Below are 72,089 nucleotides of genomic sequence, written 5' to 3'. Positions count from 1 at the left end.
TCATGATAAGTACAGTGAGATTTAATTGGGCATTACGACAAAGTACATAGACCGCCATCCAACTGCATCTATGCCTAAAAAGTCCACCTTTAGGTTATCGTCCGAACCCCCTCCAGTATTAAGTTGCTAACAACAGACAATTGCATTAAGTATGGTGCGTAATGTAATCAATAACTACATCCTCGGACATAGCATTAATGTTTTATCCCTAGTGGCAACAGCACAACACAACCTTAGGGGTTTCTGTCACTCCCCCAGGTGTCAATGCAGGCATGAACCCACTATCGAGCATAAATACTCCCGGCCTCTTGGAGTTACTAGCATCAACTTGGCCAGAGCCTCTACTAATAACGGAGAGCATGCAAGATCATAAACAACACATAGGTAATAACTTGATAATTAACATAACATGGTATTCTCTATCCATCGGATCCCAACAAACACAACATAGAGTATTACAGATAGATGATCTTGATCATGTTAGGCAGCTCACAAGATCCAACAATGAAGCACAATGAGGAGAAGACAACCATCTAGCTACTGCTATGGACCCATAGTCCAGGGGTGAACTACTCACTCATCACTCCGGAGGCGACCATGGCGGTGAAGAGTCCCCCGGGAGATGAATCCCCTCTCCGGCAGGGTGCCGGAGGAGATATCCAGAATCCCCCGAGATGGGATTGGCGGCGGCGGCGTCTCAGTAAGGTTTTCCGTATCGTGGTTTTTTGCATCAGGGGTTTCGCGACGGAGGCTTTAAGTAGGCGGAAGGGCAACATGGGGGGCCACACGAGGGCCCCACACTACAGGTCGGCGCGGCCAAGACCTGGACCGCGCCGCCCTATAGTGGCGGCCCCTCGTGGCCCCACTTCGACTCCTCTTCGGTCTTCTGGAAGCTTCGTGGCAAAATAGGACCCTGGGTCTTGATTTCGTCCAATTCCGAGAATATTTCGTTACTAGGATTTCTGAAACCAAAAACAGCAGAAAACAGCAACTGGCTCTTCGGCATCTTGTTAATAGGTTAGTTCCAGAAAATGCACGAATATGACATAAAATGTGCATAAAACATGTAGGTATCATCAATAATATGGCATGGAACATAAGAAATTATCGATACGTCAGAGACGTATCAGCATCCCCAAGCTTAGTTCTGCTCGTCCCGAGCAGGTAAAACGACAACAAAGATAATTTCTGAAGTGACATGCCATCATAACCTTGATCATACTATTTGTAAACATATGTAATGAATGCAGCGATCAAAACAATGGTAATGACATGAGTAAACAAGTGAATCATAAAGCAAAGACTTTTCATGAATAGTACTTCAAGACAAGCATCAATAAGTCTTGCATAAGAGTTAACTCATAAAGCAATAAATCAAAGTAAAGGTATTGAAGCAACACAAAGGAAGATTAAGTTTCAGCGGTTGCTTTCAACTTGTAACATGTATATCTCATGGATAATTGTCAACATAGAGTAATATAACAAGTGCAATATGCAAGTATGTAGGAATCAATGCACAGTTCACACAAGTGTTTGCTTCTTGAGGTGGAGAGAGATAGGTGAACTGACTCAACATAAAAGTAAAAGAATGGTCCTTCAAAGAGGAAAGCATCGATTGCTATATTTGTGCTAGAGCTTTTATTTTGAAAACATGAAACAATTTTGTCAACGGTAGTAATAAAGCATATGAGTTATGAAAATTATATCTTACAAGTTGCAAGCCTCATGCATAGTATACTAATAGTGCCCGCACCTTGTCCTAATTAGCTTGGACTACCGGATCATTGCAATGCACATGTTTTAACCAAGTGTCACAATGGGGTACCTCCATGCCGCCTGTACAAAGGTCTAAGGAGAAAGCTCGCATTTTGGATTTCTCGCTTTTGATTATTCTCAACTTAGACATCCATACCGGGACAACATGGACAACAGATAATGGACTCCTCTTTAATGCATAAGCATGTGGCAACAATTATTATTCTCATATGAGATTGAGGATATATGTCCAGAACTGAAACTGCCACCATGAATCATGGCTTTAGTTAGCGGCCCAATGTTCTTCTCTAACAATATGCATGCTCCAACCATAAAGGTGGTAGATCTCTCTTACTTCAGACAAGACGGACATGCATAGCAACTCACATGATATTCAACAAAGAATAGTTGATGGCGTCCCCAGAAGCATGGTTATCGCACAACAAGCAACTTAATAAGAGATAAAGTGCATAAGTACATATTCAATACCACAATAGTTTTTAAGCTATTTGTCCCATGAGCTATATATTGCAAAGGTGAATGATGGAATTTTAAAGGTAGCACTCAAGCAATTTACTTTGGAATGGCGGATAAATACCATGTAGTAGGTAGGTATGGTGGACACAAATGGCATAGTGGTTGGCTCAAGGATTTTGGATGCATGAGAAGTATTCCCTCTCGATACAAGGTTTAGGCTAGCAAGGTTATTTGAAACAAACACAAGGATGAACGGTGCAGCAAAACTCACATAAAAGACATATTGTAAACATTATAAGACTCTACACCGTCTTCCTTGTTGTTCAAAACTCAATACTAGATATTATCTAGACTCTAGAGAAACCAAATATGCAAACCAAATTAGCAAGCTCTAAGTGTTTCTTCATTAATGGGTGCAAAGTATATGATGCAAGAGCTTAAACATGAGCACAACAATTGCCAAGTATCAAATTATCCAAGACATTTTAGAGTTACTACATGTAGCATTTTCCAATTCCAACCATATAACAATTTAACAAAGAAGAAACTTCGCCATGAATACTATGAGTAGAGCCTAAGGACATACTTGTCCATATGCTACAGCGGAGCGTGTCTCTCTCCCACAAAGTGAATGCTAGGATCCATTTTATTCAAATAAAACAAAAACAAAAACAAACCGACGCTCCAAGCAAAGTGCATAAGATGTGACGGAATAAAAATATAGTTTCAGGGGAGGAACCTGATAATGTTGTCGATGAAGAAGGGGATGCCTTGGGCATCCCCAAGCTTAGACGCTTGAGTCTTCTTCGAATATGCAGGGGTGAACCACCGGGGCATCCCCAAGCTTAGAGCTTTCACTCTCCTTGATCATATTGTATCATACTCCTCTCTTGATCCTTGAAAACTTCCTCCACACCAAACTCAAAACAACTCATTAGAGGGTTAGTGCACAATAAAAATTAACATGTTCAGAGGTGACACAATCATTCTTAACACTTCTGGACATTGCATAAAGCTACTGGACATTAATGGATCAAAGAAATTCATCCAACATAGCAAAAGAGGCAATGCGAAATAAAAGGCAGAATCTTTCAAAACAGAACAGTCCGTAAAGATGGATTTTATTAGGGCACCAGACTTGCTCAAATGAAAATGCCCAAATTGAATGAAAGTTGCATACATATCTGAGGATCACTCACGTAAATTGGCTTAATTTTCTGAGTTACCTACAGAGAATTAGACCCAGATTCGTTACAGCAAAGAAATCTGTTTCTGTGCAGTAATCCAAATCTAGTATTTACTTTACTATCAAAGACTTTACTTGGCACAACAAAACATAAAACTAAGATAAGGAGAGGTTGCTACAGTAGTAAACAACTTCCAAGACTCAAATATAAAACAAAAATACTGTAGTAAAAACATGGGTTGTCTCCCATAAGCGCTTTTCTTTAACGCCTTTCAGCTAGGCGCAGAAAGTGTATCTCAAGTATTATCAAAGGGTGGTGCATCTACAGCGGGGTTTGGAGTTTTCTCAACCATGCATAGTATATTGGATACATAAGTTTCAGCGTCTCCCTTTTCATTAGTCTTGGGCTTGCTACTCTCATCGAACAAATTTTCAGGAACAAGCCAAGCATAGTTATTTTGTAGTGCATCATTCATAGCTAGGAGTTTACATGGTATTGGTGCTTTGATCTCCCCACCATCATTAGCATTATTAGTGTACCTTATTCTATCCATGTCCATTTTTTCAAGGAGACCAACAAAATTAGTATGAGAACCAAGCATATTAAATTTAGCGAAGACCTTTCTAGCCTCTCTTGCTAGACCACCAAATTCTCTAAGAAGGGTTTCTAAAACAAAATCTTTCTTTTCCCCCTCTTCCATATCACCGAGTGTAAGAAACATGTGTTGGATTATAGGATTGAGATTAACAAATTTAGTTTCCAACATGCGGACTAAAGCAGCAGCAGCAATTTCATAAGTAGGAGCAAGTTCTACCAAGTGTCTATCTTCAAAGTCTTCAACGGTACTAACATGACTAAAAAATTCTTCTATATTGTTTCTCCCAATTATAGACCCGCGTCCTACCGGTATGTCTTTTGTGGTAAAATTAAAAGGAAACATGATGAATCAAGTAAAGTAAATGCAAGTAACTAATTTTTTTTTGTGTTTTTGATATAGCAAACAAGACAGTAAATAAAGTAAAGCTAGCAACTAATTTTTTTGTGTTTTGATATAATGCAGCAAACAAAGTAGTAAATAAAATAAAGCAAGACAAAAACAAAGTAAAGAGATTGGGAAGTGGAGACTCCCCTTGCAGCGTGTCTTGATCTCCCCGGCAACGGCGCCAGAAATTTGCTTGCTGGCGCAGAGTTGACGTGGGAGTTAGAGATCTCTGTGGTGTAACTTTTCTTCAGGTCCCCGGCAACGGCGCCAGAAATTTGCTTGATGCGTGTAATTGACACGTCCGTTGGGATCCCCAAGAGGAAGGTGTGATGCGCACAGCGGCAAGTTTCCCTCAGTTAGAAACCAAGGTTTAATCGAACCAGTAGGAGTCAAAAAGCACGTTGAAGGTTGATGGCGGAGGGATGTAGTGCGGCGCAACACCAGAGATTCCGGCGCCAACGTGGAACCTGCACAACACAACCAAAGTACTTTGCCCCAACGAAACAGTGAGGTTGTCAATCTCACCGGCTTGCTGTAACAAAGGGTTAACCGTATTGTGTGGAAGATGATTGTTTGCAAGAAAACAGTAAAACAAGTATTGCAGCAGATTTGTATTTCAGTATAAAAGAATGGACCGGGGTCCACAGTTCACTAGAGGTGTCTCTCCCATAAGATAAAAGCATGTTGGGTGAACAAATTACAATCGGGCAATTGACAAATAGAGAGGGCATAACAATGCACATACATGTCATGATAAGTACAGTGAGATTTAATTGGGCATTACGACAAAGTACATAGACCGCCATCCAACTGCATCTATGCCTAAAAAGTCCACCTTCAGGTTATCGTCCGAACCCCCTCCAGTATTAAGTTGGTAACAACAGACAATTGCATTAAGTATGGTGCGTAATGTAATCAATAACTACATCCTCGGACATAGCATCAATGTTTTATCCCTAGTGGCAACAACACAACACAACCTTAGGGGTTTCTGTCACTCCCCCAGGTGTCAATGCAGGCATGAACCCACTATCGAGCATAAATACTCCCTCTTGGAGTTACTAGCATCAACTTGGCTAGAGCCTCTACTAATAACGGAGAGCATGCAAGATCATAAACAACACATAGGTAATAACTTGATAATTAACATAACATGGTATTGTCTATCCATCGGATCCCGACAAACACAACATAGAGTATTACAGATAGATGATCTTGATCATGTTAGGCAGCTCACAAGATCCAACAATGAAGCACAATGAGGAGAAGACAACCATCTAGCTACTGCTATGGACCCATAGTCCAGGGGTGAACTACTCACTCATCACTCCGGAGGCGACCATGGCGGTGAAGAGTCCTCCGGGAGATGAATCCCCTCTCCGGCAGGGTGCCGGAGGAGATCTCCAGAATCCCCCGAGATGGGATTGGCGGCGGCGGCGTCTCAGTAAGGTTTTCCGTATCGTGGTTTTTCGCATCAGGGGTTTCGCGACGGAGGCTTTAAGTAGGCGGAAGGGCAACGTGGGGGGCCACACGAGGGCCCCACACTACAGGTCGGCGCGGCCAAGACCTGGGCCGCGCCGCCCTATAGTGGTGGCCCCTCGTGGCCCCACTTCGACTCCTCTTCGGTCTTCTGGAAGCTTCGTGGCAAAATAGGACCCTGGGTCTTGATTTCGTCCAATTCCGAGAATATTTCGTTACTAGGATTTCTGAAACCAAAAACAGCAGAAAACAGCAACTGGCTCTTCGGCATCTTGTTAATAGGTTAGTTCCAGAAAATGCACGAATATGACATAAAGTGTGCATAAAACATGTAGGTATCATCAATAATATGGCATGGAACATAAGAAATTATCGATACGTCAGAGACGTATCAAAGCACTCGCAAAGAGTGATGAAAATAGAAACGTGGAGAATAGAGTTGGGAGTAAGGTGATGGAGCTGCAAGCCATACACAAAAAGAAGTCCACGGAGAAAATCTTGGATAGGAGTAGAGAGGCCGCAAATAAGATGGTCGACAAAGCTAACCCGATATTTCATGGGCGGCGTCGGGTAGCTCTCCTCGCTGGGGAAGCGCAGCGAATCCTTCTTCTTGCTCAGGCCAAGTTTCTTCAGCAGGTTGACGTCCTGCGCGGAGATCTTCGATCTCTCCCACTCCGTGTTCCCCAGATCTGGCGTCGCCATTGTTGCTTCAGGGATGCTGTGCCTCGTGAGTCTTGGGCGCGGTGGCATCAACAATGGTGTGAAGAAAGTAGGTGATTGCTTGGGCACTGGAGCTCTTGTGGTTGCTAGGAAGATTTGGGCAGAGAGGATTTTTGGTGCGGCGAAGCGAAGGGGATTGACGGAGGAAGACGATGACTATTTATAGCGGGTTCAGCCAAACCGTCGCACCGTTGGATGATCTATGAATGGATTTGATGCTTTACACGTGGATCAAGGGGTAAAAAAGTATTTTTATCATGATGGAACTGGACAGGCGCTACAGCGCGCGTGCCAGGAAAAGCGGAGGACGTGTGTCCCCCACTTGCGTAACGTGTCAATGGGTCGCAGGTTTTGGGCCCGCAGGTCAGTGAAGGGACAGCTCTCGCGTCTTTCCGATATAGTGGTCGTGGCTATCGTCAGCACTGATGTCACCTTACTAAGGAAAATCTCGGCTGTGATCTTATGAAAAGTGGCAACAGTAAAAGACGACTGGTAATCTCGAGAGCCTTTGACCAAATACAAGTTTTTTATTCAAATGCTCGGGGGCTACTTTATAAAAAAGGTTTCGAGAAGTTTGATGGAGATGGTTCGGAAGGGGACATTTCAAAATATAGTGACAGAGGACAATTGGAGCCTACAGCCAAGTATAAATCCTCGACTGTAGCCTCGGGGGCTACTCCCATCGGGAGCGCTGTTCGTGCACCCGATAAATATAAACAGGAGAATGAAGTATGACAATATAGTGGCAAAGGTGCTAAAAAGGTGAGCCTACAACCAAGTACAAGCACTTGGCTGTAGCCTCGGGGGCTATTCCCATCGGGAACGCTGTTCGCGTGCCCGATGAAATTTGAATGAATCCTGGGGAGCATATTCTGAGTTATCAAAATAACTCTTCATATACTCCCATCGGGAGGTTATGTTAAAAACAATATAAGTCATCCGTTGACTCGAACAAATGTGCTACTCCAGCAGCCGGAAAAAGCACCCGACCATATATTCTCAGAGCGCCTCAGTCGTGAAACAATCTCTGAATGCCGCAAAACTTTGCGAAGGTAAGTCCCCAGGATCTGTCCTGTGCGGCGTGGCACCGCCTCTGATGGCGCTTTGCTACTTTTTCCGTATCAACAGATACGAAGAAAAATCCTAACGGATGCGTTAGGTACCCGATAAAACATAACTGGAATTCGACATCTGGTAAGACCTTAAGCGGCACATGTCGAATTACGCCAGTATCTCGAGATCATGTCCAGGGACGTGATCTTGATGTAGGTTTTTGCGGATTGCTACGAGAGCAGTTAACTGGTACTTGATCCGTCAGATGAACCAACCCCAATTACTGTTATCCCTGTACAATATACAATTCCTTTATATAAAAATTTGTCGACTTGCAGAAATCATATGCAGATTGTAAAGGTGGAGATTTTCCCTGATTCTACGATTCAAGCAAAATCTCGGGGGCTACTGACATAGGCATCCCCAATGGGCCTGCCGAAGAAGGTACCCAGGGTTTACTGAAGGCCCACGACCCGAAGTTTTACATAGTTTGGAAAGATAGAGTTGTATTAGGAATATCAACTTGTAAATAGCGCGGGATAGTTCACGAAACCCCCCAGACTCTATAACTTGTACATCACGAAACCCTCGGCTCCGCCTCCTATATAAGGGGGGTCGAGGGACAAAGAAATGATCGATTCATTGTTTCACGCAACCCTAGTTTTCATAGCAGTCGAGCACTTCTTCGGGGTCGTCCCTGCCGACGATGAGGCGCTGCCGTCCAAGGTACTCCAATACCTTTGCGGCCTCCTCATCGTCCTCTTCCTCCTCCTCCTTCACCTCCGGCTTTAGGACCGTGAGGGTCCTGTCGCCGGAACCCGCGCGTCTTTGCTGCTGCCGCGCCGGTTCGCGGATTGTGATTCCGCCGCCGCGTCTCCGATTTGGGGGCGGTGTCGTGTACTCCTTCACCTCGCGCTTCGGCATGGTTTAAACTTCCGTGTCAATGCAATGGGACTTACTAAGTGGCGGAATCATAATCCGCGAACCGGCGCGGCAGCAGCAGAGACGCGCGAGTTCCGGAGGTAGGACCCTCCTCATCCTGAAGCTAGAGGTGAAGGAGGAGGAGGACGAGGAGGAGGCCACGAAGGCCGTGAAGGTATGTGTTGATAATATGCATGGGTAGTTCATAGTGTTTTATAAAATAGTTGAATATTACAAAAAAAATTGTTTAAAAATTAGTTGGCTTTTAAAAATATGCAATTTTAAAAAATATTCTGATTTTAAAAATTAGAAAAAATAAACCTAAAAAAGGAAAATTAGAAACAAATAAAAATGGCAGTTAGTCCGGTTCAAACTGACAATGCACACCGAGAGGAATTGCCTGCGTAACAGTAATGACTAATCATCAAGCTGCTTAATTACTTTTATGTGTTCTGTGCAAAGAATTAAAGCAGAATGTGGTGTTCCTTGCAACAACAAACCATTGTTGTGGTTCTTTGCAAAAGAAGCACCAACAAGTGGTGTGTTCTGCTATTTCCTCCTGTATGCCAAAGGTTGATGAGAGTGAGGGATATTGGGGAGAGGATTAAGAGGAGCTGCCGCTTTACTACTGCATTTTTGAAATGGGAAGCACTAGCTTTCAATGAAGAGAATATATTAATATCAAAAGATATCAATTACACATAGCATCTGCAACAACGCAATACACAATACCTAATAGTAGTACGGATGCACATAGCCAAGAAAATAAAAGGAAACTAAGTAAAGAAAAGTTGGTACTGATGTATCGACCTCATCTCGTCCCTGCTGCTGTAGAATCAGTAATTGAGAGATTCGTTTCTTTGGATGTACTCCATCCGTTGAAGGAAAATTGTCCCAGATTTTCTTGAATTTAGATGTATTTAAACACTAAGTAGCATTAAGATAAATCTAAATTTTAACGAACCTAAGACAAGTTTCACGAAACGGAGAAACTAATACTTTTTTAGGAGAGTCTCGTCTTCCGTACGTTGCCATCCACCGGCATGTTCCACACTTTCACCCCATTCATTAGAACAAGACATGGCGAATTTTCTTTCTCGACTTAAACTAGACATAACTAAAGATGATGGCAAAGGAGCATGCATTAGAATAAGTAAATGTAAATCCTCATAACTAGCAGTTAATAGGGACCGTAAAATACCAGAATGAATCTGGGTGCGCATCACTACACGACCCCACCTCTAGCTACGCATATCTTCCAACGAATTAGGGATGAGCTTCTATTAACCAACTCACCCACTTGCTTTCCTATGCGAGTGGAGAGAAAAGAGAAGATAGTTAACTTCCACTTCATTGATATTTCCTCTCAGTCCAGGTCCTCTCTTCCTACTGCTCCTGCCAGATCCTCTCCCGTGCGCGAGTAATACGCCCTTTCCAGATCTCTCATGCTGCTACGCCCCTGCCAGATCCTCTCTTTTCGCTACGCCCCAGCCGCCGCTGGCACTCGCCTTCCCAATCTTGTGTACGCATCTCTCGTTTGGTCCTCAGTCTCATCTATTTATCTGTGTTAAGGTTGCCGTATTGTTCAGCCGATTGTGCTTCGTTCTCCGCACTAGCGTTATGGTGGTTTCAGATGATTTTGGTTCGTCAATTATCTGCAGGGCGAGCCGGTAAACCATCGATGGGCACCACTGTGTGCAGCGACACCATTGGAGATTCAGTTCAGCTCTGGAGATATTTCAGTTACTCTCCTTTTTTTTTAGACAGAAGGCTCGAAGTGAGCCCGGCTTTGAATTAACGAAGGCATCAACCCGCTAGGAGGTACACCAAGAGTTACAACACACACCCAAAACACAAACTGAAAATTAGCAACAAAAAACAACACAAGAAACGCCGTTAAGCGCCGGGTTGAGGGAGCCTTGTCTTCTATTGCACCGGAGAGAGTACGTCCTAGTCCACGCCAACAAACCTCCTACGCACCCAAGGGGCAGCCCAAGGGGGCCTCAACGATGGGCCAGCAACCTAGCAGCGTTTGAGGATCCAAAGGAGGAGGGGTCTTGCGGCGACGCCTCCAAGAAGGTACATGGCGCGCGAGAGCGTCATCGTCGTCGACGGAGACCGAGGTCCTGCAAAGCTTTCACCTAGACCCCGAACCCACCACCCCCCGAGCTCGGGCTGGGTCCAGCCCAGAAACACAACATCTTCCCATGGCATTGGGATAGGCACACCGACCGAAACTACGACCAGACACCAACCTAGCAAAGCCCCCCAAGACACTAGGCGGGCCGTCAGCTACCGGAGCAAGGTCGTCTAAAAGCAGCCAGACCGACGAGGTGAGAGGGCTGGGACACTAGCGAGAGATCAAATGGTGATCCACAAGGGCTCCGACAAGCAAGGTGGGGGCCCGGGTTCTGCCCAGCTGGCCGGGTTTGGGGGCTCGAGGAGCGCTCCGCAGCTGGGTAAGGTGGCGGATCAGTACGGATCCAACATCAAGACCTTCCCGAGGTTGGCCGGCTTGGGCCGCTTTGCCATCCTTGCGGAGGTGGACGACGTGGACGCCCTGGGGAAGGAGGGCGGAGGGCTGCCCCCTACCCTACCGGCCACGGTTATGGAGGAGGCCTCTCTTGTCTCCGGAGAGACGGTGTCCCAGGTCATGGACGTGGTCGGCTCTGGGCTGAGGAGCAGCCCCACGGTCGAGCCGGCGAGCCCGACCTGGACCTCGTCGGATATGGTGGTCGACGCGCCGGCCGCCTCGGTGGTGGCGACAGGAGCGGCGGCGGGTCAGGGGCCTGGACTTGCGCTTGACCTCCACGGCGAGGTGACGGCGGTGGTCTCCCTGGTGCAGGGCAAGAGGACCAAGGTGGTGCCGGTCTCGGTGAAGGGGCCGGCCAAGGCGACCAAGAAGACGGCGGTGCCGGCGACGCCGGTGCGGAAGAGCTCGAGGACGGCGGGTCCAGCGGCAACATCCATGATGAAGAAGGCGCATACCATGGTGGCGACAAAGAACCTGGAGCTTCCGCCGGTGACAGGTATGGACGCTGACTTTTCCCTTCTCCCTTCCCTCCCCGATACACACCTTTTGTCTGTCGTGTTGGACAACGCCATTGTGTTTTCCCCTGGCAAGGGCTCACCACAGGAGGCCCTTCAGTTGATCAGGGCGAAGGAGCTGGCCCAGGCTTCTCTTGCGGTGCTCGCGACGCGCAAGTCACAGGAGACGTTGGATCGGCTGGCTAGGGAGGCCACCGACTAGGGCGTTGCTTGTGACGGTAAAGCACACGTCGGTTGGGAACCCCAAGAGGAAGGTGCGATGCGTACAGCAGCAAGTTTTCCCTCAGTAAGAAACCAAGGTTATCGAACCAGTAGGAGATGAAGGCCACGTGAAGGTTGTTGGTGAAGGAGTGTAGTGCGGCACAACACCAAGGATTCCGGCGCCAACGTGGAACCTGCACAACACAATCAAAATACTTTGCCCCAACTTAACAGTGAGGTTGTCAATCTCACCGGCTTGCTGAAAATAAAGGATTAAACGTATGGTGTGGAGAATGATGTTTGCTTGCAAAGAACAACAGAGAACAATGATTGCAGTAGGTTGTATTTCAGATGTAAAAGAATGGACCGGGGTCCACAGTTCACTAGTGGTGTCTCTCCAATAAGATAAATAACATGTTGGGTGAACAAATTACAGTTGGGAAATTAACAAATAGAGAGGGCATAACAATGCACATACATATCATGATGACTACTATGAGATTTACTTAGGGCATTACGACAAAGAACATAGACCGCCATCCAGCATGCATCTATGCCTAAAAATTTCACCTTCGGGTTAGCATCCGCACCCCTTCCAGTATTAAGTTGCAAACAACAGACAATTGCATTAAGTACTGTGTGTAATGTAAACAATACAAATATCCTTAGAAAAAGCATTGATGTTTTATCCCTAGTGGCAACAGCACATCCACAACCTTAGGGGTTACTGTCACTCCCCCAGATTCAATGGAGACATGAACCCACTATCGAGCATAAATACTCCCTCTTGGAGTCACAAGTATCAACTTGGCCAGAGCCTCTACTAGCAACGGAGAGCATGCAAGATCATAAACAATACATATATGATAGATCGGTAATCAACTTGACATAGTATTCCATATTCATCGGATCCCAACAAACACAACATGTAGCATTACAAATAGATGATCTTGATCATGATAGGCAGCTCACAAGATCTAAATATGATAGCACAAGAGGAGAAGACAACCATCTAGCTACTGCTATGGACCACTCCAAGGATGAACTACTCACGCATCAGTCCGGAGGCGGGCATGGTGATGTAGAGCCCTCCGGTGATGATTCCCCTCTCTGGCAGGGTGCCGGATGCGATCTTCAGAACCTCCCGAGATGAGGTTGACGGCGGCGGCGTCTCTGGAACTTTTCTCGTATCGTGGCTCTCGGTACTAGGGTTTTCGCGATGGAAGGATTATATAGGCGAAGGGGCAGAGTCGGGGGACGCTCGAGGGGCCCACCCCATAAGGCGGTGCGGCCAGGGGTGGGGCCGCGCCCCCCTATGCTGTGGCCGCCTCGTCGCCCCTCTTCGTCTCCTCTTTGGACTTCTGGAAGGCTCTGTGGAAAATAAGACCGTGGGCTTTTGTTTTGTCCAATTCCGAGAATATTTCCTGTGTAGGATTTCTGAAACCAAAAACAGCATAATAATTTTATGCATTTTCCGGAACTAACCTATTAACAAGATGCCGAGGTGCCAGTTCCTGTTTTCTGCTGTTTTTGGTTCCAGAAAGGCTGTTCGGGCAATATTCTCAGAATTCGACGAAACAAAGGCCAAACATCATATTTCACCGAGACGGACCAGAACACCGAAAGAGAGCCGGAGGGGAGGCCCAGGGCTCCCAGACCATAGGCTGGCGCGGCCTGGAGGGGGGCGCGCCACCCTATGGGGTGGGCCCCCCAGGCACCCCCTTGCGCCGCCTCTTCGCCAGTCCCTCGCGACGTAAAAAACCCTACACCAATTGACGAAACTCCAGAAAGACTCCAGGGACGCCGCCGCCATCGCGAAACTCCATTTCGGGGGACAGAAGTCTCTGTTCCGGCACGCCGCCGGGACGGGGAATTGCCCCCGGAGTCATCTCCATCGACACCACCGCCATCTTCATCGCCATCGCCGTCTCCCATGATGAGGAGGGAGTAGTTCTTCCCCGAGGCTGAGGGCTCTACCGGTAGCTATGTGGTTCATCTCTCTCTCCCATGGTTTGATCTTTATGTGATCATGAGCTTTGTATCACTATTAATCGATGTGCTACTCTAGTGATGTTATTAAAGTAGTATATTCCTCCTCCTTGATGTAATGTTGACAGTGTGTGCATCATGTAGTACTTGGCGTAGGTTATGATTGTAATCTCTTGTAGATTATGAAGTTAACTATTACTACGCACTCTAGAGGTTACTTTAATATGAACTCCGGAATTACTCTCAGAGATGTGACGGTGACAGTGTGCGCATCGTGTGTGATTCCTTTATGAAGTTGTGGAGCTTGTTTACTCCGGCTTGAGGGTGCTCTTGTAGCCCTACACAATGAATGGTGTTTATTATTGAAAGTATAGAGATGGTAAACCTAGAGGGGGGGGGGTGAATAGGTTTCTACAAATTTTAATTCTTTCTTTGCAATATTAGGCTTTGCGGAATATAAAGATGAGCCTAATGCAAACTAGGTGAAGCAACCTATATGAGGATACAACTAACTCGAGCACGAAGGCTCTCACAGCGGATTAAATCACAAGTAAGGAGTTCGGTTAGAGATAACCGATAGCACGCGGAGACGAGGATGTATTCCCGTGTTCCCTTGCTTTGCAACAAGGTACGTCACGTTTGGAGGAGTGGAGGTCCCACGAAGGATTCCCCGCGCCACGAAGGCTCACCCTATTCTCCGGAGCCTATCCCACGAAGGAATAGCTCACTCACTTGTGGTAGACTTTGAGGTAGCCTCCAAACCTTCACAATCTTGCCCGGAGCAAATCCACAGCCCGGATGCTTCCGGACTTCTCTTGCCCACCTAGGGTTTCCAAGGAACCCTAGGAAGCAAGCTTCTCAATGAATACAAGGGGGAATGAGATTTGGCTTGGTAGAACGGTAGATCGGGTCCTCCTCTAATGATTCCCCGGAGGGATTTGAGTTTGGGTGGAGGAGGAGGGAGATCTGAGGCTTTTGGTGTTTCTAGCAATGGAGTATGAGAGAGAGAGCTCAAGAACAGTTTGTAGTGTAGTGCCTAACTGTTCAGAGGTAGGAGAAGGCCTATTTATAGTGTTCTTCGAAAAATGGCCGTTGGTCAACTTGCCACATCAGATTTTCTTCGAGGAATCTGGTCGACCGGGTTTGGCGCCAGGCCGGCCGGCGCACAGGCCGGTCAGACCGGGCTCTCGACCGGGCCGGCCGGTTTCAACCGGAGCAGGGACCGGAGCTTGACCGGAGGGGCTTCTGGGCTTACTGGAATGCGCCCGGATGGCACAAGCGCGGAATCCGGTCGGCGCCGGGGCAGCCGGTCGGTAGCCCGGTCCGACCGGGCGTGTGACCGGATGCGCCGGTCCTAACCGGGCTGGAGACCGGGCGGCGACCGGAGGTCTTCCCTCCTTTACTGGATCCTGCCCGGATGGCACAAGCGCCAGAGCCGGTCCTGACCGGGCTGGCCGGTGCCAGGGCCGGTCCGACCGGGCCAGTGACCGGCCAGACACAGGAAAATCCTGTTGATTCTTTCGTCGAATTGGGGGGGTCTCCATTGCCTTCTTCTTCCATTGATACACCTTTATACCTCTTTGGCTAATACCTGGGAATCATCTTGTAGACATGTATTAGTCCAAATACACTAGCACGGTGTCATTGTTACCAAAATAATGGATAAGGGTAAAATACCCTTACAATCTCCCCCTTTTTGGTATACGATGACAAACCGAGCTAGAGTCACAAATAGATATTATGATAAGCTCTAAACCTTGATTCCATATAAGATATTACGAAAGCTCCCCCATAATGTGTGCACTTGGAGAATTTGCGTTTGAATGCAAAGTGCACCATTGTGAAATATGAGAAGCTCCCCCAATATCTTTAGGAAACAAGCATGGTATGGAGATGTGCATATCAAGATATATAAGCATAGCACACATAATCATCCTAACATAGAGTAGCACACATAATAGTCGTCCATACACATCCATACACGAATTATTGGAAATAGCAAATGGTTCTTGAAAAACTCAAAGTAAACAAGCACAAGCCATATAAAATCCAAATAAAGCAACTCCCATGGCTTGTGGCAACACCCCGTGAATCCTAGACTCTACTCTCTTCTCCCCCTTTGGCATCGGAACACCAAAAAGGCGAAGAAAAAGAGGAGAGATGCTAGCGCACCCATCAGAAGATCTCATGCCCAGCGGAGTATGAGCTCTCGCCATCATCACGCGTATCTGTAGCACCTTCATCTTCTTCATCATCATCATCAGGGACATAAGCAGGCTGAGGAGGAGGAGGAGGACCACCAAAGCCGTACCATGTAGGATCAAAGTTCTGGAACATCTGATCAGTGAGGGGAGGCATCTCCCAGTTAGGTGCATGAACAGGCTCCAACTCAGGGCCAGGAGGAGGAAAAGTGATATTCCGAGTGGCCATGTACTCATTCTGGCGCCTTCTCGTCTCTTGGGTCATAGCAAGGCTTTGATGTGCAACATCATTAGTATTCTTGCACATCTGCCACATGGAGGAGAAGAACCGAGAGATACCATGCTGCGGGCGCCGAGTGAAGCTGGAGCTAGTAGGGTCATGGCGCTCCTTGGACCGGTGCTCAGGAGGTGTCATGTCGGGGACATCCGGTCTATCACCTTGGACAGGAACTTTGAATGCTTCCATCTTGACCCGTTCACCATGCACATTGAGAGGAGCAGGCACAACCTTGTTGATGAGGAGCTGGATGTATTGAGCATAGTTCGGGGTCATCCTGTCGCGAACACATCTCCTCAGCTCAGAGTAAATGAGATCACATCCATCAATGCGTCGCCGGTGCTCAGGGTTGCAGTAGTACATCAAGTTCAAGTGATATCCTCGGCATTCACTTGTATCCCCTGACTTGCTGATGAGAGACTCTCTGAATAACTTGGCAAGTAGGAGGTAGGAGTAGAACATGCCAGATATGGTGGGAGGACGAGCGGTGGGCTCCCGAGGATAGCAGAAAGCAATGTCTCCTTTGTTGAACTTCTGCTGAGAGTAAAGCTTGAAACCGTGAGCACGACCTCCACCAAACCCAAGGGCTTCACAGAAGTCAAGATAGTTGCAGGAGTACTTCTCTTTGCCTGTCATCCATGTCATGGTACGGGTTGGATCATCATGGAAGTACACAGTGCAGTGGAATTGCCTTACCAAGAGTGGGCAATAGCATCCATCAGAAGGCGTCAGACATACAAGCTCATACAGCCCCATGTTCTTCAAAGTCTCAACCACAAACCGATGTGTGGTGGCTGCATGCATCTCAATAACATCCTTGACAGCCTTGGGCATAACAATGCAGCCATTCTTCATGTGCTCTTGGGAGTCATAGTACTCATGCCACATCCTCTCCTGACTCTGGGTCCAGAAGAACTTGTCGCCCCCGGTGTAAGTGGGAGCCTCAAAGCGATAGTGATTGGTTTCTCGAAGCCTTTTCCATGCACCAATATGGACATCGCCAACATTGTAGTCTGGCAATTCCTCATCATCCCCTTGTGCAGCGTGCTTATCTTTCCTTTTCTGGGCAGGCTTCTTGGTGCGGCATCCAGCTGAGCTGCCACCAGTAGTCTGAGGAGCACGACTAGTAGAGCGCCGTGGTGGAACCCCTGAGTGCCTCCCTCGCTTGGCAACAGTGCCACGGTCCTCATCACTCCATTCATCACCTGTGAATCAGCAAAATAGAGCGAGGATAGCAAAGAGGTAAGTGTACATGTCATCAATGAGGGAGGAACCAGAAAGCATAGCATATATCCAAGTGTATTGATGAGATTGTGCGAAAAACTAGGCAGGCCGGCGCACAGGCCGGTCCGACCGGACTGCAGACCGGGCGAGCCAATCGAAAATCCGGTCGACCGGGCCGCGCGCCGGACCGGCCGGTTGAATGGCCGGTTGACCGGGCTATGAACCGGGTGGTGATGATTTGTGATGTTTGCCCAGATTTTCTACCACAAATTCATGCAAAAACTCGAAATACTTGAGTACATGCCATAGCAATAGAGTGGAGTATGTGCTTAGTGTTGAGAGACACTCTAAAGGCATGAGGACTTGCAAACCCTAAACCTAACCCTAAGATTTCCTCAAATTTTGGCAAGAACTTGCAATGTGTGAGGAGGACTAGAGATTAGGGAGGAAAGGAGAGTACATTACCCGAAGACATTGTCCTCCTTGATCAAGGGATCAAGAGGAACACAAGGTAGGGCTTGAGAACCAAGAACTCCAAAAATTCCCAAACTAGTTGGAGAGGGACCAAATCCTTCGGTGGAGATGTTCCAAGGGCCCCGATCTATGGTGTGGTGGAGTTTGGGGAAGTTCTTGTGGTGGGAAGTGGCTAGATCTTGGTGGAGGTGCTGAGGGCGTCGGCCATGGTGGTGTGGGAGTTGGGGAAGAATGAGGAAGATGACCCCAAGGGGTAACCCCCTCAAACACATATCAGGCCGCGCGGCCGGTCGGGCGCCCGGTCGACCGGGCCTGGAGCCGGCTGACCCGGCGCAAAGGCCGGTCCAACCGGGCCAGAGACCGGCCAGGGCATTTTTTTTTGCCCAGTTTTGTCTAGTTTTGCCTCTTTTTGCCCCTATTCTTTGTGTAAATGTGTATGAATGCTCAGATGATGACATGTACATATAGATAGATAGACGATGATGAGATGAGCATAGACATGGGGTTGGAAAACACAAAGTTCTCTAGGCATACCCATTGGAGTGAAAATGCAACCAAGATACAAATAGCTACAATGGGCATGATTCGAAGCATATCAAGAATCATAAGTATATCAAGAATCATAAGAGCATTTATGAAATAGTTTTTTTTTTTGCAATAAGATCATTTTGGCCTTATATAGTCAAATCAAGTTGTAATGAAGGCTCAATGAGGGGCGGGGGATTACTCCCCCTATGTGAAAGCGCAAATGTCATGTGACCGCAAAGAGACATGCTTGGGTCCATATAATGACATTGGGTCTATTTATGTTGCACACATAGGTATGCATCATACCAAGACATGGTAAGATGACTATCCCCATATGTGCTATGCCTCTAAGCTAGATAGCAAGATAAATGCAAGAATATAGTGCAAGAGGTTAATCAATCCAAGTTTTTAGGATCAAGAATACCAAGTTCTCCTCTCAAGTTAACAAAGCGGGCTTCATCCAAAGGCTTAGTGAAAATATCCGCCAATTGGTAGGTTGTTCCCACATGAGTGAGATCAATATCCTTATTGGCAACATGATCACGTAGGAAGTGATGGCGAATGTCAATATGTTTGGTGCGACAATGTTGAACCGGGTTGTTGGCGATCTTTATTGCACTTTCATTGTCACAAAGAAGAGGCACCGTACCAAGAGACACACCATAGTCTTTCAAGGTTTGCTTCATCCATAACAATTGAGTGCAACAAGATGCCGCGGATATGTATTCGGCTTCGGCGGTGGATAGGGCGGTGGAGTTTTGTTTCTTGGATGACCAACTCACCAATGACCGGCCAATAAATTGGCAAGCCCCGGAGGTAGACTTCCGATCAACCTTATCACCGGCCCAATCGGAATCCGAATAGCCAATGAGTTCAAAGGTTGACCCCTTTGGATACCATAGCCCGAGAGTAGGAGTGAGAACAAGGTATCTTAGAATCCGTTTGACCGCCACTAAATGGCTCTCCTTGGGAGCGGATTGAAAACGAGCACACATCCCTACACTTAGCATGATGTCCGGCCTAGAGGCACAAAGGTAGAGCAAGGATCCTATCATGGAGTGGTATACCTTTATGTCCACATCCTTCTCACCGTCACATGAACCAAGTTGCCCCTTTACGGGCATGGGTGTCTTCATTGGACTTGCATTGGTCATGTTGAATTTCTTGAGCATGTCCTTCACATACTTTTCTTGAGAGATGAAGGTGCCTTTTGCAAGTTGCCTCACTTGGAAGCCTAGAAAGAACTTCAACTCTCCCATCATGGACATCTCAAATTTCCTAGTCATCAATAGCTCAAAAGCTTTGTTATGATTGGGGTTAGTTCCACCAAAAATAATATCATCAACATATATTTGACATATAAAGAGGCCACCCCCTTTAACCCGCTTGGTGAAAAGGGTGGAATCGACCGTACCCATGCAAAACCCATCATGTAGTAAGAAATCCCTAAGGAACTCATACCAAGCACGTGGAGCTTGCTTGAGACCGTAGAGTGCCTTATGGAGTAAATACACGTGGTTGGGTCGGCGTGGGTCCTCGAAACCCGGGGGTTGAGCCACATATGCGGTTTCTTTTAGGGGACCATTCAAAATGCACTTTTCACATCCATTTGATATAATTTGAAATTGTGGAAAGATGCAAATGCAAGCAAAAGACGAATAGCTTCAAGGCAGACTCACCGGCGCAAAGGTATCCTCAAAATCCATACCTTCTATTTGGGCAAACCCTTGCGCCACTAATCTTGCTTTGTTTCGTATAACAATGCCATTCTCATCTTGCTTGTTCTTGAATACCCATTTGGTCCCAATGACATTGATGCGATGATCCTTGGGTCTCTCAACTAGAGACCATACTTCATTACGAGTGAAACACTCCAATTCTTCTTGCATGGCAATTACCAAATCCGGATCGACCAAGGCTTCATGTACCTTAAGTGGTTCAAAACTAGACACAAAAGCATGATGTTGACAATAAGTGATAAGTAATGCATGGTGTCTACGAGTTACCACTCCTCTTGAGATGCTACCAAGGACTTGATCCACTTTCATGTCACTTGCCCTTGTAGCGGCCTTGATCTTCCGAACGGTTCCTTCATGATCAATGAATTCATCTCTTGCTAGTACTTGATCATGAGGGACCACTTGAGCTTGATCATGAGTTGAAGATGTTTCTTGATCGTCATCATGATCTTGCTCCATGGAATGAGGATCTTCTTCTTGTTCTTCGGATTGAGACTCATCTTGAGTAGAGGATGGTTCTTGAGTTGCACTTGATGGTTCGGCTTGAGTTGAGCTAGGCTCCACTTGTGGCGTGCTTGAGACATCTACTCCATCATCTTGATCATCATTATGAACCTCCATGGGCCGGATGTGTCCAATGCCCATATGCTTGATGGCACTAGATGGATCATCATCATTACCTGCAACACATGGAACAACTTGCTCCACTTGGGAGCCATTATCCTCCAAGAACACCACGTCACAAGATACTTCAATAGTCCCGGAGGACCGGTTGTAGTATCTATAGGCGTGAGAGTTCTCCGCATATCCAACAAATATACCCTCTATGGTTCTAGTTTCAAATTTACCGAGCTTTCCTTTGTTGTTCTTAACAAGGCATTTGCATCCAAAGACACGAATATACATGACATTAGGCTTGTTACCGGTAAGGAGCTCGTATGGGGTTTTGTTGTGGAGGGGACGGAGGAAGAGCCGGTTGGAGTAGTGGACGGCCGTAGAGATGGCTTCTCCCCAAAAGTTGTGGGGTGAGTTGAATTCACTCAACATGGTTCTTGCCATCTCAATGATAGTCCGGTTCTTCCTTTCAACAACACCGTTTTGTTGAGGGGTGTATGGCGCCGAAAACTCATGCTTGATGCCCTCATCATCCACAAACTCTTGCATAGTGTAGTTCTTGAAATCGGTGCCATTGTCGGTCCTAATTGCCTTGATCTCGGATTCATACGTACGTTGAGCTTTCTTGGCGAAGGTGATGAACTCTCTATGGGTCTCGTCCTTAGACATAAGGAGAAAGACCCAAGAGTATCTTGAGTAATCATCAACAATGACAAGTCCATACTTGCTCCCACCAAGAGTATCATAATGTGATGGCCCAAAGAGGTCCAAATGAAGGAGCTCCAACGGCCTAGATGTGGTAACAATACTCTTGATGGGATGCTTCTTCTTGAGTTGCTTTCCGGCTACACATGCACTACAAACACGGTCTTTCTCAAAAGAAACGCCGGTTAGTCCCACAATATGCTCACCCTTTAGGAGTTGTTTAAGATTTCTCATGTTAACATGACCAAGGCGGCGATGCCACAACCATCCTTCGTCATGCTTGGCCGCCATTAGACATGTGGAGAAGGAGGGGCTCTCTTTTGAGAGGTCAACCACGTAAAGGTTGTTCTCCACATATCCAACAAGGACCAATTTGAGATTGTCACTCCTAAAGACTTGCACATAATATTTAGTGAAATATGAATTGTACCCGGCATCGGCAAGATGATATATAGAAAGTAAGTTATAGCCAAGGTGTTCAACAAGCATAACCGTCTCAAGGCACAAGTCCTTAGAGATTGCTACCTTGCCATACCCAAGTACCTTTCCCTTTGAGTTGTCACCAAAGGTAATGCTTGACTTCTTGTTGATATCTTCAATGAATTGATCAAGCACACCTTTTCCTCCGGTCATATGATTGGTGCATCCACTATCAAACACCCATTTTGGACCACCGGAGGAATACCCCTACAAAATCAAGTAGAGGATTTAGGAACCCATCGATTAATGGGTTCCTTTGCAATGGCAACAATATCTTTTGGTACCCAAATTGAGTACCCTCTATAAGCATAGCCATTAGGAGGGCCAACATAGTTAGCATAGACATCACCATAATAATCAACAAATAATGCATAGTGATCGTTTGGCCCCGTGCGGTCACCACTAGTAGCTTTGCCCTTTGAGGCTTTGCCATTGTTAGTGACCTTCTTGTTCTTATCTTGAGCGGGTTTCTCCTTCTTGTAGTTGTTCTTCTTGTGGGACTTGGGGACATATCCAAGTCCATACTTTTGATTGTTTGACCTTTGCTTACTCAAGAGGTCATCCAATCCCATCTTGTTCTTGGCGGTGGTGAACTTTGCAAGTTCCTTTGTTAGCCTAACATTTTCCTCAAGAATAGATGCTTGCTCACAAGAAGATTCATTAGGATGATAGTCAAGACCATATTTGGTCACCAAGGACTCAAGATATGCATTGGTCTCAACATGCAAAGAAAGTTCCTCTTGTAAACGAATATGTTCCTCAACAAGTTTAGCATGCTCACTAGTAAAGGAAATGGTGGAGGAACAAGCAAGCTTTTCGTCATCAATGGAATCCTTCATTGATCCAAGAGCCCTTTTGTAGGATTCTTGAAGTAGATCATGGTTCTCTCCAAGTTTCTTGAGCTCATCCTTGACAAGCTTGTTAGCTCTTTCAAGGTGGTCAAGATCCCTAGTGAGAGAAGCACGAGCAACTTCAAGTTCCTCCTTTGAGACATTGAGCTCTTGGGTCAATAATTGAGCCCTATCAATAGTTTCTAGGTCCTTAACTTTATCAAGTTCATACGTTTCAATTTGTTGCTTAAGACCTTGAGATATGCACCTTTCGGTTTTTAGCTCTTGTCTTAGGAGATTGAATCTCCGTTCCTTCTCATTCAATTGATATTCTAATTCCTCAATGGACTCATCCTTTTCTTTGAGTGAGTCCATCAAGAAATCAAACTTGACAAGAGCTTCACCACGAAGGGTGCATCTAACATCATAGAGTTCCTTAAGCACAATTAATTCTTCTTGATCTTCGTTCTCATCATCAAGAACACTAGATAGGGAAGGTGGAGATTCCATTACCTTGGTTTCCCTTGCCATGAGACAAGAGCCAATGATTGGAGAGGAGGGAGAGTCATCGGAGTCATCATCTTGAGTTGTTCTTGCCATGAAGGAAAAGCCAACATCATTCTCCGTGGAGTAATCTTTGGAGTAGTCATATGTGAAGAGTGACCCGGGCTTAGAGAAAGCTAAACCGGCCACTCCGGCCTCCTTCTCCTCATCTTCCTCTTCTTCATCGGACAAGTACTCGGCCCCAACAAAAGCTCTTCCCTTGTTCTTCTTGTACCGATCGTTGATTGGGTTCGGCTTCAATCTTGGCTTGACCCCTTTGATGAACTTTGGCTTGTCTACCCTTTTCTCATAAGGGCACTCATTTGCAAAGTGGTTATCTTCATCACAATTGTAGCAAGTTCTCTTCTTCTTCTTGTCATTGAGGAGCATTGGAAACTTTGCCTTGTACTTCTTGGCAAAGAAAGCAAAGTCGGTAGCAATGTCACTAGTTGAAGTCATCTCTTCATCTTCTTCAATTTCATAGTCTTCTTTGCTTTCATGGTCGGCTCTAGCTTTGAGAGCAAGGTTGTGTGACGCTTCATGGTTGTGTGAGGCTTCATCAACACGGTTCATTGCCTTGAGCCTCTTTCCGGCTTTGGCCATGCTTTCATTGGCGGCCACATAGGAGACTAGATCATCGGAGTTGAGATCGGCACTCTTGGTCATGATTTGCAAGTTGAGTCCAAGGTTGTTGTCTTCTTGTTTGACGGCAATCATAGCAATGACCTTGGATTTTATGAAGGCTTCGTTCATCTCGAATCCGTCATTGTATTTCTCAACACCAAGTCCCTTGACCCTTACTTTCAGAGCACCAAGCCTAGCATAGGCATCGAATACGGATTCTCCATCTCGAATCATGAACTGGTAGGCCTCTTGCTTTGCGGTCTCATAGAGAGCTGATTGGATCAAATCGGTTCCCTCTTGGAGTACTACGATCCGATCCCACAACTCTTTAGCGGAGACAATGTCATCGACTTGATCAAGAAGCTTGCGGTTGATGCCACTTCTAATCTTGTCACGTGCGGATGCATTGAGTTGACGGTTGTAGAACTCGGTGGAGGTCAACCGAGTAGGATCTTGTGGCTCCCGATGTCCATGAACAATGAGCTCCCATAGCTCCACACTGCAGCTGCGAATATGAGATTCCATAGCAGATTTCCAATGTGGAAAGTGAGTTCCATCGTAATGGGGAACGATCCCACTATGGTTTATATGAGGCATGGGTGAAGTGTTTCTGGGATAGTCATGGTTAACATCATGGTAGGATTCCTTAGAGGCCGAAGCCCCACTAGGAGTTCCACCCGCAGTTAGGTTCTTAAGCATGGCAGTCATTTCTGTCATTTGGTTTTGTAGCTCATCCTCCTTTTTCTTCTTCTCGGCATCATATGCCAAGAATCTAGATTTCATCTCTTTAACCGAAAGGTTAGAGTCGTCATCTAGACCCTCGAAGAGTTTATCCATCTCACTCTTAAGGCGGTGAAGCCCTTAATAAGAGTCCAGGCTCTGATACCAATTGAAAGTATAGAGATGGTAAACCTAGAGGGGGGGTGAATAGGTTTCTACAAATTTTAATTCTTTCTTTGCAATATTAGGCTTTGCGGAATATAAAGATGAGCCTAATGCAAACTAGGTGAAGCAACCTATATGAGGATACAACTAACTCGAGCACGAAGGCTCTCACAGGCAGTTAAATCACAAGTAAGGAGTTCGGTTAGAGATAACCGATAGCACGCGGAGACGAGGATGTATTCCCGTGTTCCCTTGCTTTGCAACAAGGTACGTCACGTTTGGAGGAGTGGAGGTCCCACGAAGGATTCCCCGCGCCACGAAGGCTCACCCTATTCTCCGGAGCCTATCCCACGAAGGAATAGCTCACTCACTTGTGGTAGACTTTGAGGTAGCCTCCAAACCTTCACAATCTTGCCCGGAGCAAATCCACAGCCCGGATGCTTCCGGACTTCTCTTGCCCACCTAGGGTTTCCAAGGAACCCTAGGAAGCAAGCTTCTCAATGAATACAAGGGGGAATGAGATTTGGCTTGGTAGAACGGTAGATCGGGTCCTCCTCTAATGATTCCCCGGAGGGATTTGAGTTTGGGTGGAGGAGGAGGGAGATCTGAGGCTTTTGGTGTTTCTAGCAATGGAGTATGAGAGAGAGAGCTCAAGAACAGTTTGTAGTGTAGTGCCTAACTGTTCAGAGGTAGGAGAAGGCCTATTTATAGTGTTCTTCGAAAAATGGCCGTTGGTCAACTTGCCACATCAGATTTTCTTCGAGGAATCCGGTCGACCGGGTTTGGCGCCGGGCCGGCCGGCGCACAGGCCGGTCAGACCGGGCTCTCGACCGCGCCGGCCGGTTTCAACCGGAGCAGGGACCGGAGCTTGACCGGAGGGGCTTCTGGGCTTACTGGAATGCGCCCGGATGGCACAAGCGCGGAATCCGGTCGGCGCCGGGGCAGCCGGTCGGTAGCCCGGTCCGACCGGGCGTGTGACCGGATGCGCCGGTCCTAACCGGGCTGGAGACCGGGCGGCGACCGGAGGTCTTCCCTCCTATCGGATCCTGCCGGATGGCACAAGCGCCGAGCCGGTCCCGACCGGGCTGGCCGGTGCCGAGGCCGATCCGACCGGACGATGTGACCGGCCAGACACAGGAAAATCCTGTTGATTCTTTCGTCGAATTGGGGGGGTCTCCATTGCCTTCTTCTTCCATTGATACACCTTTATACCTCTTTGGCTAATACCTGGGAATCATCTTGTAGACATGTATTAGTCCAAATACACTAGCACGGTGTCATTGTTACCAAAATAATGGATAAGGGTAAAATACCCTTACAATTATCCAACAAGAGAGTGTGAGAAAGTAGCACAAGTGAAGAGAAGTTATTTATTTATGTGATCATTGTTGAGAGTGTCCACTAGTGAAAGTATGATCCCTAGGCCTTGTTTCCAAATATCGAATCACCGTTTATTTACTGTTCTACTGCATGTTTACTTGCTGTCATATTTATTTCAGATTGTTATTACCACTCATATTCATCCATATCACTTGCATTTCACTATCTCTTTGCCGAACTAGTGCACCTATACATCTGACAAGTGTATTAGGTGTGTTGGGGACACAAGAGACTTCTTGTATCGTAATTGCAGGGTTGCTTGAGAGGGGTATCTTTGACCTCTACCTCCCTGAGTTCGATAAACCTTGGGTGATTCACTTAAGGGAAACTTGCTGCTGTTCTACAAACCTCTGCTCTTGGAGGCCCAACACTGTCTACAAGAATAGAAGCGTGCGTAGACATCAAGCTATTTTCTGGCGCCGTTGCCGGGGAGGTAAGGTAAAAGGTATTCACATTCTCCGACTACTAAGCTATTTCCTAGCACTGTTGCCGGTGTGTGAGTGCTCGAAGCTATTTCCTTTAGATCCTGCAATTATATCTTTTTGTTTCTTTTTTTTATTTTCACTAGTTAGGCTTAATGGAAAACAACAAAAAAATTAGAGATCTTTATGAACTTTATATTGAATTAGGACATGATGTGTTTGAAGAGAGAATTAAAAAACCCATGGAACTTTGTTTGCAAAATAGTTGTAGCAATGTTATTAGCATGAACTCTTTGAACACTATTATTGCGAATGCTATGGAAGAATTTAAGCTTGGGGAAGCTGGTTGTGATATTTTTAGTCCCCCAAGCATGGAGGAGAAAATTTACTTTGATGATATTCTACCTCCTATATATGATGATTACAATGATGACTATCATATTTTCAGTCCACCTACTATTGAGGAGAAAATTAATTATGACTACAATAAGCCTCCTATATATGATGATTATGGTGATGAGAATAATAATGATAGCTATTTTATTGAATTTGCTCCCACTACAATTAATAGTAATGACTATGCTTATGTGGAGAGTGATAATTTTATGCATGTAGCTCATGATAAGAATGTTTCAGGTGATAGTTATATTGTTGAGTTTGTTCATGATGCTACTGAAAGTTATTATGAGAGAGGGAAACATGGTTATATGCATCTTAATAATATTAAGTTTCCCCTCTTTATGTTGAGAATCTTGAAGTTGCGCTTGTGTTACTTTTCTATGCTTGTTGCATTATGCCTACATGACTTGTTTATTTACAAGATTCCTTTTCATAGGAAGTGGGTTAGATTTAAAAGTGTTTCTTATTTGCTTTTGATGCTCTATTTTGCTTCAACTCTTATTTCTTGCGCGAGCATCATTAAAATTACTGAGCCCATCTTAATGGCTATAAAGAAAGCACTTCTTGGAAGATAACCCATGTTTTTATTTTGCTAATGCTTTGTTGTGTCTTGGAAGTTGTTACTACTGTAGCAACCTCTCCTTATCTTTACTTTATTGCATTGTTGTGCCAAGTAAAGTCTTTGATAGTAAGGTTGATACTAGATTTGGATTACTGCGCAGAAACAGATTTCTTGCTGTCACGAATTTGAGTAGACCTCTCTGTAGGTAACTCAGAAAAATCCGCCAATTTTTGTGTATGATCCTCAGATATGTACGCAACTTTCATTCAATTTGAGCTTTTTCATCTGAGCAAGTTAAGTGTCTCTAAAAAATTCGTTTTTACAGACTGTTCTGTTTTGACAGATTCTACCTTTTATTTTGCATTGCCTCTTTTGCTATGTTGAATGGATTTCTTCGTTCCATTAACTTTCAGTAGCTTTGAGCAATGTCCAGAAGTGTTAAGAATGATTGTGTCACCTCTGAATATGTGAATTTTTGATTATGCACTAACCCTCTAATGAGTTTGTTTTGAGTTTGGTGTGGAGGAAGTTTTCAAGGGTCAAGAGAGGAGGATGATACAATATGATCAAGAAGAGTGAAAAATCTAAGCTAGGGGATGCCCCCGTGGTTCATCCCTGCATATTTCAAGAAGAGTCAAGCATCTAAGCTTGGGGATGCCCAAGGCATCCCCTTCTTCATCAACAACTTATCAGGTCACCTCTAGTGAAACTATATTTTTATTCCATCACATCTTATGTGCTTTACTTGGAGCGTCTGTGTGCTTTTATTTTTGTTTTGTTATTTTCATTCTCTGAATAAATTCATGTTTGTGTGGGAGAGAGACACGCTCCGCTCGTTCAAATGAACACTGGTGTTCTTAGCTTTACTTTTAATGTTCATGGCGAAGGTTGAAACTGCTTCGTTCATTGTTATATGGTTGGAAACAGAAAATGCTTCATGTGGTAATTGGTATATTGTCTTGAATAATTTGATACTTGGCAATTGTTGTGCTCAAATAGATCATCTTTAAAGCTCTTGCATCATGTACTTTGCACCTATTAATGAAGAACTACCATAGAGCTTGTTGAAATTTGGTTTGCATGATTGGTCTCTCTAAAGTCTAGATATTTTCTGGTGAAGTGTTTGAACAACAAGGAGACAGTGTAGAGTCTTATAATGCTTGCAATATGTTCTTATGTAAGTTTTGTTGTACCGGTTCATACTTGTGTTTGCTTCAAACAACCTTGCTAGCCAAAGCCTTGTACTGAGAGGGAATGCTTCTCGTGCATCCAAAACCTTGAGCCAAAACCTATGCCATTTGTGTCCACCATACCTACCTACTATGTGGTATTTCTCTGCCATTCCAAAGTAAATTGTTTGAGTGCTACCTTTAAAATTTCATTCTTTGTCTCTGCAATATATAGCTCATGGGAAAATAGCTTAAAAAACTATTGTGGTATTGAATATGTTGCTTATGTATCTTATTTCTTATAAGTTGCTTGTTGAGCGGTAACCATGTTTCTGGGGACGCCATCAACTATTACACCTTTGTTGAATATCATGTGAGTTGCTATGCATGTTCGTCTTGTCTGAAGTAAGGGTGATTTAGCATGATCAAATGGTTTGAGTATGCATATTGTTAGAGAAGAACATTGGGCCGCTAACTAAAGCCATGAATCATGGTGGAAGTTTCAGTTTGGACATTAATCCTCAATCTCTTATGAGAATATTATCTGTTGTTGAATGCTTAAGCATTAAAGAGGAGTCCATTATCTGTTGTCTATGTTGTCCCGGTATGGATGTCCTAAGTTGAGATCTATCAAAAACGAGAAATCAAATGCGATCTATCTCCTTGGACCTTTGTACAGGCGGCATAGAGGTACCCCTTTGTGACACTTGGTTGAAACATATGTTATGCAATGATAATCCATGAAAATCCAAGCTAATTAGGACAAGGTGCGAGCACTATTGGTACTCTATGCATGAGGCTTGCAACTTATAGGACATCTTATGCATAACACATATGAATTATTACTACCGTTGACAAAATTGTTTCTATGTTTTCAAAATGAAAAGCTCTAGCACAAAAACAGTAATCCATGCTTCCCTTTGCGAAGGGCCCATTCTTTTACTTTATGTTGAGTCAGTTTACCTACTTCTTTCTATCTTAGGAGCAAACACTTGTGTCAACTGTGTGCATTGATTCCTACATACTTGCTTATTTGCATCCATCATATTACTTTGTGTTGACAGTCATCCATGAGATATACATCCATGAGATAAACATGTTGAAGTTGAAAGCAACCGCTGAAACTTATATCTTCCTTTGTGTTGCTTCAAAACTTTCTACTAAGAATTTATTGCTTTATGAGTTAACTCCTCTGCAAGACTTATTGATGCTTGTCTTGAAAGTACTATTCATGAAAAGTCTTTGCTATATGATTCAGTTGTTTAAGTCATTGTCTTTACCATTGCTTCGAATCACTTCATTCATCTCATATGCTTTACAATAGTATTGATCAAGATTATGATAGCATGTCACTTCAGAAATTATCCTTGTTATCGTTTACCTACTCGAGGGCGAGTAGGAACTAAGCTTGGGGATGCTTGATACGTCTCAAACGTATCTATAGTTTCTTATGTTACATGCTAGTTTTATGACAATACCTACATGTTTTGCTCACACTTTATAATGATTTTATGCATTTTCCGGAACTAACCTATTAACAAGATGTCGAGGTGCCAGTTCCTGTTTTCTGCTGTTTTTGGTTCCAGAAAGGCTGTTCGGGCAATATTCTCGGAATTCGACGAAACAAAGGCCAAACATCATATTTCACCGAGACGGACCAGAACACCGAAAGAGAGCCGGAGGGGAGGCCCATGGCTCCCAGACCATAGGCTGGCGCGGCCTGGAGGGGGGGCGCGCCGCCCTATGGGGTGGGCCCCCCAGGCACCCCCTTGCGCCGCCTTGATGGCGTGTAACTCACACGTTCGTTGGGAACCCCAAGAGGAAGGTATGATGCGCACAGCAGCAAGTTTTCCCTCAGAAAGAAACCAAGGTTTATCGAACCAGGAGGAGCCAAGAAGCACGTTGAAGGTTGATGGCGGTGGGATGTAATGCGGCGCAACACCAGAGATTCCGGCGCCAACGTGGAACCTGCACAACACAACCAAAGTACTTTGCCCCAACGAAACAGCGAGGTTGTCAATCTCACCGGCTTGCTGTAACAAAGGATTAGATTTATAGTGTGGATGATGATTGTTTGCAAGAACAGTAAAGAACAAGTATTGCAGTAGATTGTATTCGATGTAAAAGAATGGACCGGGGTCCACAGTTCACTAGAGGTGTCTCTCCCATAAGATAGCATGTTGGGTGAACAAATTACAGTCGGGCAATTGACAAATAGAGAGGGCATAACAATGCACATACATGACATGATGAATATTGTGAGATTTAATTGGGCATTACGACAAAGTACATAGACCGCTATCCAGCATGCATCTATGCCTAAAAAGTCCACCTTCAGGTTATCATCCGAACCCCTTTCAGTATTAAGTTGCAAAACAACAGACAATTGCATTAAGTATGGTGCGTAATGTAATCAATAACTACATCCTCGGACATAGCATCAATGTTTTATCCCTAGTGGCAACAGTACATCCATAACCTTAGAGGTTTCTGTCACTCCCCCAGATTCACGGAGACATGAACCCACTATAGAGCATAAATACTCCCTCTTGGAGTTAAGAGCAAAAACTTGGCCAGAGCCTCTACTAATAACGGAGAGCATGCAAGATCATAAACAACACATAGGTAATAGATTGATAATCAACATAACATAGTATTCTCTATCCATCGGATCCCGACAAACACAACATATAGAATTACAGATAGATGATCTTGATCATGTTAGGCAGCTCACAAGATCCGACAATGAAGCACATGAGGAGAAGACAACCATCTAGCTACTGCTATGGATCCATAGTCCAGGGGTGAACTACTCACTCATCACTCTGGAGGCGACCATGGCGGTGAAGAGGTCCTCCGGGAGATGAATCCCCTCTCCGGCAGGGTGCCGGAGGTGATCTCCAGAATCCCCTGAGATGGGATTGGCGGCGGGCGGCGTCTCAGTAAGGTTTTCCGTATCGTGGCTCTCGGTACTGGGGGTTTCGCGACGAAGGCTATTTGTAGGCGGAAGGGCAGGTAAAGGGGCGTCACGAGGGGCCCACACCACAGGCCGGCGCGGCCAGGGCTTGGGCCGCGCCGCCCTGGTGTGTCGCCACCTCGTGGCCCCACTTCGACTCTCCCTCGGTCTTCTGGAAGCTTCGTGGCAAAATAGGACCCTGGGCGTTGATTTCGTCCAATTCCGAGAATATTTCTTTACTAGGATTTCTGAAACCAAAAACAGCAGAAAACAGCAACTGGCTCTTCGGCATCTCGTTAATAGGTTAGTGCCGGAAAATGCATAAATACGACATATAATGTGTATAAAACATGTAGATATCATCAATAATGTGGCATGGAACATAAGAAATTATCGATACGTCGGAGACGTATCAGCATCCCCAAGCTTAGTTCCTGCTCGTCCCGAGCAGGTAAACGATAACAAAGATAATTTCTGGAGTGACATGCCATCATAACCTTGATCATACTATTGTAAACATATGTAATGAATGCAGCAATCAAAACAATGGTAATGACATGAGTAAACAAATGAATCATAAAGCAAAGACTTTTCATGAATAGTACTTAAAGACAAGCATCAATAAGTCTTGCATAAGAGTTAACTCATAAAGCAATAAATCAGAGTAATGGTATTGAAGCAACACAAAGGAAGATTAAGTTTCAGCGGTTGCTTTCAACTTATAACATGTGTATCTCATGGATAATTGTCAACATAGAGTAATATAACAAGTGCAATATGCAAGTATGTAGGAATCAATGCATAGTTCACACAAGTGTTTGCTTCTTGAGGTGGAGAGAGATAGGTGAACTGACTCAACATAAAAGTAAAAGAAAAGTCCTTCAAAGAGGAAAGCATCGATTGCTATATTTGTGCTAGAGCTTTTATTTTGAAAACAAGAAACAATTTTGTCAACGGTAGTAATAAAGCATATGTATTATGTAAATTATATCTTACAAGTTGCAAGCCTCATGCATAGTATACTAATAGTGCCCGCACCTTGTCCTAATTAGCTTGGACTACCGGATCATCGCAATACACATGTTTTAACCAAGTGTAACAATGGGGTACCTCCATGCCGCATGTACAAAGGTCTAAGGAGAAAGCTCGCATTTTGGATTTCTCGCTTTTGATTATTCTCAACTTAGACATCCATACCGGGACAACATGGACAATAGATAATGGACTCCTCTTTAATGCATAAGCATGTAGCAACAATTAGTATTCTCATATGAGATTGAGGATATATGTCCAAAACTGAAACTTCCACCATGATTCATGGCTTTAGTTAGCGGCCCAATGTTCTTCTCTAACAATATGCATGCTCTAACCATTAAAGTGGTAGATCTCCCTTACTTCAGACAAGACGGACATGCATAGCAACTCACATGATATTCAACAAAGGGTAGTTGATGGCGTCCCCAGAAACATGGTTATCGCACAACAAGCAACTTAATAAGAGATAAAGTGCATAAGTACATATTCAATACCACAATAGTTTTTAAGCTATTTGTCCCATGAGCTATATATTGCAAAGGTAAATAATAGAAATTTTAAAGGTAGCACTCAAGCAATTTACTTTGGAATGGTGGAGAAATACCATGTAGTAGGTAGATATGGTGGACACAAATGACATAGTGGTTGGCTCAAGGATTTTGGATGCATGAGAAGTATTCCCTCTCGATACAAGGTTTAGGCTAGCAAGGTTATTTGAAACAAACACAAGGATGAACCGGTGCAGCAAAACTCACATAAAAGACATATTATAAACATTATAAGACTCTACACCATCTTCCTTGTTGTTCAAACTCAATACTAGAAATTATCTAGACTTTAGAGAGACCAAATATGCAAACCAAATTTAGCAAGCTCTAGGTGTTTCTTCATTAATAGGTGCAAAGTATATGATGCAAGAGCTTAAACATGAGCACAACAATTGCCAAGTATAAAATTATTCAAGACATTTTATCAATTACTACATGTAGCATTTCCCGATTCCAACCATATAACAATTTAACGAAGAAGATTCAACCTTCGCCATGAATACTATGAGTAAAGCCTAAGGACATATTTGTCCATATGCAACAGCGGAGCGTGTCTCTCTCCCACACAATGAATGCTAGGATCCATTTTATTCAAACAAAAACAAAAACAAACCGACGCTCCAAGCAAAGCACATAAGATGTGATGGAATAAAAATATAGTTTCAGGGGAGGAACCTGATAATGTTGTCGATGAAGAAGGGAATGCCTTGGGCATCCCCAAGCTTAGACGCTTGAGTCTTCTTAGAATATGCAGGGGTGAACCACCGGGGCATCCCCAAGCTTAGAGCTTTCACTCTTCTTGATCATATTGCATCATTTCCCTCTCTTGATCCTTGAAAACTTCCTCCACACCAAACTCGAAACAACTCATTAGAGGGTTAGTGTACAATAAAAATTAACATGTTCAGAGGTGACACAATCATTCTTAATACTTCTGGACATTGCATAAAGCTACTGGACATTAATGGATCAAAGAAATTCATCCAACATAGCAAAAGAGGCAATGCGAAATAAAAAGGCAGAATCTGTCAAAACAGAACAGTCCGTAAAGATGGATTTTATTGAGGCACCAGACTTTCTCAACTGAAAATGCCCAAATTGAATGAAAGTTGCATACATATCTGTGGATCACGCACGTAAATTGGCATATTTTTCTGAGCTACCTACAGAGGGGCGGGTCGAAATTCGTGACAGCAAAGAAATCTGTTACTGCGCAGTAATCCAAATCTAGTATGAACCTTACTATCAAAGACTTTACTTGGCACAACAATGCACAAAACTAAGATAAGGAGAGGTTTCTACAGTAGTAAACAACTTCCAAGACTCAAATATAAAACAAAAATACTGTAGTAAAACATGGGTTGTCTCCCATAAGCGCTTTTCTTTAACGCCTTTCAGCTAGGCGCAGAAAGTGTGTATCAAGTGTTATCGAGGGGTAGAGCATCGATATCATAAGCTCCCCCATCTGTAGTGGTACTAAGGGCTTTGTCAATTTTAGGCCTATAATAATATTTTTTTGGTTTAGGCACTTTAGAGACATACATAAACTTTTGCTCCTTACCCACATAAGCTTTCTCCTTATATTTAAGAGAAGAAAAAGTTGAACCCAAGGTTCCCATAGCTTTTTCAAGTTCACTAATCCTTTGGGTTTGATTATCATGGTTAGCACAAGATTCTAAGATGGTGATTCTCTCATTTATTCCACCTAGAGATTTATCAAGTTTATCAGTGCTATCAAGTAACATTTCCAATTTAGTTTCAACACTTGGAAATTTTTTCTCTATGGTTTCCAATTTTTTCATGACATCTTCAAGAGAGGTTTCAATTTTAACTTCATTAACAGGTAGTGTTCCAAATAAACTCTCAATAATGCAACTAGCTTCTAAAGCAGGAGCGCCTAGGAAGTTACCTCCTGCGAGACAATCAAGAACATACCTATTCCAGCTAGAGATACCAACATAAAAATTCCTGAGTAGGATAGTGGTGGAGTGTTTCTTAGTGCACCTATTATGGGCATCACTAATTCTATACCAAGCATCTTTTAAACATTCTCCCCCTTGTTGCTTAAACGAAGGAACTTCAACTTCAGGATTACTCATTTTAGCAGTAGTAAATAAAGCAAACTAAATAAAGTAAATGCAAGTAACTAATTTTTTTGTGTTTTTGATATAGAGTGCAAGACAGTAAATAAAGTAAAACTAGCAACTAATTTTTTGTGTTTTGATATAAGTGCAGCAAACAAAGTAGTAAATAAAGTAAAGCAAGACAAAAACAAAGTAAAGAGATTGGATTGTGAAGACTCCCCTTGCAGCGTGTCTTGATCTCCCCGGCAACGGCGCCAGAAAAAGAGCTTGATGGCGTGTAACTCACACGTTCGTTGGGAACCCCAAGAGGAAGGTATGATGCGCACAGCAGCAAGTTTTCCCTCAGAAAGAAACCAAGGTTTATCGAACCAGGAGGAGCCAAGAAGCACGTTGAAGGTTGATGGCGGCGGGATGTAGTGCGGCGCAACACCAGAGATTCCGGCGCCAACGTGGAACCTGCACAACACAACTAAAGTACTTTGCCCCAACGAAACAGCGAGGTTGTCAATCTCACCGGCTTGCTGTAACAAAGGATTAGATGTATAGTGTGGATGATGATTGTTTGCAAGAACAGTAAAGAACAAGTATTGCAGTAGATTGTATTCGATGTAAAAGAATGGACCGGGGTCCACAGTTCACTAGAGGTGTCTCTCCCATAAGATAGCATGTTGGGTGAACAAATTACAGTCGGGCAATTGACAAATAGAGAGGGCATAGCAATGCACATACATGACATGATGAATATTGTGAGAATTTAATTGGGCATTACGACAAAGTACATAGACCGCTATCCAGCATGCATCTATGCCTAAAAAGTCCACCTTCAGGTTATCATCCGAACCCCTTCCAGTATTAAGTTGCAAAACAACAGACAATTGCATTAAGTATGGTGCGTAATGTAATCAATAACTACATCCTCGGACATAGCATCAATGTTTTATCCCTAGTGGCAATAGTACATCCATAACCTTAGAGGTTTCTGTCACTCCCCCAGATTCACGGAGACATGAACCCACTATCGAGCATAAATACTCCCTCTTGGAGTTAAGAGCAAAAACTTGGCCAGAGCCTCTACTAATAACGGAGAGCATGCAAGATCATAAACAACACATAGGTAATAGATTGATAATCAACATAACATAGTATTCTCTATCCATCGGATCCCGACAAACACAACATATAGAATTACAGATAGATGATCTTGATCATGTTAGGCAGCTCACAAGATCCAACAATGAAGCACATGAGGAGAAGACAACCATCTAGCTACTGTTATGGACCCATAGTCCAGGGGTGAACTACTCACTCATCACTCCGGAGGCGACCATGGCGGTGAAGAGTCCTCCGGGAGATGAATCCCCTCTCCGGCAGGGTGCCGGAGGTGATCTCCAGAATCCCCCGAGATGGGATTGGCGGCGGCGGCGTCTCGATGGGTTTTCCGTATCGTGGCTCTCGGTACTGGGGGTTTCGCGACGAAGGCTATTTGTAGGCGGAAGGGCAGGTAAAGGGGCGTCACGAGGGGCCCACACCACAGGCCGGCGCGGCCAGGGCTTGGGCCGCGCCGCCCTGGTGTGTCGCCACCTCGTGGCCCCACTTCGACTCTCCCTCGGTCTTCTGGAAGCTTCGTGGCAAAATAGGACCCTGGGCGTTGATTTCGTCCAATTCCGAGAATATTTCTTTACTAGGATTTCTGAAACCAAAAACAGCAGAAAACAACAACTGACTCTTCGGCATCTCGTTAATAGGTTAGTGCCGGAAAATGCATAAATACGACATATAATGTGTATAAAACATGTAGATATCATCAATAATGTGGCATGGAACATAAGAAATTATCGATACGTCGGAGACGTATCACGCCTCTTCGCCTATAAAGTCCCTCGCGACCTAAAAACCCTACACCAATTGACGAAACTCCAGAAAGACTCCAGGGATGCCGCCGCCATCGCGAAACTCCGTTTCGGGGGATAGAAGTCTCTGTTCCGGCACGCCGCCGGGACAGGGAATTGCCCCCGGAGTCATCTCCATCGACACCACCGCCATCTTCATCGCCATCGCTGTCTCCCATGATGAGGAGGGAGTAGTTCTCCCCCGAGGCTGAGGGCTCTACCGATAGCTATGTGGTTCATCTCTCTCTCCCATGGTGTGATCTTTATGTGATCATGAGCTTTGTATCACTATTAATCTATGTGCTACTCTAGTGATGTTATTGAAGTAGTCTATTCCTCCTCCATGATGTAATGTTGACAGTGTGTGCATCATGTAGTACTTGGCGTAGGTTATGACTGTAATCTCTTGTAGATTATGAAGTTAACTATTACTACGCACTCTAGAGGTTACTTTAATATGAACTCCGGAATTACTCTCCACGATGTGACGGTGACAGTGTGCGCATCGTGTGTGATTCCTTTATGAAGTTGTGGAGCTTGTTTACTCTGGCTTGAGGGTGCTCTTGTAGCCCTACACAATGAATGGTGTTTGTTATCCAACAAGAGAGTGTGAGAAAGTAGCACAAGTGAAGAGAAGTTATTTATTTATGTGATCATTGTTGAGAGTGTCCAGTAGTGAAAGTATGATCCCTAGGCCTTGTTTCCAAATATCGAATCACCGTTTATTTACTATTCTACTGCATGTTTACTTGCTGTCATATTTATTTCAGATTGTTATTACCACTCATATTCATCCATATCACTTGCATTTCACTATCTCTTCGCCGAACTAGTGCACCTATACATCTGACAAGTGTATTAGGTATGTTGGGGACACAAGAGACTTCTTGTATCTTAATTGCAGGGTTTCTTGAGAGGGGTATCTTTGACCTCTACCTCCCTGAGTTCGATAAACCTTGGGTGATTCACTTAAGGGAAACTTGCTGCTGTTCTACAAACCTCTGCTCTTGGAGGCTGATGTCTACGGGTGCTTCTATTCTTGTAGACAGTGTTGGGCCTCCAAGAGCAGAGGTTTGTAGAACAGTAGCAAGTTTCCCTTAAGTGGATCACCCAAGGTTTATCGAACTCAGGGAGGAAGAGGTCAAATATATCCCTCTCAAGCAACCCTGCAATCACGATACAAGAAGTCTCTTGTGTCCCCAACACACCTAATACACTTGTCAGATGTATAGGTGCACTAGTTCGGCGGAGAGATAGTGAAATACAAGTGGTATGAATGAATATGAGCAGTAGTAACGGCGCCAGAAAAGTGCTTGCTGGCGTGCAGTTGATGGTAGTAATATTGCAGGAAGTAAAGATGCAGCAAAATAGTAAACAAGCGATGATTGCAGTATTTGGAAACAAGGCCTAGGGATCATACTTTCACTAGTGGACACTCTCAACATTGATCACATAAATAAATAAGTTCTCTTCCTTTGTGCTACATATACTCTTGTTTGATAATGAACACCATTCGTTGTGTAGGGCTACAAGAGCACCTCAAACCCGGAGTTAACAAGCTCCACAACATTCGACATTCATATTTAAGTAACCTTTAGAGCATAATAGATCTTTGCAATTTAAACCGAGTACTAACATAGCATGCACACTGTCACCATCACACTACGAAGGGGGAATAAATCACATCAATACTATCATAGTAATAATTAACTCCATAACCTACACAAGATTATGATCATAGCCTACGCCAAGTACTACACGATGCACACACTATCACCATTACACCGTGAAGGAGGAATAGACTACTTTAATAACATCACAAGAGTAGCACATAGACTAATAGTGATACAAAACTCATATGAATCTCAATCATGTAAGGCAGCTCATGAGATCATTGTATTGAAGTACATAGGAGAGAGATTTAACCACATAGCTACCGGTACAGCCCCGAGCCTCGATGGAGAACTACTCCCTCCTCATGGTAAACAGCAGCGTTGATGAAGATGGCGGTGGTGTCGATGGAGAACTTCCTCGTCCCGGCGGCGTGCCGGAACAGAGACTCCTGTCCCCCAGATCTTGGCTTCGCGATGGCGGCGGCTCTGGAAGGTTTCTCGTACCGTGGCTTTTCCGTCTTGAGGTTTTAGGTTAGGGACCTTTAAATAGTTGAAGAGGCGGAGCCGGAAGGCTGACGAGGCGGTGACACAATAGGGGGGCGCGGCCCACACCCTGGCCGCGCCAGCCTGGTGTGTGGGGCCCCCAGGGCTCCCCTCTGGCGGCTCTCGGGTGTTCTGGAAGCTTCGTCCAATTCTAAGACTCTGGGCGTTGATTTCGTCCAATTCCGAGAATATTTCCTTACTAGGATTTCTGAAACCAAAAACAGCAGAAAACAGGAACTGGCACTTCGGCATCTCGTCAATAGGTTAGTTCCGGAAAACGCATAATAATGACATATAATGTGTATAAAACATGTGAGTATCATCATAAAAGTAGCATGGAACATAAGAAATTATAGATACGTTTGAGACGTATCAAGCATCCCCAAGCTTAGTTCCTACTCGCCCTCGAGTAGGTAAACGATAACAAAGATAATTTCTGAAGTGACATGCTATCATAATCTTGATCATACTATTGTAAAGCATATGAGATGAATGCAACGATTCAAAGCAATGGTAAAGACAATGAGTAAACAACTGAACCATATAACAAAGACTTTTCATGAATAGTACTTTCAAGACAAGCATCAATAAGACTTGCATAAGAGTTACTCATAAAGCAATAAATTCAAAGTAAAGGGATTGAAGCAACACAAAGGATGATTAAGTTTCAGCAATTGCTTTCGACTTGTAACATGTATATCTCATGGATAGTTGTCAACATAAAGCAATATAACAAGTGCAATAAGTAAACATGTATGAATCAATGCACACAGTTCATACAAGTGTTTGCTTCTAAGGTAGAAAGAAGTAGGTAAACTGACTCAACATAAAGTAAAAGAATGGCCCTTCGCAGAGGGAAGCAGGGATTAAAAATCATGTGCTAGAGCTTTTTAAGTTTTGAAATCATATAGAGAGCATAAAAGTGAAGTTTTGAGAGGTGTTTGTTGTTGTCAACGAATGGTAATGGGTACTCTAACTACCTTATCAACCAGACTTTCAAGAGCGGCTCCCATGAAGGACGTTATCTCTACCAGCAAGGTAGATCATCCCTCTTCTCTTTTGTTAACACATGTATTTTAGTTTTATTTATGGTTGACACTCCTCCCAACCTTTTGCTTACATAAGCCATGGCTAACCGAATCCTCGGGTGCCTTCCAACATTCACATACCATGAAGGAGTGTCTATTTGCAAAATTAAGTTGCTTACTGATGAATCAGAGCAAAACATGTGAAGAGAATTATTAATGCAAGTTAATTAATTTGGGCTGGGCTTCCCATTGCCAGCTCTTTTTGCAAAATTATTGGATAAGCGGATGAGCCACTAGTCCATTGTGAAAGTCTGTCAAAAGTAAATGACAAGATCGAAAGATAAACACCACATAATTCCTCATGAGCTATAAAACATTGACACAAATAAGGAGTAACAAAGTTTTGAATTGTTTAAAGGTAGCACATGAAGTATTTACTTGGAATGGCAGAAAATACCATGTAGTAGGTAGGTATGGTGGACACAGATGGCACAGTATTTGGCTCAAGGATTTGGATGCACGAGAAGAATTCCTCTCAATACAAGGCTTAGGCTAGCAAGGTTGTTTGAAGCAAACTCAAGTGTAAAAGGTGCAGCAAAGCTTACATATGAACATATTGCAAGCATTATAAGACTTTACATCGTCTCCTTGTTGTTCAAACACCTTAACCAGAAAATATCTAGACTTAGAGAAACTAGTCATGCAAACCAAATTTTAAAAGCTCTAAGTAGTTCTTTATTAATAGGTGCAAAGTACATGATGCAAGGGCTTAAACATGATCTATATGAGCACAACAATTGCCAAGTATCAAATTATTCAAGACATTATACCAATTACCACATGCAACATTTTCTGTTTCCAACCATATAACAATGAATGAAGTAGTTCAACTTTCGCAATGAACATTAAAGATAAAGCTAAGAACACATGTGTTCATACGAAACAGCGGAGCGTGTCTCTCTCCCACACAAGCATGAATTTATTCAAACACAAACAAAAATAAAAGCACACAGACGCTCCAAGTAAAGTACATAAGATGTGACCGAATAAAAATATAGTTTCAAGAGAAGAAACCTGATAATTTGTCGATGAAGAAGGGGATGCCTTGGGCATCCCCAAGCTTAGATGCTTGAGTCTTCTTGAAATATGCAGGGATGAACCACGGGGGCATCCCCAAGCTTAGACTTTTCACTCTTCTTGATCATATTGTATCATCCTCCTCTCTTGACCCTTGAAAACTTCCTCCACGCCAAACTCGAAACAAACTCATTAGAGGGTCAGTGCATAATTCATATATTCAGAGGTGACATAATCATTCTTAACACTTCTGGACATTGCACAAAGCTACTGAAAGTTAATGGAACAAAGAAATCCATCTAACATAGCAAAATAGGCAATGCGAAATAAAAGGCAGAATCTGTCAAAACAGAACAGTTCGTAAAGACGAATTTTAAAGTGGCACCAGACTTGCTCAGATGAAAATGCTCAAATTGAATGAAAGTTGCGTACATATCTGAGGATCACTCCCGTAAATTGGCAGATTTTTCTGAGTTACCTACAGAGAATCATACCCAAATTCGTGACAGCAAGAAATCTGTTTCTGCGCAGTAATCCAAATCTAGTATCAACCTTACTATCAAAGACTTTACTTGGCACAACAATGCAATAAAATAAAGATAAGGAGAGGTTGCTACAGTAGTAACAACTTCCAAGACTCAAATATAAAACAAAAGTACTGTAGTAAAATAAACACATGGGTTATCTCCCAAGAAGTGCTTTCTTTATAGCCATTAAGATGGGCTCAGCAATTTTAATGATGCACTCGCAAGAAATAAGAGTTGAAGCAAAAGAGAGCATCAAGAAGCAAGTATGAAACAAATTTAAGCCTAACATGCTTCCTATGCATAGGAATCTTGTAAATAAACAAATTCATGAAGCATAATGCAACAAGCATAGAAAGATAAAACAAGTGTAACTTCAAAAATTTCAGCATATAGAGAGGTGTTTTAGTAACGTGAAGATTTCTACAACCATATTTTCCTCTCTCATAATAACTTTCAGTAGCATCATGAGCAAACTCAACAATATAACTATCAAATGAAACATTCTTATCATGAGTCTCATGCATAAAATTATTACTCTACACATAAGCATAATCAATTTTATTAGTTGTAGTGGGAGCAAATTCAACAAAGTAACTATCATTATTATTCTCATCATCAAATATAGGAGGTATAGTATCATCATAATTAAATTTATCCTCCATAGTAGGCGGCACCAAAAGACCACTATCATTATAATCATCATATATGGGAGGCATATCATAATCAACATAAACTTTCTCCTCAATACCCGGAGGGCTAAAGAGATCATTCTCATCAAAACCGACCTCCCCAAGCTTAGAACTTTCTATATCATTAGCAACAATGGTGTTCAAAGAGTTCATACTAATATCATTGCTACTAGCATGCAAATAAGGTTCCATAGGGTTTTTAATTTTTGCATTAAACCATTCATGTCTTGCCTCAGGAAATAGTTTAAAAAGCTCACAGATGTTTTCCATTATGCCTAACTAGTGTAAACAAGAAACAAAAAGATGCAATTGCAGGATCTAAAGGAAATAGCTTCGAACACTCACACAATGGCGCCAGAAAAGTACTTTTACCTGGGACCGGAGTATGAGTGCCTTTCACCTTTACTCCCCGGCAACGGCGCCAGAAAAGTGCTTGATGTCTACGGGTGCTTCTATTCTTGTAGACAGTGTTGGGCCTCCAAGAGCAGAGGTTTGTAGAACAGCAGCAAGTTTCCCTTAAGTGGATCACCCAAGGTTTATCGAACTCAGGGAGGAAGAGGTCAAAGATATCCCTCTCAAGCAACCCTGCAATCACGATACAAGAAGTCTCTTGTGTCCCCGACACACCTAATACACTTGTCAGATGTATAGGTGCACTAGTTCGGCGAAGAGATAGTGAAATACAAGTGGTATGAATGAATATGAGCAGTAGTAACGGCGCCAGAAAAGTGCTTGCTGGCGTGCAGTTGATGGTAGTAATATTGCAGGAAGTAAAGATGCAGCAAAACAGTAAACAAGCGATGATTGCAGTATTTGGAAACAAGGCCTAGGGATCATACTTTCACTAGTGGACACTCTCAACATTGATCACATAAATAAATAAGTTCTCTTCCTTTGTGCTACATATACTCTTGTTTGATAATGAACACCATTCGTTGTGTAGGGCTACAAGAGCACCTCAATGCCGGAGTTAACAAGCTCCACAACATTCGACATTCATATTTAAGTAACCTTTAGAGCATAATAGATCTTTGCAATTTAAACCGAGTACTAACATAGCATGCACACTGTCACCATCACACTACGAAGGGGGAATAAATGACATCAATATTATCATAGTAATAATTAACTCCATAACCTACAAGAGATTATGATCATAGCCTACGCCAAGTACTACACGATGCACACACTGTCACCATTACACCGTGAAGGAGGAATAGACTACTTTAATAACATCACAAGAGTAGCACATAGACTAATAGTGATACAAAACTCATATGAATCTCAATCATGTAAGGCAGCTCATGAGATCATTGTATTGAAGTACATAGGAGAGAGATTTAACCACATAGCTACCGGTACAGCCCCGAGCCTCGATGGAGAACTACTCCCTCCTCATGGGAGACAACAGCGTTGATGAAGATGGCGGTGGTGTCGATGGAGGAGCCTTCCGGGGGCACTTCCCCATCCCGGCGGCGTGCCGGAACAGAGACTCATGTCCCCCAGATCTTGGCTTCGCGATGGCGGCGGCTCTGGAAGGTTTCTCGTACCGTGGCTTTTCCGTCTCGAGGTTTTAGGTCAGGGACCTTTAAATAGGCGAAGAGGCGGAGTCGGAAGGCTGACGAGGCGGTGACACAATAGGGGGGCGCGGCCCACACCCTGGCCGCGCCAGCCTGGTGTGTGGGGCCCCCAGGGCTCCCCTCTGGCGGCTCTCAGGTGTTCTGGAAGCTTCGTCCAATTCTAAGACTCTGGGCGTTGATTTCGTCCAATTCCGAGAATATTTCCTTACTAGGATTTCTGAAACCAAAAACATCAGAAAACAGGAACTGGCACTTCGGCATCTCGTCAATAGGTTAGTTCCGGAAAACGCATAATAATGACATATAATGTGTATAAAACATGTGAGTATCATCATAAAAGTAGCATGGAACATAAGAAATTATAGATACGTTTGAGACGTATCAGAGGCCCAACACTGTCTACAGGAATAGAAGCGTGCGTAGACATCAGTCGGGCAATGGCAGAAGGGGAACTTCTTCATCAGTGCCTTGATCTACCAACGTAGTAACAAACTCAAGAGGTGTTTCTTCTTGGTCTATGGGCCGGCTGATCACCGTCGTTCTGATGAGTTCTTGGGGGAACTCACCCAGGCCGTAGCGGCGGCCCCCTACCCGGTAGTGGTTGGGGGCGACTTCAACTTGATCCGCGCAGCAAGTGACAGGAGCAACGTCAATATCTCTTGGTCCATGGTTAGACGGTTCAATGAGGCTATCGCTACTATGGCTCTCCGCGAGGTGGAACGAGCAGGGGCTCGCTACACTTGGACGAATAAACACCTCCGCCCAACTCAGTGTGTACTAGATCGGGTTCTAGTCTCGCCGATTTGGGAGGCGGTGTTTCCGCTTTGCTCTCTCACAACGATCACAAGGGTGGGGTCTGACCACTCCCCTCTTCTGTTGAGCAGCGGCGAAGATGCACCTATCTGCCAGTCGAGGTTCTTTTTCCAGACTTGGTGGCTCGGGGTGCCGGGGTTTGGGGACCTACTGAGGGAGAAAATCCGTTGTTTCATCTTTGACCACGGGACGCACCGTTGCTCGGTAGATACGTGGCAATATGTCTCGCGGAACTCCAGGCAATTCCTCAAAGGGTGGGGGGCCAACTTGGGTAAAGAGAAGAGACACTTCCGTACTAACCTTCTGCGCCAGGTGGAAGAGCTAGATCGGGTGGCTGATGCCAACGGTTTGGATGAGGAGGGTGGGGCCTCCGCTACTTCCTTGAGGACCAACTCGTGGCACTGGACCGGGTGGACGAGGAATACTGGCGCCAACGGAGTAGGACTCAGTGGACCCTGGAAGGTGACTCTTGTACCACTTACTTCCACGCGATAGCGAATGGCCGCAAGCGCAAGTGTTCTATTCCCCGGCTCATCACCGAGGTGGGCGAGGTGGAGGAGCCGCGAGCCCTCATGGAACACATTTATCAGTTCTACCAGGGCTTGATGGGGGCCAAAGGGGAAGAGCGGGTCTTTGCCCTAGGCACCGATCTTTGGGGAGAAGATCAGAAGATTTCAGATGAGGAAAATTGGGGCGTTGAAGTCACATTCACCGCTGAGGAGCTCGACGAGGTCCTGGCTAGTATGAAGCCAGACTCTGCGCCGGGACCGGACGGGCTACCGGTACTGTTCTTCAAGCGATTCTGGGGAATCTTGCGAGAACCCATCCTTCAGATGTTGAATGATTTTGCCCTAGGGAGGATCGACATCGTCCGGCTTAACTTTGGGATTATCTCTCTAATTCCCAAGGTTAAAGGGGCGGAGCGGATCACACAGTTTAGGCCTATCGCTTTGATCAATGTCATATTCAAATTTGTGGCTAAAGCGTACGTGATTAGATTAGCACCGCTAGCTCATAAGACGGTGGACCGGAGCCAATCAGCTTTCATCAAAGGGAGATGTTTGCACGAGGGCGCTCTGGCCCTCCACGAGATTGCACATGAACTCAGAGTGGGAAAGCAAGAGGGTTTGCTTCTCAAGCTGTATTTCGAGAAGGCCTATGGCAGGGTCAGCTGGGACTTCTTGCAGGAGATTCTCTTACGGAAGGGCTTCTCGGCATGAGTGGTGCATCGCCTGATGCAGTTGGTCAAAGGGGGCCAAACGGCGATAAATGTGAACGGGGAAATTGGACCGTACTTTCGGAATGCTAGGGGCGTCCGTCAGGGGGACCCACTTTCCCCGATCTTGTTTGACTTCATTGTAGACGGGCTAGCGGCCATCCTGGCTAAGGCTAACCTGGCGGGGCATATTGAGGGAGTGATCCCGCATCTCATCCCTGGGGGGGTGACACATCTACAATACGCCGATGATACTATGGTTCTGATCAGGCCAACAGGCGCAGGGATTGCGAACCTCAAGGTTATCCTGTTGTGTTTCGAGAATATGTCAGGGCTGAAGATCAACTTTGATAAGAGCGAAGTGGTGGTGACCGGGGTCCCACTGGAACTTCAACACCAGGTGGCCCACATGCTTAACTGCAAGCGGGGGGAATTCCCCATCAATTATTTGGGCCTACCTATTAGTGATAAGGCGCTAAGGGTAGCGGACTGGAACTTCCTGCCAGAAAAGATTGGGCACAGGGTTGACCCATGGCAGGGGTTATTGTTGGCTTCGGCAGGTAGGTTGGAGTTGACCAACTCATGCCTGTCCAGCCTCCCGCAGTTTGCCATGAGCCTTTACATGCTATTCGATAGCACCCATAAGGCCATGGACAAACTGAGGGCTCGCTTCTTTTGGGAAGGAGTTGGCAACAAACGCAAGTACCACATGGTAGACTGGGCTACGGTGTGTAAACCTAAAGCGTTTGGAGGATTGGGAATCCTCAATACCAAACTCATGAACATCGCTTTGATGCTCAAGTGGATTTGGAAGCTGTACCAAGACGCGAACGGTCTATGGGCGGACATTATCCATGCAAAATATCTAGGGGGAGGGACCTCTTCGACGATACGGTCCCTACTAGAGGCTCCCAATTTTGGAACTCCATTCAGAAGATTAAATGGTACTTCAAACTGGGAGCCAAACACGTGGCGCACAATGGGAGGCGCAACAGATTCTGGCTGGACTGGTGGACTGGGAGGGGCCCTTTTATGGCCAGGTTCCCGCACCTGTTCAGTTGCTGCAGGGATCCGTTCATCTCGGTGTTCGATGCCAAACCACCGGATGGGCACCCTGGGGAATGGGGTATTGCGTTTCGGCGGCAATTTGGGATGGTAGAAACGGTTGAATGGGACAACCTTCGTCGGGAGGCCATGGGTTGGCAACCGGGCCTAGAGGAGGACAAGGTGTCTTGGTCCCTAGACCCTTCGGGGGCATACACCACCAGATCGGTCTATCTTGCACTGATGCAGGGAGCGACGGTCACTTGTTTTAAAGATGCTTGGCGCACCAGGGTTCCCCCTAAAATCCACGTGTTTCTTTGGCAACTAATCCGTGGAAGGCTGCCCTCTGCCAAGCAAGTTGCCAAACGCCACGGACCCTCGGACGGGAGGTGCGCTCTTTGCCAGGAGATGGAAGATTGCAATCACATCTTCTTCTCCTGTCCCATCGCCAAACTCATGTGGGCTGGGGTTAGGGAACTCCTCCACTGCGACTGGAACCCCATGGGGCCCGGGGAGTTCATTGCAATCGCTCAGGGCCTATACGGCCCCCTTCGTAGGCTAGTTTGGTTCACGTTTTCAGTCATGTGTTGAACTCTGTGGAATACGCGCAACAAATTAATCTTTGAAGGAAAGATGATCGGGAACCCAGCTGATGTTTTTTATCACATGCTCATTCATATGCAGTCCTGGAGGGTTCTGGTCAGACAGAAGGACCGGGCGATGCTGGACGTGGCGGTGGACAACGTCAGGAGACTCTACGCGCGACTACGGGCTGAGTAGCGGAGGACCCGTGCGGCGACTCGACCAAGGACTTGCTTCAGCTTCTACCTAGTTTGGTTGAGTCCTCTGTGTAGCTCCGATCGGCTTTGTATCCGGTGTTTAGTGTGTCTTCTGGACCTGGGAGGGTCGAACTTGTGACACCATGAGCGTGTTATGTGTGCGTGGTCTGTATAACTATAACTTGCATGTACCGTTGCCAGGAGGGCTTTATTTATAAAGCCGGGCCATGATGCCTTCTGTTTAAAAGTACTACTGTATACTTATTACAAGCCAAAAAAAAAATACTAGGCTGATGTCAAACGAAACCACGGTTTAACCATGTGATGGCATGCCGAATTCTCTGGATTACAAATGTCACATACATTTTTCCAAACAATATGGCGAATGGACCCAAAAAGCAGCGGCGGGGCAGCGGGAAGAGGTCGTTGTGGCAGCGGCCGGGATCTCCCTGATGAGGAGGGGACGAATGTACAAATGTCTCTTTTTTTACCAGAACGTATAAGAGGACGTCTCTGTTTTATTTGATGTACTGATGACCGTCCATCGATTTTGACCCTTAGAACATACGTTTTGGAATTGTTTAAGTATTATAGGAATTACACAAAAAATATCACCAATTTAATCAACGATCATGATAAATAAGGTTAGACGGAACCACACGTAACCTAGGTTCCATGCCAATCACCGTAAAAAAGCTTAAAATTATACAACATATAAAATTTCTTTGAGGTGATGATAATACTCCATATAAAATTTCAGTACGTAAACAACAACCTGAGGACATTTGTACTATATATTTACAAACACCAGAACAAACTAGGCTGGGGTCAAACGAAACCACAGTTTGACGATGAGATGGCATGCTGAATTAATTGAGGTAACCTTGTGCATCTATCTGCGATTCTTTCTCTGGATTACAAACCTCACATACACTTTCCCAAACAATATGGCGAATGGACCAAAAGAGGCCTACTAGGAAAGGGAAATAAGTTGAAATCACAGCGAGGACGAAGAGAGGGGCCGGTTTTGAGGACGTTAAGGGCATCTCCAACCGAGCGACCCAAACGGACGCGCTGGGCCGTTCGTTTTGGCCGTTTGGGTGGTCGAGCGAACACCCGGACAGCGGCCCGCGTCCGCGTGTTCGTTTGGTCGCATGCTGCGTCCAACGCGCGGACGCAGAGCATATTCTAACAAATATAAAATATAAATTTAAAATGCAAATCTAAACGAAATTTGATTAAGCATATGTCCTATTTTTGGGCAAATTTGTACATAGCCCTATTTTGGGCAAATAACTAACAAAAGAAGCCCTCTATATGCGCTTTAAATTTAAACTAAAAACCCTATGTTAGGGTTTGGTCGACGACGCGGTGGCCGCCGGTGCGCCGCCTAGTCCGTGTGGGCGTCGTCGGCGTCGGCGTCGACGACGTCCCCGGGCGGCGAGGCACAGTTGTGGCTCGACCGCGCCGGGAACTCCGGCCACGGAGACCACAGGGCTTCCTCCCAGGGGGAGTGGGGGTCCGGAGCCCACCGCTGCTCCGCCGCAGCAGCACGGAGCTGCGCCTCCCTCTCCTGCCAGGCGAGGCGCCTGACCCGCTGGAGCCTTCCTGCTCCGCGCGGCGCCTGGCCTCCTGCCGCTGCTGCTCCTCGCGGCGGAGCCGGGCCTCCTCGCGCCGCCGTGTTTCTTCCACCTCCCGGCGGGACTGGGCGAAGAGTTCCCAGGCCTCGGCGTCCTCGACCGCCTGCCGGGCCTCCTCCTCCATCGTGGAGGTGCGAATGGACGCTTGGAGCTGCGGCCATTGAGCTTCCTCCTCCGCCGCCGATATAAGCAGCGCGACGCGGAGGTCGGGGTCCTCCTTGGAGGACTCCGGCTTGGGCTGCAGCAGCAGCCGCGCCGGTGGCGGCAATGCTGCGCCTCCGTGGGCGGCCTCTCCGATGTGGAGGCCGCCGCGGTTACCTCCGGCCCGCAGCGCCAGCGGCGGACGCTGGCTGCTGCTGGCCTCGTCGTCATTGGCTCCGGGAGTGAACCGTCGCTTCGGGGCCATGGCGGCGGTTGCGCTCGGGGAGTGGAGTGGGGAATGGACAGGAGGGACAGATCCCCTTGATACGTCTCAAACGTATCTATAATTTCTTATGTTCCATGCTAGTTTTATGACAATACCCACATGTTTTATATACACTTTATAATGATTTTATGCATTTTTCGGAACTAACCTATTAACAAGATGCTGAAGTGCCAGTTCCTGTTTTCTGCTGTTTTTGGTTCCAGAAAGGCTGTTCGGGCAATATTCTCGGAATTCGACGAAACAAAAGCCAAACATCTTATTTCACCGAGACGGACCACAACACCGAAGGGGAGACGGAGAGGAGGCACAGGGCCCCCAGACCATAGGGCGGCGCGGCCTAGAGGGGGGCGCGCCCAGCTATGGGGTGGGACCCCCAGGCACCCCCTTGCGCCGCCTCTCTGCCTATAAAATCCCTCGAGACCTAAAAACCCAACACCAATTGACGAAACTCCAGAAAGACTCCAGGGACACCGCCGCCATCGCGAAACTCCGTTTCGGGGGACAGAAGTCTTTGTTCCGGCACGCCGCCGGGACGGGGAATTGCCCCCGGAGTCATCTCCATCGACACCACCGCCATCTTCATCATCATCGCTGTCTCCCATGATGAGGAGGGAGTAGTTCTCCCCTGAGGCTGAGGGCTCTACCGGTAGCTATGTGGTTCATCTCTCTCTCCCATGGTGTGATCTTTATGTGATCATGAGCTTTGTATCACTATTAATCTATGTGCTACTATAGTGATGTTATTAAAGTAGTATATTCCTCCTCCATAATGTAATGTTGACAGTGTGTGCATCATGTAGTATTTGGCGTAGGTTATGATTGTAACCTCTTGTAGATTATGAAGTTAACTATTACTATGATAGTATTGATGCGATCTATTCCCCCTTTCATAGCTATTGTTGACAGTGTGTATGCTATGTTAGTACTCGGTATAAATTGCAATGGTCTATTATGCACTCTAGAGGTTACTTAAATATGAACTCCGGAGGTTGTGGAGCTTGTTTACTCCGGCTTGAGGTGTGCTTTTATAGCCCTACACAATGAATGGTGTTTGTTATCCAACAAGAGAGTGTGAGAAAGTAGCACAAGTGAAGAGAAGTTATTTATTTATGTGATCATTGTTGAGAGTGTCCACTAGTGAAAGTATGATCCCTAGGCCTTGTTTCTAAGCATTGAAACACCGTTTCCAACAAGTTCTGTTACATGTTCGCTTGCTGCCATATTTATTTCAGATTGTTATTACCACTCATATTCATCCATATCACTTGCATCTTACTATCTCTTCGCCGAACTAGTGCACCTATACATCTGACAAGTGTATTAGGTGTGTTGGGGACACAAGAGACTTCTTGTATCGTAATTGCAGGGTTGCTTGAGAGGGATATCTTTGACCTCTACCTCCCTGAGTTCGATAAACCTTGGGTGATTCACTTAAGGGAAACTTGCTGCTGTTCTACAAACCTCTGCTCTTGGAGGCCCAACACTGTCTACAGGAATAGAAGCGTGCGTAGACATCAAGCTATTTTCTGGCGCCGTTGCCGGGGAGGTAAGGTAAAAGGTATTCACATCCTCCGACTACTAAGCTATTTCCTAGCACTGTTGCCGGTGTGTGAGTGCTCGAAGCTATTTCCTTTAGATCCTGCAATTATATATTTTTGTTTCTTGTTTTTATTTTCACTAGTTAGGCTTAATGGAAAACAAAAAAAATATTAGAGATCTTTATAGTATCTATCTTGAGTTAGGACATGAGGTGTTTGAAGAGAAAATTAAAAAACCTATGAAACTTTACATGCATGCTAATGGCAATGTTATTAGTATGAATGCTTTGAACACCATTGTTGCTAATGATATGGAAAATTCTAAGCTTGGGGAAGCTGGTTTTGATGAGCATGATATTTTTAGTCCCCCAAGCATGGAGGAGAAAATTTACTTTGATGATACTTTACCTCCTATATATGATGATTACAATGATGACTATCATATTTTCAGTCCACCTACTATTGAGGAGAAAATTAATTATGATTACAATATGCCTCCTATATATGATGATTATGGTGATGAGAATAATAATGATAGCTATTTTATTGAATTTGCTCCCACTATAATTAATAGTAATGATTATGCTTATGTGGAGAGTAATGATACTTTTATGCATGTGAATAAGAATGCTTTATGTGATAGTTATATTGTTGAGTTTGTTCATGATGCTACTGAAAGTTATTATGAGAGAGAGAAACATGGTTATATGCATCTTAATAATATTAAGTTTCCCCTCTTTATGTTGAGAATCTTGAAGTTGCGCTCGTGTTGCCTTTCTATGCTTGTTGCATTATGCTTATATGACTTGTTTATTTACAAGATTCCTTTTCATAGGAAGTGGGTTAGACTTAAAAGTGTTTCTTATTTGCTTTTGATGCTTTCTTTTGCTTCAACTCTTATTTCTTACGAGTGCATCATTAAAATTACTGAGCCCGTCTTAATGGCTATAAAGAAAGCACTTCTTGGGAGATAACCCATGTTTTTATTTTGCTACTGTTTTGTTGTGTCTTGGAAGTTGTTACTATTGTAGCAACATATCCTTATCTTTATTTTATTGCATTGTTGTGCCAAATAAAGTCTTTGATAGTAAGGTTGATACTAGATTTGGATTTCTGCGCAGAAACAGATTTCTAGCTGTCACGAATTTGAGTAGAACTCTTTGTAGGAAACTCAGAAAAATATGCGAAAATTCATGAGTGATCCTCAGATATGTACGCAACTTTCATTGAATTTGAGCTTCTTCATCTGAGCATGTTAAGTGCCTCTAAAAAATTCGTCTTTACGGACTGTTCTGTTTTGACAGATTCTGCCTTTTATTTCGCATTGCCTCTTTTTCTGTGTTTGAGTGGATTTCTTTGCTCCATTAAATTTCAGTAACCTTGGGTAATGTCCAAAAGTGTTGGGAATGATTGTGTCCTTGCTGAATATGTGAATTTTTGATTATGCACTAACCCTCTAATGAGTTTGTTTTGAGTTTGGTGTGGAGGAAGTTTTCAAGGATCAAGAGAGGAGGATGATATAATGTGATCAAGAAGAGTGAAAAGTCTAAGCTTGTGGATGCCCCCGTGGTTCATCCCTGCATATTTCAAGAAGACTCAAGCATCTAAGCTTGGGGATGCCCAAGGCATCCCCTTCTTCATCAACAACTTATCAGATCACCTCTAGTGAAACTATATTTTTATTCCGTCACATGTTATGTGCTTTATTTGGAGCGTCTGTATGTTTCTATTTTTGTTTTGTGTTTGAATAAAATCTGATCCCATCATGCTTGTGTGGGAGAGAGACACGCTCCGCTTGTTCATATGAACACTGGTGTTCTTAACTTTACTTTTAATGTTCATGGCGAAGGTTGAAACTGCTTCATTCATTGCTATTGGGTGGAAACAGAAAATGCTTCATGTGGTAATGGGTATATTATCTTGAATAATTTGATACTTGGCAATTGTTTTGAGCTCTCAAATAGATCATGTTTAAGCTCTTGCATCATGTAGTTTGAACCTATTAGTGGAGAACTACCGTAGAGCTTGTTGAAATTTGGTTTGCATGATTGGTCCCTCTAAAAGTCTAGATATTTTCTGGTGAAGTGTTTGAATAACAAGGAAGACAGTGTAGAGTCTTATAATGCTTGCAATATGTTCTTATGTAAGTTTTGCTGTACCGGTTCATACTTGTGTTTGCTTCAAACAACCTTGCTAGCCAAAGCCTTGTACTGAGAGGGAATGCTTCTCGTGCATCCAAAACCTTGAGCGAAAACCTATGCCATTTGTGTCCACCATACCTACCTACTATGTGCTATTTCTCTGCCATTCCAAAGTAAATTGCTTGAGTGCTACCTTTAAAATTTCATTCCTTGTCTCTGCAATATATAGCTCATGGGAAAATAGCCTTAAAAATTATTGTGGTAAAGAATATGTAGCTTATGTATCTTATTTCTTATAAGTTGCTTGTTGAGCGGTAACCATGTTTCTGGGGACTGATACGTCCATTTTGCATCACTATTTTATATCATAATTTACTGTTATTCATTGATATATTTCATATTTAGAGATGATACTTATGTTATTTCATCTATTTTGCATGTTTAATGATTATTGGAGAATCGCGCACCGGAGTCAGGATTCTGCTGGAAAAAGCACCGTCAGAATGCAATATTTCGGAAGATCAACAATTGACGGAAATTACACGGAAAATCTTATTTTCCAGAAGACGGAGATAGCCAAAAGGAGGAGCCGAGGAGGGCCGCCATGGGCCCCCATAGGCCGGCGCGGGCCCAGGCCTGGCCGCGCCGCCTTGTGGGGAGGGGGCCCACAACCCCCTCTGGTCTCCTCTCCTTCGCGTACTTCTTCGTCCCGAAAACCTAAGCTCCGGAGGATAATCGCGGGGAGACATAGCCGCCTCTGCGGGGCGGAAAACACCATAGAGAAAAGAGCTCTCCGGCAGGCTGAAATCTGCCGGGGAAATTCCCTCCCGGAGGGGGAAATCGACGCCATCGTCACTGTCATCGAGCTGGACATCATTGGGATCATCATCACCATCATCTCCATCATCATCACCACCATCTCCACCGCTGCACCTCGTCACCGCTGTAACATCTAGGGTTGAATCTTGATTGTTTGGTAGGGGAAACTCACCTGGTATTGATTACTCCTTGTTATTGATGCTATTGAGTGAAACCATTGAACCAAGGTTTATGTTCAGATTGTTATTCATCATCATATCACCTCTGATCATGTTCCATATGATGTCTCGTGAGTAGTTCGTTTAGTTCTTGAGGACATGGGTGAAGTCTAAATGTTAGTAGTGAATTATGTTGGGTAATATTCAAGGTTATGATATTTAAGTTGTGGTGTTATTCTTCTAGTGGTGTCATGTGAACGTCGACTACATGATACTTCACCTTTATGGGCCTAGGGGAATACATCTTGTATTCGTTTGCTAATTGCGGGGTTGCCGGAGTGACAGAAACCTGAACCCCCGTTGGTATATCGATGCAGGAGGGATAGCAGGATCTTAGAGTTTAAGGCTGTGGTTAGATTTATCTTAATTACTTTCTTGTATTTGCGGATGCTTGCAAGGGGTATAATCACAAGTATGTATTAGTCCTAGGAAGGGCGATGCATTAGCATAGGTTCACCCACACAACCCTTACCAAAACAATGAAGATTAATCAGCTATATGAAGCGAAAGCACTAGACTAAATTCATGTGTGTCCTCAAGAACGTTTGGTCATTATAAGTAAACAAACCGGCTTGTCCTTTTTGCTAAAAAGTATTGGGCCACTCGCTGCAATTATTACTCTCGCATTTTACTTACTTGTACTTTATTCATCTGCTATATCAAAACCCCCTGAATACTTGTCTGTGAGCATTTACAGTGAATCCTTCATCGAAACTGCTTGTCAACACCTTCTGCTCCTCGTTGGGCACGACACTCTTATTTATCGAAAGTACTACGATACACCCCCTATACTTGTGGGTCATCTAGACTATTTTCTGGCGCCGTTGCCGGGGAGTGAAGCGCTATTGGTAAGTGGAATAGGGATTCTCTTGATTGGGAGGACATTGTGCCTTTATTTTATTCTAAATTCTATCCTCCAAGTGAAATTCACAAAGACCGGAACCGCATATATAATTTCTGGCCTCATGATGGAGAGAGTATTGCCCAAGCATGGGGGAGATTGAAGTCTTTAATGCTCAAATGCCCCATTCATGAGCTTCCTGGTAATATTATCATTGATAATTTCTATGCAAGACTGTCTTTCAAGATAAGACTTTGCTGGATACTTCTTGTTCTGGATCATTTACACGCAACAAAGAAGAGTTTAAAAGGGACCTTCTTGATCGGATCCAGGAGAATACTGAAGGATGGGAGAACGACAAAGATAGAGAGTCAAGTATAAACTATGATTATAAATGCATTGAAGTTTTTATGGAGACTGATAAATTTCGTAATATGAGTGCTACTTATGGTCTTGATTCTCAAGTCGTTGCAAATTTTTATAAAGCTTTTGCCTCTCACTTTGAATTGCCTAGGAAGAATTTTGATAAGTATCATGAACCATACAAAGATAAAACTGATTCATCTATAAATAAATGTGCTATAATTGAAACTGTTGATCATATTCTTCCTGAAGCTTATATTGAAAAAACTTCTTTCCCTGCTAAAATGAAGGAGTATTCTGTTATAACTAGTGCGGTTAATAAAAGTGCAAAGAAACCTATAGAACCTGAAGAACAAATAAAAGTTGAACCTGCTATTGCAATAGTTAAAGATCTTGTGACTGAAAATATAGAAGATGGTCATATTATTTTCTGTGAAGATGCTTCTAATATTGTTTCTCATCCTAATAAGTCTAGGGAAGCCAGTGTTCATATGCTCTCTGTTAGAATTGGTGATCATTGTTATTATGGTTTATGCGACATTGGTGCAAGTATTAGCGCCATTCCTTATGAGCTTTATACGGAGATCATGCATGAAATTGGTTCTTGTGAACTTGAAGATATTGATGTGGTTATTCGGCTAGCTAATACAGAAACTATCTCTCCTATTGGTATTGTTCGAGATGTGGAAGTTCTATGTGATAAGATTAAATATCCTGCTGACTTTTTGGTACTTGGTTCTGCTGCTAGTAAGTCTTGTCCTATTATTTTTGGTAGACCTTTCCTAAATACTTGTGGAGCTGTTATAGATTGCAAGAAGGAAAAAATTGTGACTAAATTTGCTGGTGAATCTTATGATCTTAATTTCTCTAAATTTGCCAAAACTCCTTATAAAGCTGATTTGCCTAATAATGATTCTAGAGTTGAACAGTGTGCATATATTGCTCTTGCTCCTAATAATCCTTTGCAGCAACACTTAGAGGATAGTGAGAGTGAAGTCTTTAGGGAAGAAAGGAATGAGCTTGATGAAATTTTCCTTCGTCAACCAATTCTTAAACATGGCTTGCCGGTTGAAGATTTAGGTACAACACCACCACCAAAGGAAGATCCTGTTTTTGATTTAAAATCATTGCCTGATAATCTTAAGTATGCTCATATTGATGATAAGAAAATATATCCTATTATTATTAGTTCTAAGCTTTCAGATTTTGAGGAAGAAAGGTTACTGGAAATATTGAAGAAACACCGAGGAGCTATTGGCTATACTCTTCATGACTTGAAGGGGATTTCTCCCTCTATTTGCCAACATGCGATCAACATGGAAGATGATGCAAAGCCTGTTGTTGAACATCAGCGTCGTCTAATTCCTAAGATGAAGGATGTGGTAAGGAATGAGGTATTAAAACTTCTTGAAGCTGGTATTATATATCCTATTGCTGATAGTAGATGGGTTAGTCCTGTGCATTGTGTTCCTAAGAAAGGAGGAATGACTGTTGTGCCTAATGATAATGATGAGCTCATCCCTCAAAGAGTAGTTGTAGGGTATAGAATGTGTATTGATTATCGAAAAGTTAATAAGGTTACTAAGAAAGATCATTACCCTTTACCTTTTATTGATCAAATGTTAGAAAGGTTGTCTAAAAATACTCATTTTTGCTTTCTTGATGGTTATTCTGGGTTCTCACAAATTGCTGTTAAAACTAAAGATCAAGAGAAAACCACTTTCACTTGTCCCTATGGAACTTATGCTTATAGGCGTATGCCTTTTGGTTTATGTAATGCTCCTGCTACTTTTCAAAGATGCATGTCTGCTATTTTTCATGGCTTTTGTGAGAATATTGTAGAGGTATTCATGGACGATTTTTCTGTCTATGGGAATTCTTTTGATAATTTCTTGCGAAACCTTGATAACGTTTTGCAGAGATGTGAAGAAACTAACCTTGTTCTTAATTGGGAGAAATGCCACTTTATGGTTAATGAAGGAATTGTATTGGGACATAAAATTTTCGAGAGAGGTATTGAAGTTGATAGAGCTAAAGTTGAAGCAATTGAGAAGATGCCCTATCCTAGGGATGTTAAAGGTATTCGTAGTGTTCTTGGTCATGCTGGGTTTTATAGGAGATTTATTAAAGATATCTCCAAGATTTCAAAGCCTCTTACTAATCTTCTTCAAAAAGATGTACCTTTTGTTTTTTGTGATGATTGTAAGGAAGCTTTTGAAACTCTAAAGAAAGCCTTAACAACTGCTCCTGTAGTTGAACCTCCTGATTGGAATTTACCTTTTAAAATTATGTGTGATGCTAGTGATTTTGCTGTAGGCGCTGTTCTTGGACAGCGAGTAGATAAAAAATTGAATGTTATTCATTATGCTAGCAAAACTCTTGATGCTGCTCAAAGAAATTATGCTACAACTGAAAAAGAATTATTAGCTGTAGTCTTTGCTTGTGACAAGTTTAGATCCTATATTGTTGATTCAAAAGTTACGATTCATACTGATCATGCTGCAATTAGATACCTTATGGAAAAGAAAGATGCTAAGCCAAGGCTTATTAGATGGGTGCTTATTTTTCAAGAATTTGATTTACATATTATAGATAGGAAAGGTGCTGATAATCCTGTTGCTGATAATTTGTCTAGATTGGAGAATATTGCTTATGATCCTGTTCCTGTTAATGATAGTTTTCCAAATGAACAATTGGCTGTAATAAAGGTGAGCTCGCGAGATAGTCCTTGGTACGCTAATTATGCTAACTTTATTGTATCCAAATACTTGCCTCCAACCTTTTCAGCTCAGCAAATGAGGAAATTCTTTTATGACTTGAGGCATTATTTTTGGGATGAACCACACTTATATAAAGGAGTGGATGGTATTCTGCGAAGATGTGTTCCCGAATATGACCAACAAGAGATATTGAGTAAGTGTCATGGTAGTGTTTATGGAGGACATCACGCCGGAGATAGAACCGCACAAAAGGTTCTACGATCAGGTTTCTATTGGCCAACTCTCTTTAAAGATGCAAGAAAGTTTATTTTATCTTGTGATGAATGTCAAAGGGTTGGTAATATCTCCAGACGCAATGAAATGCCTATGAATTATACTCTTGTTATTGAACCATTCGATTGTTGGGGATTTGACTTCACGGGTCCTTTCCCTTCTTCAGAAGGTAACACTCATATACTTGTCGCTGTTGATTATGTTACTAAATGGGTGGAAGCCATACCCACAAAAAGTGCTGATGGTGAGACCTCTTTAAGAATGCTTCTAGATATTATTTTTCCTAGATTTGGAGTTCCTAGATATCTTATGACTGATGGAGGTTCTCATTTTATTCATGGTGGTTTTAGAAAAACTCTTGCTAAATATGGTATTAATCATAGAATTGCTTCCGCTTATCATCCTCAAACTAGTGGGCAAGTAGAATTATCAAATAGAGAGATTAAATCTATCTTGCAAAAGACTGTTCATAAAGCTAGAAAGAACTGGGCTATTAAATTGAAGGAAGCACTATGGGCTTATAGAACTGCTTATAAAAATCCTATGGGTATGTCACCTTATAAAATGGTTTATGGGAAAGCTTGTCATTTACCTTTAGAACTAGAGCACAAAGCTTATTGGGCTGTAAGAGAACTAAATAAAGATCCTAAACTTGCCGGTGAGAAGAGATTGCTACAATTGAGTTCTCTAGATGAACGGAGAAGTGAAGCTTATGAAAATGCTAAACTCTTTAAAGAGAAAGTTAAGAAATGGCATGATAGAAGAATTATCAAAAGAGAATTTAATGTTGGGGATAAAGTCCTATTGTATCGGTCTCGTCTCAGATTTTTTGCAGGGAAATTAGTCTCAAAATGGGAAGGACCATATGTCATTGTGGAGGTGTATCGTTCAGGAGCAATTAAAATTAGTTCTCTGCAAGGTAATGCCACACAAGTGGTGAATGGACAAAGACTCAAGCATTATATCTCTGGTGATTCTTATAATGAAGATGTTGATGTTATTCGAGTGGTAACTCCGGAAGCTTTCATCAAAGGCCAAATTGACAGTTCTGCAGAGTTCGACTTTGAATAGGTAACAGTACTGGTACTAAAAAGTCTGCGTTTAACTTTCCGAACAATGTTTTTGCTATTTTCGGAAAATATGAAAAATTACGAGATCGAAACGGAGTGGAGGAGAGAGGGCGTGCCCCCATAGGCCGGCGCGGGCCCCAGCCTGGCCGCGCCGCCCTAGGAGGACAGCCCCTCGCTGCCCCTCTCCGACTCTGGTTCGACCTGGTACTTTCCTTCTGTCGTGAAAATTTCTGTTATATAATCCCTCGGACCCCTGGAGGTCTGTATATCGTTTTCTCGTCGCGTTTTGTTTCGAGCTGTTTTCTGCCAGGATCTGCGTCGGATCTAGAGCCAGCATGTCTTCGTCGGGAACTCCGAAGGACAGCTTCTTTGAGGACGTCGTCAACCCGTACATGAACAAGCTGAAGATGCACCCCAAGGAATTGCTGCTCGTAGATGGAGAGTTACAGATTGAAGATGTTCGGGGTCCTAAAGGAGAAGGAAGTTTGGAGGAAAGGATGGAGAAATTAGAACAAGAGGTCTTCAACTACAAGAAGATGGCTGAGCGTGAAGTGGACATCTTCCACAAAATCGTGTCTGAACTTATTGATGGACACAAGAAGGAGACTGCAAAGCTGTGGGACGATATCTTCTCGCTTCACGACACTACCAACAAACTCCAAGCTCAACTCTATGATGTTCAGAATCAAAACTGTGAATATGAAAACAGGTTTAAACACATAAGTTATGCTGCTAGTTTCAGGATTCCGGAGACCAAGATGTCGTTTGTTGATGGAGAGCCTCTTCCTTGGAAGTCTGATGATGGGAAGAATTCACCACCGCCGAAGGAGTAATTCATCATTGGTATTGGCACCCCCTTGGTTTGTTCCAAGCTTGGGGGAGTGCCGCGGTATCACATCATCACTATCTTTTACCTTTTTACTATCAAGTAGTGTCATATCATGAGTAGGGAAGTTATCATATAAGATGTGTTGCGGTATGGAAGTATCTCTCTTTAGTTGGTTATCTATGTATCCCTTGGTGTGAGTTATCGTTATGGAATATTAATGAGAAGTCTTATCATTTACATATTGCACATCCTATTTTAGTTTGCAATCTCTATTATATGATTGATCTTGTTGTTAGTATTGGTATCACTTTGGGAGCATTGAGTAAATCTATTTGGTTTTGGCAAACTTGGCATTGGTCAATAGCAACAACACTTTGAGTTTAAGTAGGAATGAGGAAATACATGTAGATATGTCATTTCATTATCTTTCTTGTTAGTTCCTAGCTTAGTATTCTGAAGTTAAAATTGTTTGTGCTTACAAGGAAGATGCATGATTGTTTCTATCACATGTATATTTGTTTGTTTCCCTCAACTCTTATGCTTGCTAATTAACCTTGCTAGCCAAAGACCTGTACTGAGAGGGAATGCTTCTCGTGCATCCAAACCCTTAAACCAAACCTATGCCATCAGTGTCCACCATAACTACCTACTATGTGGCATTTCCCTGCCATTCCAAGTAAATACTTCATGTGCTACCTTTAAACAATTCAAAAGTTATTACCTCTTATTTGTGTCAATGTTTTATAGCTCATGAGGAAGTATGTGGTGTTTTATCTTTCAATCTTGTTGGGCAGCTTTCACTAATGGACTAGTGGCTTCATCCACTTATCCTATAATTTTGCAAAAAGAGCTGGCAACGGGGTTCCCAGCCCCAATTAATCAACTTTCATTAATAACTCTCTTCACATGTTTTGCCCTGATTCATCAGTAAGCAACTTAATTTTGCAATAGACGCTCCTCCATGGTATGTGAAATGTTGGAAGGAACCCGAGGATTCGGTTAGCCATGGCTTGAGAAAGCAAAGGTTGGGAGGAGTGTCATCCTTAAATAAACTAAAGTACATGTGTAAACAAAAGGGAAGAGGGATGATCTACCTTGCTGGTAGAGATAACGTCCTTCATGGGAGCCGCTCCTTGGAAGTCTGTTTGGCAAGGGGGTTAGAGTACCCACTACCATTCGTTGACAACAACAAACACCTCTCAAAATTTTACTTTTATGCTCTCTTTATGATTTCAAAACTTAAAAAGCTCTAGCACATGATTTAATCCCTGCTTCCCTCTGCGAAGGGCCTATCTTTTACTTTATGTTGAGTCAGTAAACCTATTTCCCTCTATCTTAAGCAAGCAATTGAGTTGTTGTGATCAAACCATTTATACTGTGATCTACTTAATCATGTCTTTTATTCTTCCTTGTTCAGTACAAGTTTTATCTGAATGAATATAGCTTTGAAGGTTATCGATAATTATGAAGGGATTATTATGATTGAGTATGCAAGTTTTGTTATAAGCTTTAATATAAGAGCGCTGCTCAATAGATAAGTACAATCTGTTAACTGTTCTCTGGCCAAGAACGAAGTTTGCCATCACCAACTATGATTTCCTATGCACCTTTATTTGTGATTTCCTTTTACTTATTTCAAGTTGAATCATATGGGGAAGTTGTTCACTAGAATGTCTTGTGTGAATTAATATGATGCTTCTTGTCCGTATTTTATTTATCGACTCTTCACTCCATAAACATGTGGTCTTGTTTACTGAGTTCAGTTTCGCTTGGGGACAAGCGAAGTCTAAGCTTGGGGGAGTTGATACGTCCATTTTGCATCACTATTTTATATCATAATTTACTGTTATTCATTGATATATTTCATATTTAGAAATGATACTTATGTTATTTCATCTATTTTGCATGTTTCATGATTATTGGAGAATCGCGCACCGGAGTCAGGATTCTGCTGTAAAAAGCACCGTCAGAATGCAATATTTCGGAAGATCTTATTTTTCCAGAAGACGGAGATAGCCAAAAGGAGGAGCCAAGGAGGGCCGCCATGGGCCCCCCCCCATAGGCCGGCGCGGGCCCAGGCCTGGCCGCGCCGCCTTGTGGGGAGGGGGCCCACAACCCCCTCTGGTCTCCTCTCCTTCGCGTACTTCTTCGTCCCGAAAACCTAAGCTCCGGAGGATAATCGCGAGGAGACATAGCCTCCTCTGCTGGGCGGAAAACACCAGAGAGAAAAGAGCTCTCCGGCAGGCTGAAATCTGCCGGGGAAATTCCCTCCCGGAGGGGGAAATCGACGCCATCGTCACCGTCATCGAGCTGGACATCATTGGGATCATCATCACCATCATCTCCATCATCATCACCACCATCTCCACCGTTGCACCTCATCACCGCTGTAACATCTAGGGTTGAATCTTGATTGTTTGGTAGGGGAAACTCACCCGGTATTGATTACTCCTTGTTATTGATGCTATTGAGTGAAACCATTGAACCAAGGTTTATGTTCAGATTGTTATTCATCATCATATCACCTCTGATCATGTTCCATATGATGTCTCGTGAGTAGTTCGTTTAGTTCTTGAGGACATGGGTGAAGTCTAAATGTTAGTAGTGAATTATGTTGGGTAATATTCAATGTTATGATATTTAAGTTGTGGTGTTATTCTTCTAGTGGTGTCATGTGAACGTCGACTACATGATACTTCACCTTTATGGGCCTAGGGGAATACATCTTGTATTCGTTTGCTAATTGCGGGGTTGCCGGAGTGACAGAAACCTGAACCCCCGTTGGTATATCGATGCAGGAGGGATAGCAGGATCTCAGAGTTTAAGGCTGTGGTTAGATTTATCTTAATTACTTTCTTGTATTTGCGGATGCTTGCAAGGGGTATAATCACAAGTATGTATTAGTCCTAGGAAGGGCGGTGCATTAGCATAGGTTCACCCACACAACACTTATCAAAACAATGAAGATTAATCAGCTATATGAAGCGAAAGCACTAGACTAAATTCCCGTGTGTCCTCAAGAACGTTTGGTCATTATCAGTAAACAAACCGGCTTGTCCATTGTGCTAAAAAGGATTGGGCCACTCGCTGCAATTATTACTCTCGCATTTTACTTACTTGTACTTTATTCATCTGCTATATCAAAACCCCCTGAATACTCGTCTGTGAGCATTTACAGTGAATCCTTCATCGAAACTGCTTGTTGATGACCCACAAGTATAGGGGGTGTATCCTAGTATCTTCGATAAGTAAGAATGTCGATCCCAACGAGGAGCAGAAGGTGTTGACAAGCAGTTTCGATGAAGGATTCACTGTATATGCTCACAGACAAGTATTCAGGGGGGTTTGATGTAACAGTTGAATAAAGTACGAGTATGTAAAGTGCGAGAGTAATAATTGCAGCGAGTGGCCCAATCCTTTTTAGCACAAAGGACAAGCCGGTTTGTTTACTTATAATTACCAAACGTTCTCGAGGACACACGGGATTTTAGTCTAGTGCTTTCGCTACATACGGCTAAATAATCTTCATTGTTGTGATAAGTGTTGTGTGGGTGAACCTATGCTAATGTACCGCCCTTCCTAGGACTAATACATACTTGTGATTATACCCCTTGCAAGCATCCGCAACTACAAGAAAGTAATTAAGAATTAAATCTAACCACAGCCTTAAACTCGAGATCTGCGATCCCTCCCGCATCGATATACCAACGGGGGTTTAGGTTTCTGTCACTCCGGCAACCCCGCAATTGGCAAACGAATACAAGATGCATTCCCCTAGGCCCATAAATGGTGAAGTGTCATGTAGTCGACGTTCACATGACACCACTAGAAGAATAACACCACAACTTAAATATCACACCATTGAATATTACTCAACCATAGTTCACTACTAACATTTAGACTTCACCCATGTCCTCAAGAACTAAACGAACTACTCACAAGACATCATACGGAACATGATCAGAGGTGATATGATGATGAATAACAATCTGAACATAAACTTGGTTCAATGGTTTCACTCAATAGCATCAACAACAAGTAGAAATCGATACCGGAGAGTTTCTATCAAACAATCAAGATCAAACCCAAATTGCTACGGCGGTGACGGTGTCCAGCGGTGATGACGGCGGTGATGATGGTGGAGATGATGATGATGGTGATGGCGATGATGTCCAGCTCGATGACGGTGACGATGGCGTCGATTTCCCCTCCCGGAGGAATTTCCGGCGGATTCCTGCCCGCCGGAGAGCTCTTTTCTCTCTGGTGTTCTCCGCCCCGCAGAGGCGGCTGTAACTCTTCGCGAGGTACCCTCTGTGGCTTAGGTCTTCGGGACGAAGGGTTTGGCGAAGAAAAGGAGGCGAAAAGGGTCGTGGGCCCCCCAGACCATAGGCCGGCGCGGCCAGGGCCTGGGCCGCGCCGCCCTAGGGTGTGGGCCCACCCTGGCTCCTCCCCGGCTCCTCCTTCGGCTTCCTTCGTCATCTTGAAAAATAGGATTTTTGGTATAATTTCCTTCCAGAGTTGATCTTCCGAAATATTGCGTTCTGACGGTGCTTTTTCCAGCAGAATCCTGGCTCCGGTGTTCGATCCTCCAATAATGATGAAACATGCAAAATAGATGAAATAACATAAGTATTGTGTCCCAATATGAAATATATCAATGAATAACAGCAAATTATGATATAAAATAGTGATGCAAATTGGACGTATCAACTCCCCCCAAGCTTAGACTTCGCTTGTCCCCAAGCGAAACTGAGCTCGATAGACATGACCACATGTTTATGGAGTGAAGAGTCGATAAATAAAATACGGACAAGAAGCATCATATTCATTCACACAGGACATTATAGTAAACAACCTCTTATGACTCATATTGAAACAAGTGTAAGGTAATCACAAGTAAAGGTGCATGAGAAATCATGATTGGTGATGGCAAACTTCGTTCTTGGTCAGAGAACAATTAACAGATTATATTTATCTCATTGAGCAGCGCTCTCATGTTTAAAGTTTATAAAGCACAACTTGCATACTCAATCATAATGGTCTTCTCATAATCATTGATAACTTGCAAAGCTATATTCATTCAGGTAAAACTTGTACTAAACAAAGAAGAATAAAAGACATGATGTAGCAAATCACAATATAATGGTTTGATCACAGCTACTCAAATGCTTGCTTGAGATGGAGGGAAATAGGTTTACTGACTCAACATAAAGTAAAAGACAGGCCCTTCGCAGAGGGAAGCAGGGATTAAATCATGTGCTAGAGCTTTTTCAGTTTTGCAATCATATAAAGAGAATAAAAGTAACATTTTGAGAGGTGTTTGTTGTTGTCAACGACTGGTAGCGGGTACTCTAACCCCCTTGCCAGACAACCTCCTAAGAGCGGCTCCCATATTATTTTCATTTTGTGTGGCACTCCTTCCAACCTTTCTTTCACAAACCATGGCTAACCGAATCCTCGGGTGCCTGCCAACAATCTCATACCATGAAGGAGTGCCTTTTTATTTTAGCTTTATTATGATGATGACACTCCCCCCAAACTTTGCTTACACAAGCCATGGCTAACCGAATCCTTCGGGTGCCGTCCATCAATCACATACCATGGAGGAGTGTCTATTTAGTTTAATTAATTTGGGACTGGGAATCCCATTGCCAGCTCTTTTTGCAAAATTATTGGATAAGCGGATGAAGCCACTAGTCCATTGGTGGAAGTTGCCCAACAAGATTGAAAGATAAAACACCACATACTTCCTCATGAGCTATGAAACATTGACACAAATAAGAGATACTAAGTTTTGAATTGTTTAAAGGTAGCACATGAAGTATTTACTTGGAATGGCAGAAAATACCATGTACTAGGTAGGTATGGTGGACACAAATGGCATAGGTTTGGGTTAAGGTTTGGATGCACGAGAAGTATTCCTTCTCAGTACAGGTCTTTGGCTAGCAAGGTTAATTGGCAAGCATAAGAGTCAAGGGAAACAAACAAATATACATATGATAGAAACAATCATGCATCTTCCTTGTAAGCACAAACCAATTTTAACTTCAGAATAATAAGCTATGAGCTAACAAGAAAGACAATGAAACATCTACATGTATTTCTCTTTTCTATTTAAACCTCAAAGTGTTGTTGCTATTGACCAATGCTAAATTTGCCAAAACCAAATAGATTTATTCAATGCTCCCAAAGTGATATCAACACTAACAACAAGGTGAATCATATAGTAGAGATTGCAAACTAAAATAAGATATGCAATATGTAAATGATAAGACTTCTCATTAATATTCCATAACGATAACTCACACCAAGGGATACATAGATAACCAACTAAAGGAGAGATACTTCCAAACGCAACCCATCTTATACGATAACTTCCCTACTCATGATATGACACTACTTGACAATAAAAGTAAAAGGTAGTGATAATGTGATACCGCGGCACTCCCCCAAGCTTGGAACAAACCAAGGGGATGCCAATACCGATGATGAATTACTCCTTCGGCGATGGTGGTGATGAATTCCTGACAAGCTTCTCAATAAGCTCCTGAAGCTCGTCAATCCTGTATATGAGATTGCGAATCATCTCTGAGTTGTGCTCGACGCGGTTAAAGAGTCTGTCTGATGGCGAGTCCCAGCTCTTGGAGTTATTTCCCCACTCTTCAGCCTCAGGCTCCTTCTCTCCTGCAATGTTAGAGCGATCTATATCCCACTGGCTAGGCAATGCTGCCTTGGGAGTCCCTTCAATTTGATTATTGAAAATTAGATTGTGGAAGGGGTGATGAGTGCCTGACGGAGATGTTTTCGGAGCTAGGTAATGACGTGGAACCGCTCCTCCAGTGCGAATTCTTGCGCTCTTGTTTGCACTAAAAGGGTTGTCCACCACCTTGATGCTTGCGATGGTAGCACGCGGATGTGCGCGCGAGTCTTCCTCCACCTCTTCTTCATCTTCTTTCTTGACGTCCTTGTCTTCCTCTTTCCACCCAAGATCTCGATCATCTTCATCCGGAAACTCCTTGCCCTTGTTCTTGGAGACCATGGTGCTTCTAAACCGAAAACAGATCCTGGCAGAAACAGCTCGAAACAAAACACGTCGAGAAAACGATATACGGACCTCCAGGGGTCCGGGAGATTATATAGCAAAAATTTTCTCGTCAAAAGGAAAGCACCAGGTCGAACCAGAGTCGGAAAGGGGCGACGAGGCGGCCAAACCATAGGCCGGCGCGGGCCCAGGTCAGGCCGCGCCGCCCTATGGTGGCACCCCCTCGTGCGTCCTTTCCACTTCGTTTCGAACTCGTAATTTCTCATATTTTCCAAAAACAGCAAAAATATTGTTCGGAAAGTAAATTGCGTACTTTTCATTACCAGTACTGTTACCTATTCAAAGTCGAGTTCTGGCGGACTGTCAATTTGCCCTTTGATGAAAGCTTCCGGTGTTTCCACTTGAATAATATCAACATCAACATTATAAGAATCACCCGAGATATAATGCTTGAGTCTTTGTCCATTCACCACTTGCGTAGCATTGCCTTGGAGAGAGCTAATTTTGATTGCTCCTGAACGATACACCTCCTCGACAACATATGGTCCTTCCCATTTCGAGAGTAATTTCCCTGCAAAGAATCTGAGACGAGACCGATACAATAGGACTTTATCCCCAATATTAAATTCTCTTTTGATAATCCTCCTATCATGCCATTTTTTAACTTTCTCTTTAAAGAGTTTAGCATTTTCATAAGCTTCACTTCTCCATTCATCTAGAGAACTCAATTGCAACAACCTCTTATCACCGGCAAGTTTAGGATCTTTATTTAATTCTCTAACAGCCCAATAAGCTTTGTGCTCTAGTTCTAAAGGTAAATGACAAGCTTTCCCATAAACCATTTTATAAGGTGACATTCCCATGGGATTTTTATAAGCAGTTCTATAAGCCCATAATGCATCCTTCAATTTACTAGCCCAATTCTTTCTAGTTTTATTAACGGTCTTTCCCAAAATGGATTTAATCTCTCTATTTGATAATTCTACTTGACCACTAGTTTGAGGATGATAAGCAGAAGCAATTCTATGATTAATACCATACCTAGCAAGAGTTTTTCTAAAACCTCCATGAATAAAATGAGAACCTCCATCAGTCATAATATATCTAGGTACTCCAAATCTAGGAAAAATAATATCTAAGAGCATTCTTAAAGAGGTCTCACCATCAGCACTTTTTGTAGGTATAGCTTCCACCCATTTAGTAACATAATCAACAGCAACAAGTATATGAGTGTTACCTTCCGATGACGGAAAAGGTCCCATAAAGTCAAATCCCCAACAATCAAACGGTTCAATAACAAGAGTATAATTCATAGGCATTTCATTGCGTCTGGAGATATTACCAACCCTTTGGCATTCATCACAAGATAAAATAAACTTTCTCGCATCTTTGAAGAGAGTTGGCCAATAAAAACCTGATTGTAGAACCTTTTGCGCGGTTCTTTCTCCAGCGTGATGTCCTCCATAAGCACTACCATGACATTTACTCAATATTTCTTGTTGTTCATACTCGGGAACACATCTTCGCATAATACCATCCACTCCTTCTTTATATAAGTGTGGGTCATCCCAGAAATAATGCCTCAAATCATAAAAGAATTTCCTCCTTTGCTGAGCTGAAAAGGTTGGAGGCAAGTACTTGGAAACAATAAAGTTAGCATAATCAGCATACCAAGGACTGTCTCGCGAGCTCACCTTTATTACAGCCAATTGTTCATTTGGAAAACTATCATTAACAGGAACAGGATCATAAGCAATATTTTCCAATCTAGACAAATTATCAGCAACAGGATTATCAGCACCTTTCCTATCTACAATATGTAGATCAAATTCTTGCAAAAGAAGTACCCATCTAATAAGCCTCGGCTTAGCATCTTTCTTTGTCATAAGGTATCTAATTGCAGCATGATCAGTATGAATAGTAACTTTTGAATCAACAATATAAGATCTAAATTTATCACAAGCAAAGACTACAGCTAATAATTCTTTTTCAGTTGTAGCATAATTTCTTTGAGCAGCATCAAGAGTTTTACTAGCATAATGAATAACATTCAGTTTTTTATCTACTCGCTGTCCAAGAACAGCGCCTACAAAGAAAATCACTAGCATCACACATAATTTCAAAGGGTAAGTTCCAATCAGGGGGTTCAACTATAGGAGCAGTTGTTAAGGCTTTCTTAAGAGTATCAAAAGCTTCCTTACAATCATCATCAAAAACAAATGGTACATCTTTTTGAAGAAGATTAGTAAGAGGCTTTGAAATCTTGGAGAAATCTTTAATAAATCTCCTATAAAACCCAGCATGACCAAGAACACTACGAATACCTTTAACGTCCCTCGGATATGGCATCTTCTCAATTGCTTCAACTTTAGCTCTATCAACTTCAATACCTCTCTCAGAAATTTTATGTCCCAATACAATTCCTTCATTAACCATAAAGTGGCATTTCTCCCAATTAAGAACAAGGTTAGTTTCTTCACATCTCTGCAAAACTTTATCAAGGTTTCGCAAGCAACTATCAAAAGAATTCCCATAGACGGAAAAATCATCCATGAATACCTCTACAATACTTTCACAAAAACCATGAAAAATAGCAGACATGCATCTTTGAAAAGTAGCAGGAGCATTACATAAACCAAAAGGCATGCGTCTATAAGCATAAGTTCCATAGGGACAAGTAAAGGTGGTTTTCTCTTGATCTTTAGCTTTAACAGCAATTTGTGAAAACCCAGAATAACCATCAAGAAAGCAAAAATGAGTATTTTTAGACAATCTTTCTAGCATTTGATCAATAAATGGTAAAGGGTAATGATCTTTCTTAGTTACTTTGTTAACTTTTCAAAAATCAATGCACATTCTATACCCTACAACTACTCTTTGAGGAATGAGCTCATCATTATCATTAGGCACAACAGTCATACCTCCTTTCTTGGGAACGCAATGCACAGGACTAACCCATCTACTATCAGCAATAGGATATATAATACCAGCTTCAAGGAGTCGTAATACCTCATTCCTTACCACTTCCTTCATCTTTGGAATTAGACGACGCTGAGGTTCAACAACAGGCTTTGCATCATCTTCCATATTAATAGCATGTTGGCAAATAGAAGGAGAAATCCCTTTCAAATCATCAAGAGTGTAGCCAATAGCGCTTCGGTGCTTCTTCAATATTTCCAATAACCTTTCTTCCTCAATCTCTGAAAGCTTAGAACTAATAATAACAGGATATATCTTCTTATCATCAATATGAGCATATTTGAGATTATCAGGTAAAGGCTTTAAATCAAAAACAGGATCTTCCTTTGGTGGCGGTGTTGTACCCAAATCTTCCACCGGTAAATCATGCTTGAGAATAGGTTGGCGAAGAAAAATTTCCTCAAGCTCATCTCTTTCTTTCCTAAAAATTTCGCTCTCGCTATCCTCCAAATGTTGCTGCAAAGGATTATTAGGAACAAGAACAATAGATGCACATTGCTCCATTTTAAAGTCATTAGTAGGCAAATCAGCTTTATAAGGAGTTTTAGTAAATTTAGAGAAGTTAAACTCATAAGATTCACCAGCAAATTTAGTCAAAATTTTCTCTTTCTTGCAATCTATAATAGCTCCACAAGTATTTAGAAAAGGTCTACCAAAAATAATAGGACAATAATCGCTAGCAGCAGAACCAAGTACCAAAAAGTCAGCAGGATATTTAATCTTACCGCATAAAACTTCTACATCTCGAACAATACCAATTGGAGAAATAGTTTCTCTATTAGCCAGCTGAATAACCACATCAATATCTTCAAGCTCACAAGAATCAATTTCGTGCATAATCTCCGTGTAAAGCTCATACGGAATAGCACTAACACTTGCACCAATATCACATAATCCAT

Source organism: Lolium perenne, chromosome 4 (assembly GCF_019359855.2).
Source record: "Lolium perenne isolate Kyuss_39 chromosome 4, Kyuss_2.0, whole genome shotgun sequence".
NCBI classification, from domain to species: domain Eukaryota; kingdom Viridiplantae; phylum Streptophyta; class Magnoliopsida; order Poales; family Poaceae; genus Lolium; species Lolium perenne.
The sequence above is the reverse complement of the archived record's forward strand: the minus strand, read 5'-3'. Positions refer to the sequence as shown.